This window comes from Chenopodium album, chromosome 11 (genome assembly GCF_948465745.1).
Source record: "Chenopodium album chromosome 11, dcCheAlbu1.1, whole genome shotgun sequence".
NCBI classification, from domain to species: Eukaryota; Viridiplantae; Streptophyta; class Magnoliopsida; order Caryophyllales; family Amaranthaceae; genus Chenopodium; species Chenopodium album.
Window position 1 is genome coordinate 56,639,305 of NC_137844.1, and position 71,232 is coordinate 56,710,536.

Below are 71,232 nucleotides of genomic sequence, written 5' to 3' on the forward strand. Positions count from 1 at the left end.
TAACATAATTATATAGGATCTTATTTTAAATCGATTCGATGTATACTTATTAATGCTTTGTCACAACACTCTCTATGCCAATAGATGGTTAATATTCTATTTTTAAGGTGCCTTAAGTATATGGACTCAAAGTGCCATTAGATATTTGTTAAAAAAAAAAAAAGTGCCATTAGATATTTAGGGAAACACTTCAAACAACAAAAAAAAAAGTGTAATAGAATGTCGGTTGGGAATATACTATTCCTTAACCTTGAATTTTGGTCTTCTTTTTTTGACGAATTTTGTGCAAATTTGTATCTTTATGAATTATGATTACCTGCTTGTAATTTCTTTTCTCAAAAGCAAAAAACAGAAATAGGAAAATATCACCCTTTTTTTTTTTTTTCCTTAAAGCATCTCCAATAGCATGCTTTATACCTTGCTTTTCCACATTAATTTTTAAAGTACAACACTTTTTAGCAATAAAGTATTCCAATGATAAGTTTAAATTGCAAAAAATGAAATTTAAAAAAATAAATAAATAATTGTACACATGTTACAATATAAGTGAAGTTTATTTGTCTTTTTCTTTTCAATCAATCATGTAGCTTGTTTGGCTAAAGTAGCTTGCATGTTGCTCAATTTTTTGTTCTCCAATGGTAAGTATGTAGCTAGATATTTTATTTTAATTGCAAGCAAGTCCTTACAATTAAATTATTGGAGATGCTCTTACTCTAGTCGATATATTATTTCAATCGCTAAGATTTTCAATTACTGATATGTAAAATTATAAACGTATGATTATACCACAAGAACAAATTCATCATTCAATTAGCATTTATGAAGTAGTCCGTAGTAATTCTTCACAATGATAATGATACTCCGGAATATATTCTTCAATTAGCAATTTAGTTGTCCCTTGCATAAATTGTGAAGAACTATATAAAGTGGTGCATCAAAGGCCAACTCATATTTTTAAGCATACTCTTTATGAGCTGATAAATTGAAGAGATCAAAGTCTTTGGGTTGCTTTTTGTAGAGCTGATAAGTAGTACCCTAATTAGTCGCAATAATTTAAAGACGAAAGGAGTAGCAAATAAGCAGAGGACAATATTTGATTTAATGTTGATTAATTTGAACTGTGATGCATGCTAAGGAAAATTCTAAATACAAATGAAAAAATGCACTCGAATAGCACAGTATAAGAGAAATAATTTACTTAGGGAGGCACATGCTTTCCTTCCTGTAAAACTGCTACCATCAATACTTTGTAGCAGAACAATGTTGTGTATCAAATAGGGATTTCAGAATACAAGGGAGTTTATATAATATAGCTTCTTTAGAACATTCAGAGTTTATGACTAAGAGCAGAGTTATACTCCTTGCTGATCAGGCCTCAGCGATAGGAAATGCAGAACCAATTTTGTTTCCTAGATGATAACACTTGATATTAACTGGGTATGGACCGACCTCTATGTGGTTGTCCTCTCCTCCTGCAAAGAAACATAGTGTGTAGAGGGCTAGTTCAAACTCAGGGCTTACTCCTATGAACATGCTTGAGAGAGACTTGAGGACTCCATTCCACTCAAATTGAACTGTAAGCAACTGTGTCTCGGCATCTGGCTGCAGAGAGACATAGATATAGGTCACTATTAAGTAAAGGAAACAAGAAAAAATGAAAAACTATTCTGTATGTATCCCATAGTGAAGTTTTTGACATGATTAGCTCATCGGATTTGAGTAAAATATCAGTCTAAGCACAATAAAACTTTATAAAAAATGAAATTGATTCCTTGAATCTTGAATATATTAGAGCTTTGGGCATTGTACTGTACTGAGAGTATCAGAGAATTATGAACACAGAAATAGGGAGCTGTTTTCTTATGTATGAAGTAAGCACTTTTCAAAGTTATCCAGTGTATAAAATTATAATAAACTGAATAAGACCTTACTGTTTGTTCTCCAATTAAGATTTAATAAGCTACAGATTATAGAAATGCACATAAATATAAACAGATGAGCTCCACTTCTTACATTCTTCTCTTGAGTGTTCTATACACACAATTTTACTAATGCACGTAAGCAGGCTCTGACCAATTACAAGAAATACTACCCTTTAGCACCTTTCTGGTACTGGGTGGAAGAAAGTCACATAGGAAAGAATGCCCATTCACACTTGAAAGATGGTCTTCTTGTAGGGGGATTTGTTTGACAGTTTGTCATTACAAAAATAGTGAATTACACTTCCCGAAAAGTGATCAACAGACAACATAGTGAGTGTATTAACTGAGATATCATTTCTAATATAAACCATAATTATTGCATCTTTACTCCAAATGAAAACAAAGGACACCAGAGTTAGTTACTTACAAACTGCCTATTTCTGCGAGGCAGGATATAACCTTGATAGTCTGCCTTCCCCTTCGCCTCCTCAAGGTAAAACTGCAGGAGGAAAAAATTAAGTTTAATGGTCAGTTAATACTGAAATGGAGACACCATTGGAAAAAGAAAAATTGATATTTATTTAATGGACCAAAACGAGTTAAGAAAGAAGGGGATACAGAAACGCAACAGAGGTTAGCATGTCAAATCACTATGCATATCATGAAAGAAAGTGCTTAACTAACATAAACACATAAATAATGGAAATACGACTTTATAAGAACATTTCTGAATTCCTCTGACTGTAGTGATTGCAGTACAGGCATATACCTGAAGCCAGTTGTGGAAGCCTGAGACTTGTTGTTCTCCACGTGACTTGATTTCTCCAACAAAGACATGTTCAAAAGAAGATGAGCATCCAGAAGTACCACCTCGACCATAAAGAGTAAACCAGAGATCTTTTAGCATACTCTTAAATTCCTGGTAATTATCAGTGAAGAGACCTGTTTTTGAAAGATACTTGTAAAGGTACTTGATAGGCGCAGTCCTACTAATCTCTTCAACAAATGCAGCTTGTTCCCGTCTTTCTTCTTCAGATACTTTTTCCTTACATCCTTCATATGGGTTGTAGTTGTCAAGCAGGGCACAGAACCGAGAAAAAGTAGGTTTTCTGAGAACATTTTCATCAACCCATGTAAAGAGACTGGCTTCTGCCACGTCTTCCCTCTCATGGACCCTCTTCCCCTCACCAACATCAAGTTCATAGTCCTTTCCAGGATTCAAGCGGTTATAATCGAGTTCCCAAAGCTTTGCGCAAGCACTTATGTAATCAGAAAGCTCATTTTCAGATGGCTCCATTTCAGCAGCATAGTTGACTTCCTCAGAATATTGCTGCTCACTTGGAGGACTTTTATATGAATTCCAATGATCCATATGAACCTGTTAATCGAGAAATAAAGTTAGACAAGAAGTGAAGTGATCTATGTATAAGCAGATTTTTGCTTCTCAATCATAATCGGTATATCAATCAAGGTAACAGCAAAATGAGACAAGTAACAGTCTAAGGTCATGAACCTCCATAACTGAAAGGAGGTAGTCTGGAGCCATCATCTTAAGTCTCTATCCACAGTATACGTGGGCACATTGCGATACACCAAGGTATAAGAGAGGAAAAAGGTCTCATCTTTGCTTCAAACTCCACCAATACTAAGCATACAGTGGAAAAATATCCATTTAAACTTGAAAGAACCCCTCTATTCAACTAACATTTTCCTTTCCCATTTCCCTACTGCTCTTCACATTTCATTCCTACAAAAATAATGACTTCAAAAAGTATACTATTTTGTCAACTATTTGCTTGATCAATGTACGACACAGATTCCTCTTGCATAAAGTACCACCAGAATAGACTGCAATCGGTAATCTAAACAAAGGCATTGCATCTATTCCCCTGAAAACTACTGTAGTAATGACCAAACTGATGAAAAGAGAATGCCTTTGCCACAAGCAAATCAAAATATGAAGTAGGGTAACATTAAGATGCATATTGGAGGTGCCATACCCTCTGAGGCCGTTTGTGGTGCTTCTTGTGAGCAGTTTGCCAACCATCAGAGTTTTCCTCTTGTTCATTCTACACAGATCAAAATGAAAAGTTTATAACCAAAAAATTGACTTCTTACAGTGAATGACACAATGAAGCAGCAGACAAAAGTACAAAACTAACCTCTTCATTTCGGTTATGACAAGGCCTCTCATAAGCTTCATTTTGTTGATAATTCTCATGCTTAGTCTAGATGCCAAAAAAAGTTCAAAGCATCACATAAGTACAAATGCATCCAAAGAAAGACAGATTTCCACGATTAAGAGTTCAGGATTACACTCCAAGCTGCAGACATCAATCAATCAATCAATCAATCAAAGCCTTAATCCCAAAAGTGGGGTCGGCTAACATGAACCAAATTTGATTATTCCGTGTAGTCATCAACATAAATCTTTCTCCTCCATCCCTTACGATCCAAAACTTCATCCTCACGTAAATCCATGCACTTCATATCCTTCCTCACTCCTTCCAACCAAGTCATCTTTGGTCTCCCTCTTCCTCGTTTAATCCCTCCATGGTCCCACTCTTCCACTCTTCGCACCGGTGCACCCTCGGGTCTCCGTCTTACATGTCCAAACCAACGCAGACGATTTTCCCTTAATTTATCTACAATGTCCGCCACACCTACTTTCTTGCGAATAACCTCATTTCTGATTCTATCTCTTAAAGTGTTTCCACACATCCACCTTAACATGCGCATTTCCGTAACCTCCATCTTTTTAATATGCTCTTTCTTAGAAGCCCAACATTCTGTACCATAGAGCAACACTGGTCTTATGGCAGTCCTGTAGAATTTTCCCTTCAACTTTAAGGGAATGCTGCGGTCGCATAGCACTCCCGTGGCCGCTCTCCATTTAAACCACCCTGACTTAATCCTGTGGGTCACGTCTTGATCAATGTCACCATTCTTCTGGATGATCGACCCTAGGTACTTAAAACATTCACTCATGGTCAAATCCTTTCCATCCAAACTCACCACTTCATTGCTTGTCCCCCTCTGAGTGCCAAAACGACATACCAAATATTCAGTCTTACTCCGACTTAGCTTAAACCCTCTAGATTCCAACCTTTGCCTCCATTGCTCCAACTTGACATTAACCCCATCCTTAGTCTCATCCACCAAAACGATATCATCTGCGAACAGCATACACCATGGAACCTCATCTTGAATTGGTCTAGTTAATTCGTCTAGAACCGTTGCAAAAAGAAAAGGGCTTAATGCAGACCCTTGATGCAATCCGATTGTAATAGGGAAATCTTTTGTCAACCCTCCGCATGTCCTCACATTTGTTGACACATCCCGATACATATCCTTAACTAGGTCTACATACCTTCGTGGGATACCTTTCTTCAACATTGCCCACCAAAGTATCTCTCTTGGCACCTTGTCATATGCCTTCTCTAAATCAATAAAGACCATATGAAGATCTTTCTTCTTTACCCTATAAAACTCCATCATTTGTCTTATCAAATGAATTGCCTCCATAGTAGATCTCCCAGGCATAAAACCAAATTGGTTATCTGAAATGCTTGTGCATGCCCTCAACCTTTGTTCAATCACCCTTTCCCACAACTTCATAGTATGGCTCATAAGCTTAATTCCTCGATAGTTAGAACAATCTTGAGCGTCTCCTTTGTTTTTATAAACCGGGACCAAGGTGCTCTTCCTCCAATCTTGTGGGATCCTTGTAGCCGTCCATATCTTGTTGAAAAGGTTTGTTAACCAATCAATACCAATCTTACCCAAACACCTCCACACCTCTATCGGTACCCCATCAGGGCCAACCGCCTTCTTAGGTTTCATCTTCCTCAGTGCAATCTCCACCTCTACTCTCCTAATCCTTCGCACATACTCCATGTTGATTTCTTCATCACTCATAGAGGTATCTCCTATCACAACTCCATTACTTCCATTAAATAATTCATCGAAGTACCCCTTCCACCTGTCCTTGATGCCCTCCTCTTGCACTAGGACCATTTGGTTCTTATCTTTGACACACTTCACCATGCCAATATCCTTCCTTGCCTCTTGTCTTCTCTTTGCCATCTTATAAATGATCCTTTCTCCCTCCTTGGAATCAAGCTTTTCATAAACCTCCTGATATGCCTTTTCTTTTGCTTGGCGAACAGCTGCCTTTGCCTTACTCTTAGCCTCCTTATACGCTGCAAAGGTTTCATCACTCCTACATTTTCCTAAGGCTTGATAGCATTCCCTTTTTTGCTTAATTACTGCTTTCACCTCTTCATTCCACCACGAAGTATCTCTCTGTACCGAAGTTCTTCCCCTTACTTCCCCTAAGACCTCTTTGGCCACTCTTAGGAAACAGTTCTTCATTCGTAACCAGGTCATGTCCGGATCCACCTCTCCATCCCAATCCGCTTCTTCAATTACCTTTTCTGTAAAAACCTTAGCTTTTGCATCCCTTAGGGTCCACCATCTTATCCTTGGTTCTTCTTGTCTAACTTTTTTCTTCGCCTTCTCTTTCAGACGAATAGTCATTACCAATAGCCGGTGTTGGGTGACCACACTCTCCCCTGGGATAACCTTACAGTTTATGCAACTTTGTCTATCTATGCTCCTTGTGAGCAGGAAGTCTATTTGAGTTGCATTTGCTCCATTCCGAAAAGTTATCAAGTGTGAATCCCTCTTCTTAAACCAAGTATTAGCCAAAATTAAATCATATGATTGGGCAAAATCCATAATAGCTTCACCACCGGCGTCCCTCTGCCCATACCCAAAGCCTCCATGGACACTCTCATAGCCATCTCGGCTCGCCCCAACGTGCCCATTTAGATCCCCTCCAATATATAACTTCTCTGAGTGGTGGACACCCTGCACCACCTCGTCTAGGTCCTCCCAAAATTGTCGTTTCTCTTCTGCATCTAAACCCACTTGGGGAGCATAAGCACTGATAACATTCACAATCTCCTTGCCACATAGCAACTTCAGCCTTATCAACCTATCGTTCTTCCGATAGACCTCGATCACCTCTTTTGCCAACCTCTCATCGAGAACCACACCAACTCCGTTCCTAGCTCCACCATTCCTTGTTCTGTGGCTCGTTTCTTGCCCAACATACCATACCTTATACCCCAAAACCAAGCCTCGAGCTCCTTCTCCTGTCCATCTTGTCTCTTGGAGGCACATGATGTTCACGCGTCGTCTTTTCATTACTTCTACCAATTCTGCTGATTTTCCCGTAAGAGACCCCACATTCCAAGAACCAATCCGCAAACTAAATTCTTTTCTCCCACGCTCCCTCCTGATCCCAACTCCAAGTCCTTGATTATTTGACACCACAATTGGGCAATATGGCGCGTCGCTTCTGGGCGACGACCTAGCAACCCTTACATACTTATCACTGCACCCGGGTCTGGGAAGTGCAGCGCGTCGCTCAGTAGGGAACGCCCCAATGGCACGCCCTTGCTCATTTGACACCACACTCGGGCAATGTGGCGCGTCGCTTCTGGGCGACGACCTAGCAACCCTTGCATACTTATCACTACACCCGGGTCTAGGAAGTGCAGCGCGTCGCTGAGTAGGGAACGCCCCCACGAAAATATCTGTTTGGCTCATGTCATGGGATGTGACGAAGTTTTATACTGGCTGTCACTGGCCTACCGTATTGAAGGCTGAACAATTGTACTTAGATTTTTGTTTCTTCTGGCAAACTCGCATTATTTAAGTAAGATTATGATTATTAGATCGACAACTTATATGTTGAATAAACATGCTGATATCTCATATCTTTAACCAATAGCTTGATCAAATCACTAGCATTCTCGGGTTAACAAACTTAAAAGTACCGCATGAACAAACAACACCAATAATAAGCATCACAGAAGCATGATAAAATGATCTCTAGGAGCGTACACAATGGCGTACATTTGGCAAAGTTTGATACAATTGATAGTTAGAAATCACTAATTTTAAAATTAATTCAACAATGGAGTATCAAAATTCCAAACAGCATTGATCATTCTGTTCAATTCCAAAAATTAATCACTACTTTCTTCATAGTGTACTTGCACACAAAAGCATTTATACACTTCAAATTAATTGTTCAATTTCGAATAGATCATTCTGTAATCTGTTAAATCCATAATTTCAAAATTTTGTACAGCATATACAATTTCATCCATACTTTTATCAATAATCGCATATAGCATGATCATTATTGTCTTCAATCCATAATTTCGAAATCTCACATAACAAAGATGATTATGTTAAATCCACATAATTTCAGATTATACTTTACTCCCTAAAATTAAAATTTCCCCCTTTTATTTCGTTAAAAACTTTATCAAATCAAAATCAAATAAATAAATAATACATACATGCGTAACGTATTGAGATTGAAAAGTATGATCAACAGTAGCAGCAGCAGCATAAGAAGTGTGTTGACCAGTTTGATCATTATCCTGCTCCCCTGACACCACCTGCGCATTTTAGCCAATTCCCATCATCAGATCATAATTCATACATAAGAAATTCCATTATAATGTTAAAAGTACTAAACAAGGAAAAGGGGAATTCTGCTAACCTGCGCCCAACTGGATCTAGAACGTTCTTCTATTTCTTCAGAGTTGTTGTTGTTATCGTCGTCGTCGTCATTGCGACGATGGTGGCCGATCGCGACGTCGACGAGACCCTTGATCAAACCGTCCATAATTGATTTTCTTTTTCTAAAAATTTAAGCTTTTTTTTTTTCTGAGAATTGTCTTTATTTTGATTGTACCACAAATAGAGAAAGTGACTAATAAAAAGGATGATCTATTTTTCTTTTATTTGAAGATATAGATTATAGAAAGAGAAAGAGAGGGAGTGACAGTTGAAAAGTAGGGATTTAAATAATGGATAAGAAGTAACGAAGAAGAACGGAAGGTAATGTTAGTTGTCCTAGTAAATAATTGATTGGAAAAATTGGCTGCAACAACACCAACTATGATAAAGGTGTGTGTAACAATACAATCTTTTAAGGGTGTGGTTTAGAGCACAATCTATGTAATTGGGTGTACATATTAACATAAATGACACTAATGAACTAAGGTTCTAGGTAAAAAAGTGGAATCTTTATTATTTTATATAATTGTTTAAACATTATTTAAATTAGTCTTACTTTCTATTTATTTTTTTCATTTAAGCATTTCTTAACCTCCACCATTAGATTAAGCGGATTCCTTCAAAAAAAAATTGTGCTATTATTTTCCTTTGTTTGCTTCTCCAATTATTTTTTCTAATATCGATCTCACATGATTGATTTAGTTTCCTTTCTCTTTCCACTTAGTTAAATACTAAATTGATAAATAAAATAAAAAAAAAAAAATCATTTGAATACCTTTATTCTACAAAATTTCAGCATACATAGGTAACTTTCTAATACCAAACCCCACAAAATGATTTTAAATACTTAATTCAAAAAATAATTTTAGAATTGAATTTTAGGATATGTCAAATTGATTTTCTTGTTTTGATGTACAACACTTAAATTGTGGAGGTTAAGAGAGAATAATTTAAAGGGAAAAAATTAATTAAAATGGAAGAGGAAACTAAGTCAATCATCACATGAGATGTAAAAAAAAAAGTAATTGAAGAAACAAACGATAGAAAATAATGGCGAATTTTTTTTGAAATAATTCAATTTAATGGTTATTTAATTACATGAGATGGAAAATGAAAAATTAAGTAGAATGAAACTAATCAAAAATATTTTTAAACAAAAAAGCATTAAAAATATTTAAGATTTCACTTTCAAAAGAAAGCTAAATTTTGCCAATGTTATTTATGTTGTTATGTGCACCCAAGTACATAGTTTGTGATGTTGAGTGGACCCTCGAAAGGTTTTGCTGCTACACGCACCTTTGTCATAGTTGATGTTGCTGCGGCCAATTTTTCCTAGTTGATTTATTGGTATATGCCGGAAATGGACTCATCCCTATGCTTTATGCCGATGCACCCGGATCCGAAGACTTCATATTAAGGTGTCCACTGTACAATCGGATTATCAAATTATTATTTGGACACATAATGTGTATCAAGTATAATATACTAATATCTACTTGTATTTTTCATGGTACACGTTAAATCGTTACCCATTTATGAAATAAAGTGTAATAAAAAAAATGCTAATTTTGATTGGATTTGGATAGTTTAAAGGGAAAGCGGACTATTCCAAGTCTTCCAACAATCCAATGGCCTCCTGAGCTGTCTTGGGGTCTATGGAAAATTTTTCGACTTATTTCCTTACGGGTCCAATAAAGTAAAAAATTATTCAAAACTAAAAGTTATATAATCCACATTATTGGCCTAATATTGGATTTTTTTTTCAAAATTGTGAATGTGTGGCCGCAGTGTGGTGTTCCCCATAATCTTATAAGTTGGTTTAGAATCATAAAAGACCTATACATAGATCTATAAAGTCCAAAGAATGTGTTTGATTCAATTACGTGTGATGCACTCCAAGGTTGGTCATATAATTTTTTTGAATTTCATATTATTATTCCCTCCATTTCGTAATAAATAATTATCGCAACACTTTTCATTTATGATAGTTTTATAATAATTGCAACACTTTCATTTTATATTCGTTTTATAACAATTGCAACATTTTATTATTATCTTAAAACTATGTGCAATGCTTAGCGTTGCAATTATTATGAAATAGAAGGAATAGTAGAGTTTAGTGGAAAAAATTAGAAACAATGGCTGGAGTATTGCCTATTTAACCGAATTTCGTGATTAACATGCTACTTTTAAAAGAAAATTTAATTCAACGTATTAGTTGGCAAAAAAAAAAAAAAGTACTAGTTCACAGATTGACATAAAATTAAGGGTCTGTTCACGTTTACTGAGCTGAAATTAATATTTTATGAGAAAAGGAAATTAAAAGCTGGACTGAATTGAACTAATTAGAGCTGAACTGTACTGAACAGAACTGAAATTAAGCTGATCTGGCCCCAAGTATTTTAGAACAAATTTGCCATAATTTGATAAAAATACATTACAATGTTAGTAAATCTGGTTCATGCATAAGTAGTGAAGGGTATTACATCACAATTACTACGAAATTTAGAAAGCTGAATTATTTAATTGTCACATGATATACAAACATGAAATATAGTGTATATGTAGCACTCTAGGATTGACCAAAGTGTGTTTCACACATGTATGGATGTATGTATGTATTGATTTATACTCTTAAATTGATTTACAAAAGCAACCCCTCACGTATTTATAAAATTTTATCACACATTTTTTTTCCAGCTTTAAACATTACTCCATAATTTCCACGCCGACAAAATTTGCTATGGGTAAAACTGAAAAAATTTGCTATGTCATATGTACAATAAAAGAATCAATAGAGATGGGTAAAACTGAAAAAATTATTTTCAGACCAATATTTCAAATAGAATATCGTCAACCCTTTATGTCTCAGATGACTGGGATGAAGAAGCTGCATCCTCACGCAACTTCTTTGGTATCCATCCAGACTCTTCCCTAGGCCGTCTTAAAGCTACAAACTGAAGAGCAGCACTCTGCACCTGATACAAGTGACATGCCCATGGATATGAATCCGGTGCAGACCAAATCTTTTCCCCTTCAAATTCTGCATCTTCAACTAATGATTCTGCCACACAATAAACTACATTGGTCTCAGGCTCATTAAACCCTGGCACAGCCACGCATCCTAGAGATACAAATCCTTCTGGAGCCCGTGGAAGCCATATAGATGCTGGAGTTACATAATCATCTGCACAATTCCTCCATACCTACACCAACCCCAAAACAGTATAGATAAATATCAAATTCTAACAGGTGCTAATTCTGTAAATGATGAAATTCTATTACTGCCAAAAGAAAATGCATAATAAGCCACAAATATGTGCCAATCTACTACTTTGGACCAAGAAGTTCAGTGATTTCACATTCTAAGGAACTAGATGTCAAATAGCGGTTGATAAAGTTGGTTCTGAGGTGTTGCTAAATACAAAGTATGAATGAATGAAAAAAGTAGCAACTGCATACAAGGCTACAGCCAAAGTGATATGCTGAAAAAAAGATGTCATATATACCCCTACACCCAAAACTTTGCTGCATAAGATATTTCTAAAAGTTACGGATGTTTTCTACAATATGAGTCATTTAAACAAGAAGAGATACTGCAGTGTGATATGTAAATCGTTCATACCAGGTCAAATCCCAGAGGAAGTGCGAACAATTGGTCATCATAAAGATAGACAGTGGCAACACTGGGTGGGTGACCACCAACATGTGCTATGTCACCAATGGACAAGTACCTGAAGAATAGAAAGAATTATGTTACCCCTTTAAAGATACATGAGAAATACATACAAAACATTGTAAAACTATAAGCAAGACGATTCAGATTGGCAGAAAATGAACTAGGCTTAAGAGCACAACTATGAATCCAACATACACTACCAAACAGAAATCCAGTCAGCATGAAATAAACTAGTACAATTTCTTTCATCACTTCTCCATTGAAAGGGGCTTTGAGCGGGATTAGATGGGTGGGTTGGGGAAGGTGTGTGCTAAGTTCTTATTTGTACATATTTCTAGAGAATTTAAGGGGGGTTTATTTCAGCTATTTTTGAGAGTCAGCTATGGCTTGGAGCCTATGAGATTGCAATCATTCAAGACTTCAAACGCACATGACTTTTGTTTTAATTCACCAAAAAATGGAATCTTGGAGAGTCATCCTTCAAACTCCCAAGGTATTGGGTTCCCAAACGCGGGGAGAAAAACCTCACTCTAGGAATCAGCGGAAATATAAAAGAGAGTACCATTTCAATTCATGCCTTTGCTTAACCATTGCCCAATCTCTATCACCCACCTTAACCAACACCAACCCCAACACCCTCCACCAACCCCATTAAAGCAATCATCTAGATCACCACCAAGCTGCCCAAATTGCCCCATTGCTGTCACCACCACCACCAACACAAGATTCAAAACCCATACTTTATGGCAGATGTGAGAAAGATCAATGTTTAAGAATACAAAAATTTACGTGATTCACTAGCACTGTTTTAGCTACATCCACAAGAAATCGAGAGGAAAAATACAGAGTTTATATACCAAATGAAAGAGGCCCAAATATTCTCTCTCTCTCTCTCTCTCTCTGTGTGTGTGTGTGTGTGTGTGCGTGTGTGTTTTGAGGGGGGGGGGGGGAGGGCATGTTCTAACACCTAAAGCCAAATTCCTTTTTTATTTTTCCGAACATCCGCATATCCTTAATCACCCAACCACCATCGTAGCAACACAAAAACAAATGAAAAAACAAACCCAAAAAAAGCTTCCATTCATGCATGATTTCCATCTTATTTCCATATCACTCCACTATTTTTGTTTTTTTTTTTTTTTTTTCTCCACATCTTTGTATTGAATTAGGGAAATTTTAGATATTCAAAAATTAGTTGATGCAAGCATGGAAAATCTGGGGTGGTAAAGATCAAAGAAGTATAGAGCTAGAACAAGAGAGCAGATGAAGCACTACTTGTCTATGTCCTAAAGCTTCAGTTTCTGCCCCAGCCCCCAGCAAGATCAGCTTGACACGTTCATGTCAGCGTATCACATCTAGAAATTTTCAGATATCAGCAAAATCAACTTGACACATCCACATCCAAGAAAGGTGACATGAAGTGGCAGTTGAGTCTTCTCAGTAATCTTAATCTTAGGATTTTTTTTTTTTTTTTTTTTTTTTTTTTTTTTTTTTTATTCCGGCAAAAAGGTCCGCTCTTGGCCATCCCACATGCTTCCTATGTCCATGGTGCTCTGAGGAGACATGGATGTGTTTGTGGGTCTTAAGGTGACTAGATTATATTTACTTAAATTTCCAATTGTAATAGTTTCACTAAAATCTTCAAGAAAGCTTAAAGTAAGAGAAAGAAAGTAAAGGAAATGCTAAAAAGTTGAAGACTATTAGGGGCCGTTTGTTTCAAAGAGGGTAAAGGGAATGTAACCAGGAAAGGGTTAGGGAGGGAAAGGAATTTGATTCTCTTTGATAATATATGTTGTTTGGTTTGAGTAGATACAATTCTACAAAAACAAAAGTTCAGTAAATATATTCTCTTTGCCTACCATTTATACACCAAGTACTGATACCCACCAATGCCACCAACCTCTCTCCTCTCCCATCATTTCTCAATTAGCTTCTTTATTCCTAGCACATCCACCATATACCCTCGCTAGTATTGTCGCAAAGACACTGTCGCTGCTGCCCCTGTGTGTTTCTCTCATCTTTTAAAGTTTTTGATGGTTAACATAGGTTTTAATAGTCAAATTCGCCCATCAAAACTCCAGAATTTTAGCAATTTTCTTAAAGCTTGTTGAGATTATAAATCGTGACGAATCTAATAAGATTCCACATGACTGATAAGCATCAAATATATCAATCGCCCATAAAAAAACTTTAGTAATACCGCAAAAATCACCCATTAAAGAAACGTGTTTTTATAATTTTGTTTTTTGAGTGGAAAAGACGAAATGGAAAATGATGGTAAAAGATGAAGGCCCTACTCTTTAAGAGCACCAACACCCGATTGGATAGTTGACAAATACAGAGTATTGCTAACAATCTAACTTTTCCTTGCAATTTTAGGTTTTTTGTTAGATATGAAATTTAACACAAGGTGAAGTAACAATAAGAATCTCAATGAATGGTTCAATTGTTTTCTTGAAATGATCATGTGTTAAGTCAAAATTTTCATGTAATTATTGAATTACTTAGTACTTGTAAAATAATTCAGAGCAAAAAGATGCATATAGGATATAGCTAATATTTGACACTTATTACATTGATTTTGAGTCTCACAGTTTTTTTGGTTGATTAAACTGCATTAGATTTTTGGGTATAGTTTTCTTCTTCTCCCTTTTTATTTTTTATTTATTATTTTTTTAATTTTTTAATTAACCAAAATCGTAATGGTGAATTAGGATACTTGCAGTATTATTAAAGATTTTAGCAATTTTCTTATAAAGCTTGTTGAGAATTTTACTTTCTCACTGTTCTCCTCATTGCTAGAGTAATTATGCTATGACTAACATATTTCTGAAATTGCTTTCTTAATCATGCATGCTATTAGAGTTTCTCTTGTTATTTTCAATGAGATATTTTCTTCCTAGGGCTTGTAAAAACCCTGAATAAAGCTATGGTCCTTATAAACTACTTAATCATGCATGCTATTAGAGTTTCTCTTGTTATTTTCAATGGGATATTTAGTGTGAAATTTTCTTTCTAGGGCTTGTAAAAACCCCGAATAAAGTTATGGTCCTTATAAATTACTCCCTCAGTCTCTTTTTGTTTGCACCATGGGCCCACTTTTTGTGAGAACTTTTTTGGGTCAAATGGTGCAAACAATAAGGAATGGAGGGAGTAGTAAATTAAATTGGGTTTTTCTTTTGAATAGTCATTGAATACTTTAGGAAAGAATGGGGCCGGGGCCAGAATAGGGAGTTCCTGATTTACCCAGAAGGACAAGCTGGTCTCCAGATGCTGCATATGCCATGATCCTCAATAGCCTGCATAAATAATAAATTACAAATAAATTCTAAATTAAGAAAAAAAAGGCACAGCACAAGTAGCCTATTATCCTGTTTTCACCTTCTTTCTACACAGTGTGCATCTGCTTTTAGATTCTTGTTCACTACTCCAAATCTTATCAAAGTTGACGCTGTGTTCCACAAACCTCCTTTCATGGGATACACAACTAGATGATGATGCTTCCCTAGACATAACAATAGCTTTAGTCTGGCTCTGCACGTCTCTCCGATCAGCTTCAGCCCAAGAGAAGTACACACGTTTCTGGCTTGAAGGTACCTGCTAATGTGCAAATTCATAAGGACAGATTGTAACCCAGAATGAAGGACCAGTGAAATAAAGTTCCTTTATAACCTTTAATGCTAAACTTTTCAAATCAGATTGATAGGCTTTCCACATCGTCCTCACTGTCGAGCAAATTTTAACTGCCAGAGGTTCTCCGCCTTCTGATTCTTCCTCGGGCTTGCATTTTATAACCCGAACAAATGGCTCAGATCTCTTGAAAGTTTTAAGATGAAAAATCAAATGAGAAGGTTGAAGTCTTCCAGGTTTGGCCAACTCAAGAGACAATAGCTCTTCCCATGGCACATCCCACATAATCTTGCTAGGTCTTTTGTCCATATTTTCTGTAGCTTTGAACTAGATCCAAAACACAAACACAGACACACACACACATCCATTAGTCCTTTATATTGATAAGATAGTGCTAGAAGCCTAGAAGGGCCACTTTTCTCTTATATACCTGAAGAAGCATAACCCTTCTGTTTGTAACCAATAAAATCCTTTGCGGAGGCAACATGAAATGAGCTTCATAATAATCAGACAAGGCGAATTTGGAGGGTTCTTTGAAGATTTTCGTGCATCCCAAATTATGACTTGCTTCCGCAAGCCATAGAATCATCTGAATCAAAAAAAGAAAAGAACTTCAATTTAATTTAATTCCTTTTAAACCTATGTTACTCGGACTCTTCATTTCACCTCATGTACCCGTGTCGGACCCTCGACACTTGGACATGGGTATGACACCCGTACACTTCACTTTTAGTTCAAAATCATGGAATTTTTTCACAAAATAGCCGAGTCGGACGCTCGGACATGGGTACTAGAGTCCAAGTAACATAGTTTTAAACTGAAACAGAAATCATCTAAATGATATCATATACTTTATAACTCCTTTGATTTTTTGCCAAATTAGAAAACTGTATGGAAGAGAAATAAACAATAACACATGATGAGGAAATTTAGTTTTTAAGGGGAGAGCTTGGGTGGTATTTCCTTTCGGAACCTGAGTTACAAAAGATTTCTGAGGGGTTTTCTTTAAATGATTTAGATCCCTCAATTAGTCTTATGATTAATGGCACAAAGATGTAAGATTCATTGTAACATTTTAACAAAATCAAAGTTGAAACATTTGCTTTTACAATAAAGCTATCAATAACCGAATAAACATAGATTTCTAATCCCCCTATCCCAGAATAAACGCCCCACTTCTCCAGAAATTCTAGCCCAAAAATAAAAGCCCCATTTCTGATTTGGGTAGTGTCCTTCGCCCATTAACTTCTTTAATTTATGCATAATAAATCTACAAAACCCCTTTAACCCCACAATAATGTCTTTCACTTTCCCTAAAACAATAAATAATTTCCACTATCTTCCCTATTCAACATTATCAAAGTACCCCACTAACTTCTCTCATAAAAACGTGTTCCCAGGAAAATTGGGGTTTTATGAAAAATGGAGCAGATTAAAGGTTTAGTGATAGCTTAAGGCCATAAATATATTTGTTTTAAGCCCTTTTTTTAAATAAGGGTGAAACCCCCTTGGTGTTTTTCGGATATAATTCTTGCACTAAACAAAATAATCAAATTACAAAACACTAAGGCTTGCTGATATCAGGTACAATATCAGATATATTTTTCTACCTGTCCAAGAGCTTCTCTTTCATTGTATTCTCGAAGAATACCATCTGCATGTATAGCTCGTGGATTACGGACCCTTTGGAGGGAGGTTCTATTGTTTAAAACTTCAAAGCATCTGGCACAACTTGCACCAATTCCATCAACAGTCAATGAAAGGAAATCTAATGCACCACTCATTGGTTGGACTATAAATCCCACGAAAGCTCGCCCGAGCCCATGAGCAAGTCCTAGAACGCCATTCTGTCTAGCACTCTCAACAGGTTTCCTGACTACTCCTGACACACCGAATGCAAAACCTTGCGCCAGAGCTTCAGTTCCTTGGATAATTCCATCACCTACACCTGTTATTTTTCTAGACCAAACCTGAAGAAGTTTTCAATTAAGTTCAAGATATCCATAATAAAACCATAACCTTCATATGGATTAAACAGAAATAAGGGAAGAACCTGCTTGGAACGTAACCGTAGGAACTGTCCATCTGTAGAAAGCTCAGCAAAACCTTTGCTTAGGGAGGCTAATGTAGATCTTGTCATGCCAAGTACATCAACTGAGAGGATCAGATGCAGGGGATTGTGTATTAAGTCCCTCCAGATCCGATTCGTAATGGCAGGAACCACAGCACTTTTTCGCATGAATCTGTCCCTGTGCATAACCTTCCGTAAGTGAATCTGCAAAAGATACATATTACAAAGTTATGGCCATGAAATCATGTTAGGATGATTTATATAGTGTAAAGATCCAATTTCCAAGAATCCAGTAGTATCATGTTGCTTAAGCCTCCAGATCCAATGTGTTAAAGATTGGAATGACACACAGATAAATTGTAGTATAATTTCAGAGTCCTCAAATTAAAGGGGGAAAATGCATGTCATGAGAAGCTTTCAAGTAGAATAAGAACCGCATGACTCTTGAATGAAGTAGAAATTTAACATCAACATGAATCTTATTATATGGTCTTGCTATAACATGCAAGACTTGGATGGTTAAGGGATGTTAGGAGTAAAAATCTAGATGGGACTCAGAAAGTATGCAAAGAACTGATTGGAGCGCAAGTAATTATGAGGTAGGCCTAAAAGGAAAGGTGAAAACTTATTTCTAAAACCTAATAATATGTATTATAAATAAATATATACATGTGTTCTTTGCTTTGGTCAGATGTGCAGTTTCGCCAATTGTGTTAGATGACATATAATCTCCCAAGTTGGGAGACATAAGCAATAGCGCTTATTGAAGAGCAAGAAATCACCTATCTAGGTCACGGGTTTCTTCATCCAAAATTAACGACGTCAAAGTAATTATTAAAGGCCTCAAACTATGAGATGCAACTACTCCACCATATATTTAATTGCCCATCTTATATTTAATCCATGGGCAAGACACTTAATAGCAAACCCTAGTCTTTCCCTTACCTGCACTAGGAAGTAGCCTTAACAGGATTTATGGGTAATGCTGTAATGATATGGTAAAGATGCTAGATGCAGAGCTCCTACCTCCTCCATTCTCACTGTCTCTCCATTAATAAAGTTACTCAGAATTATAAAAAATCTGATCAAGCACTTTGAATCAGCTTGATTTATAATGATGATAACTTTCACTAAGTGAAACAAATTTCAACTTACCAAGGCAATCTTACCAAAAAAAAAAAAAAAAAAAAAAAAAAAAATTAAGAATTGTAAATATTTTTCTTGGGAAGCTCTGAAGTGGTTGAAACCTGAAAGTAATAATTATACAAAAGATGCATTCACAACGAGAAAGCTTTTATCTGCAAGTTACTAATTCCAGTCAAGCAAGCTCACTTGAATTTTAAATGCACTGCCAATGGCTGACAGTAAGGGGCTCCATACTCCCAACACACCATGTGGTCGTTGAGCTGGTGCTGTTTCCAGTGCGACTTTCAATCTTACTTCTGAAACATCTATGAGGCTGCACCGATTTTATAAATGTCAGCATCTCTTAGTTGATAATATGTAACAAGTCCAAAACTATAACAAAGTGTGCTGGTAATGGAAGTAATTAATTAAATCATCATGCAACTAAATGAAGGCAAGAGAGTAGCTAAAAAGTCACCGTTGTAACGTCAGACACAAGTTCCAAAGTTGATCAGCTCAATATTTTAAGCGACCATAGATAGGGTTTAAACAAGGCAACCAGACACATAAGTGATGCCAAAAAATTGAATTCTTACTCAATACGTATCTCTGGATCAACTTGTGTAACATTTGGGTTTTCCGGAAGACGATCAAGCCGTAGCTTATTGTAGAAATCCATTGCAGCCCAAATAATTGGTTCATGAATATTTAGCCTCCACCAGTTCTCGGTTACCTGTCGAGTCATCAAATTCATCAGAAATGGATACAGACTTGTTATGAAAAGGGAGGGAATTTTATTTTTTTAATTTAAAATAAAATAAAAAAATTACCCTTATGTACACTTGTGGATATACTTGGATGCCATCAGTATTCTCATTTAAGACGGTCAGGGTTACTTTGAATACTGGTTGCTGACCAATATGCTCAGGTGCCAATAATACAGGCATCGCTGTCAAGGGAAGCTGATTGTCAAGCTGCAAATGACCCAAGCTAATCTTGAACCTGGATTACATGAAGGTTATCCAATCAGCTCATAAGATACACTAAACTAAGCTGTCAATACTAAAGAATATTGGAGATCGGAAATTAAAGGATCAATTTGTATCAACCCTGCAGTTACAATAAGTTTAATCATATACTGAATGTTACTTTTTCAAGCCTCTTTAAGTCTTAATTGAAATGTGAATGTAATATTATTGTTATTACCATTCCTGCACCCCCAACCTCTGGAAACCAAATATAGGAATGCAGTACATAATTTATAAAACTATCAGGACACTTTCTTCAAACAGTCCCATCAGAGATTGAATAATTTCTTTTGCATAATAGTTCAGTTTTAATTCCATCTATGAAGCACTGATTGTCCCAGAGTGGCTTCTTATAAGATAAAAGATCTCACTAATTTGAGCTAATTTAAGACCAAGTGATCATCTTAATTCTTAAGTCTTAATTGCATTATATATGACAAACATAAAGATACAGACAAATGTGATTGCAAAGCCTCACTTGTTTGTAGTCCCATCATCACAGCCAGTGGAATATGCTACATAGACCCTCTCCAAGAATAAATAGGAAAGTTCTTTAGGTCTGTGATCGATAACAGAAAGACCAAGGACCCCAAGCTCAACAGTGAGTTCAAATGGTGGAACACTATTTTGCATTTTTTTCTGCATCTGAACACTCTCCTCATCATCAAGCATTGCCTGGTCATCTCCTTGTGCATTCAACCTGGATGGCTGCTCCTCTGTGAATCGAGCGACTGTGATATTACCAGTTTCCATCAGTTGAAACTGCACCCCTGCTCCTTCTAGTGAGCACATGGAAGCACTTTCCAAGTTGAGTGTTGAGGTGCTCACACTATTGTCACTATAAATACTAGCATCAAAACATTTATGACCATATGGATCATCCCAAGCGAAATTTGTTGTAGACAGAGGTGTCAAATGGATCAAATGATCGTCACCAAATCCACTCTGGCAAATGCTAATTTTCTTCCTTGTTCTATTTTCAATCCTGTATAAAAAAATTAAAAAAAAAAAAAAAAAAAAAAAATTATTCTTGTCAAAGTTCAAGGGGAATACTCCTCAAAACTGAGAGTAAAGAAGTTGATATCACTAACAGGTTCAAAGCCACAAGCATTAATACACATGCTACCACAATAGTAAGCCAAGATTTACAGACACCTGTGCATAATTAATGTAATATGTACACACAGGCCCAAGTACAAGGTACAATTCCTAATGGTTATTTGACCTGCATTATAAAATAGGTTAAAGAATAATACCTGATGGGAGTTCTTGAGCATAGACGAAAAACAACAATGAACCGTGATCCTTCCTCATTGCCGCGAATTTCCATCCTTACAAATATCCGTTCACCACATTCTTTTCGTAAAACAAGGGAGAGGGTGTCTTCCTTAAGGATTTCAATAGGAAATGACCATTTGGTATTTCCTAGGCGTACCTACAATATTGACCATTTTACAAAAATTAACATGGTTCTCTTACCAAAGAGGCAAAGACCCAATCTTAAAACAAGGTCTATCATTAGAAGAGAAAGCTTAACATTCTTATTCAAAATACACTTATTAAAACATGTTAAGCTATGTTTACTGTACCCCTCATTGAGAAAATGTAAACAAAAATTTAAGTTACATGAAAAAAGCACTCCAAAACAACTTTTTTTAAAAAAATAATAAATCAAGCAATGCTATATCTTCACAATACACATCTAGAAAGCACGTCAACATCATTGAGGACATATCCAATAATATTTTGACTAGAAATTAGTAGGGCATAGTAAAATAATCCAAAAACCTGATCCACTATACATACTTGATCCGATGACCATAACCATAACCATAACGGTTCGGGTACCCAATTTGTAAAGTGATAGTTGTTAGGTACGTTTAAACCTTAAGAATATCAGATAATGATCCAATAAGCATTTTTTTTATCAACTAAATATATTTATTCCAAACCTAAACTCCGACATAGTTTCATAATCACTTAATAATTTGAATAAATAATAATATTATTAGTAATTTAGAGACCATGCGGTAACGTTGTTAATTAGTGTTAAATATTGAAATGTCAAACTTTTCATACATGGATATCATATCAAGTATCCAATATTCGATCCAAAAATACAGATCTCCGAAGTGATCTTATTGGTTCGGTTCATAGACATCGTTTTTAGTGTTATAGGTTATTAGATACCTGATCCAATAACGATAGTAGTTTGGGTACCCGATCCATGCTCACCCTTAGAAATTAGGTAGCTCAAAATAAGTTAAATTTTGGCACTTAAATGTGTACAGATAAAAAATACATTAATTTCTCCAACCCTTGAAACACTCATATTACCATGCTCTACCTTACAAAGAAGTTAAATAAGAGCACTAACAAAGCCCATACCAATTGATGCTAAAAAAAATAAGGGAAATACTCCTTGCCAACATTGATCATTGTATAAAGTTCAAATACCTGGAGTTTGTTACTATCACTTGTTTCTCGATAAAGGAAGCTCACTCTTGAATCTGATGCCCTTAAGATCTTTGCCTCATCATGGCTGCTCAATTTTATAAATACATCCTGACCTGTTCTGTTAGTGAATGTCATGTATGGTCTAATGGAGACTACCTGGGAAAAAAAAAAGGAATAAAAGAAAAGAACATCATCATTTATAGTGTCCCCACAAATATCAAAAAGTCTGGCTTTTTAAAATACCTTCGTGGGAATGGTTTGATAAGGGCACGGTTTAGTGGTAATGAACAATCGAATACAATTACCATCAGAATCAATAGCTGACAGATCCAGTGATCCATCCTACAAATTGAACAAAGGCATTTAGCAATATTTCACTCTTTCAGAGACTAACAGACCAAGCAATCGGTTACAAATGCAATTTACCATGTCACTGAGTGGAGAAAGATCTTTAACAGGTCCAAATGAATTTTCTCCAGTAGGGGCAGCAATAGATGCCTGTAATCCCACTGATTTGAAGTTCAGCGATGAAGCAATAGTGCAACCCTCCTGGAGTTCTTCTTCTGTTATCTGCCCACTTGTTTCTGGATTGTTATTTCTTGACTTCAATGATGAGGATGCTTTTTCTACCTTTCTGTCAACTAGCCTAAAAGTCAAAGGAGGACACCTGGAAACAGCAAACCAAAATGGGGCATATATTCGGACAGCCTTTGGCATTGCTGGCTGTTCCTTGTCATGAAATTGCTCCAGAACAACTTGGACCATCCTGCACCAATAATATTATATTTTTTTGAGGTTTGGACACTAGAGAAGAGGCATTAAAAAAATAATACAAGGTGTAAAGCAAGTAATAATCTGTATGAAGCGACCTTCCAGAAATTAGATTTTTTAAGTTCAATGTTGTAGATGACACTCCACTAGGCTGAGATATTGGAACAGCTTCCTACAGAAAACAGAAAAGGCTTAGAGCCTTAGAACTATGATTGAGATATAATACCAGAGTAAAACCTTTAAAGAGAAAAGGAACATTATATATTTTTGAAGCTCACATGCATTGGCAGCCACCCTTTTTGTGGAAACAGTGATAAGAATAAGCCTTTCGTAACATCAGCAGCATAAACATTTATAGCTTTTCCAGGAGAAAAAATGCCTCTAGAACGATTCAGAAAGTGACCACTCGATTGCATTTCAAAAACTGAATACTCCACCCTCAAGGGAAGATAATTAGCAATTTTTAAAGGGGATTTAACCACAAGAGTCCAATCCTGGATGGGATCAGAACAGATATCTTTTGCAATCTCAGTAGCCAGCACACTCAAGCAAAACCAAATTCCACTGGAGCCAATGGTGCTACTGGAGGAGGTTGGAGAATTATGTTCACAGTGCAACAATTTTTCAGATTCCTCTAGGTCAGATACACAAATCTCAGGTTCTTCTTGAGATTTGCTAGAACCTTGTAATTGAGCAGGGTATTCAACGACTTTACTCCAAGCATATCTATCTGGAATACCAAAATTTAAAGGTCGTAGAAGCAAAGAAAAAGATCCAGCATGCGTTAAACATGCAAGTGGAAGGGGCATAGAGTCACCAGGCTTAAGTAGCCCAATGGATACATGTTGTTGTGCATCACTTACGATCAGTTTCCTATTTCGTATCCATTTTCGTTGCCGAGCATGATTCACGTAACTTCCAGCATCATAAGACTCAGGCCACTTAAGACTTTCTTCATCTGGAGCATAAACCCATCCACCAGCAATGCACACTGACGCTTCATCAAGATGCCAATCATCAGCCCATACCCAGTCAAATGACGGCTCAACCCCAGAAACTATCTGCATGTTAAAGGTCTTAGTAGCATTAAGGTTAGGAAGAAAGTACAGATTAAATATGTATTATAATATAAAAGCAAACATCCCTTAGAAAACTCAGTCCAAAATCCAGCAAAATTCTAAAGTTCTGCAAACAGAATCAACCCCCAGCCTCTCGCTTTCAGTGTTAAAGAATACTTATATACAACTAACATCCACAACAATTATCGACTTAAAAATAACTAGAATGTTATAATTGATACCATAAATATATAAAAAATAAATAAATAAATAATAGATCTAAAAATGAAAGATAAGAAAATAACTGCAGCAGGTAGCTAATTAATACTCCGCAGAAGATAGAGGGAGTATGATATCCTAACAGCTACACCCAAGGGGTGCTATATGTTTTACCTATTTCATTTTTCCTAACAACTTCACCCTTTGAGCTTAAGGACACCTGTAATTCTTTCTAGGATATTGTACTAACTTAACAAATACTGTGATGTTAGAAGTGGAATTTTCTAAGTATTAGTTCATCTTTAGCTTGCACAGTTATTATTGCAAAAGAAATAACAATAAAATAAGTATGACAATGATACGCATACTATGAAAGCCAACAAATCAAATTTCTTTTAAAGGTTGCATATACAAGACAGCTGATGATTCCAATCAAATCAGAACAAGCTGCTCCTGATGACATCAGGACAAGCTACTTATAGTGTTGATTTATCATCTGTATGACAGTATTCGCATATCATGAATGGTGCTTAATATATAAAAAAAAAAACATCACCGTCAAAAGAAGTGACTTAAGAAGAGAATTAAAACACTTGACCAAATTTTCCATTCAAGCAAAAAACACAATTTTAGGGTAACTCACCTTGTCAGGCCCTCCACTAGCTGATAGACTATTATCAGGTTTTCCAGAGCAACAAACCCAACCAACATCAGGTATGTATCTTTCTATTTCAAAAAATTCCACTGTTTCAATCTTTTCATCATTCAATTTTGACTTGTTAGCTGTCCATGGATTATTCAATGGTCTCTTGGACTCAAATGGGGCCTTGGCTTTCAGGCACAAATCAAGTGTGAAATCAGTATCATTACGTACTGACGCTAGGGATCTAATATTTACATATCTATTGCCATTCCGAACACTAACTTCACTTGCAACAACATCATTGCCTAATCTCCAACAAGCAGCAGGAGCTGCATAATTCAACCTCACAGTAGTCCATGGTCCTTCCCTGGTAGGACTAATCTGGATTAACCCAGGCTTCCTGCCATCAGCAAATGACTGCTTGTTTTCAACTTCCAATTTTGATGCAAAATGAACAGAAACTCTTAATCTTCCTTGTGTTCCCTTTGAAGTATCTCCCTTAGACAGCATCTGCCAAAAATAATCATGGTTCAGGTTTACACACTAGTACCACCAACTTCAGGATCAGAAAACTTAGGCTAAGAGAAAAATGACAAATATAACGAAAGGAACCTTTGATTCTGGAGGAAATAGATCAATCCATTTCCATTCATTGCCATCATCATGAGAATCTGCAGTTTTCATTGTTGCTATCTGCTTCAGTGGAGCTGAGTAAAATCCAACCAAATCACCTGCCGGAACAAAGATGGTAAATTCATAGAGCACGGAATATTACATAAAATATTAGCAATGAACATTTACATAGAAGGAATTATAAGATTAATAAATTCTCTCGTGTAAAATTTGATATAGTGTCCACTTCACAAATTTTTTATGTTCATGTACGGAATTGGTGCTAGAAAAGTAGAATGGCAGGGCACACAACTACTGACTTCAAAAGTAGATTACCAGAGTGTATAGAACATGTTAAATATCATAAATATTATTTGCTCAATCGCAAGGTGACATCAAGAGATGATACAACTGCCTGATTCCGAATCATAAATTGTAATAACTGAGTATTATATAATTTCATAATATATTTATAGATAAAAGAAGGTATTGTAAATTATTAAGTAACTTAGCTAATCTAATTAGATTTTTTTTATAGTTTGAAATGTTTTGAAACCTATTTTAATTTAACTTTGGTCTCTACGTTTTTAGATCCTATATACTATATAGATTGTTTTAAACCCTAGAAGTACTATATATAAATTACAAAGTACTAAATAGTGCAGTGCAGCCTTGGTTTATCTTGAAACTATGGGCTTTGCAATTTGCAATTTCAAATCAATTAAAAATAATAAAATATATACCTTTTCCAATGTCAGTCATAATAAGCTCCAACTGGTAGTTTTCCTGCTCAAAAAAAAATGTGTAAAATTTCAGAAAGATAAAAAAAATAGACACAAACCACGAGTAGTATTGTTGTAGCATATGGTTTGGCCAATGAGACAACTCTTTAGGTTTCCCCGTTCAAAACATAGGCGCATGCACTTGTAACATTTCAATAATAGATAGAAGTCAAAGAACCAAGAATAATCAACAGTCCATACTCATGAGGCTATCCATAAGTGCAATATTTTATAATAATGCAGATCTTTAAGCAATAAAAATACTCCAAGATTGTTTCACCTGAGTAATCAGGCTGGGCTTATAACCCTTCCAAAATCTTCTCTTGGGGTGGGGAAGGGGAGGGTTGAGGATTTGCAGCTTGTTTTAAAATCATCGACCCCACCAACATTCATGGAAAGATTCACATAAGCTATACTATTATTAAACTTAAAATGTTTCTTTTCCTGAACTTAAATAGATATGTAGTCTGAGACAGAAAAAGTTAATAAGACAGAGAGTGCCACCCGGGGGGGGGGGGGGGTGGGGGGGAGGAGGTAGGGGAACAGTGAAAGAGGGAAGGAAAACATACAAACATAGTAGTGAAACTCAGATAAAGTGAAACACTTCTGACATACCGGAGAATCAACTTTAAAGAAGAAAACTTCTCTCCATTTGACACATTCGAGCTTCATAGAACTGATAGACTCAGAGTGACGCCCACATGTGCGAACACTTTGCAGCTGATTCAATGCTGTAGCATCTGACAGAATAGGTTCTGGACTAAGGCGTATTGATACAGCATACTGACGAGAAGATAGACCATCCAACTTTTTAAACTGTAATTGAAAACATGAATCAAATAAATGAGAAGACATACTACCAACAAACAAAGATTAAATTCTAGAAAAAAAAATTCCATCGTTGCAATAGACAGGAAACTTTCATCTAATGTAATTGCAATTTCCAATTTCCAGATCACATAATCACTTGGATGCATGAAAAGAATAAGATTTCCAATTTCCAGATCACATAATCACTTGGTCCAGTGAGATATTTAGAAAAAAAGAGAATTGCAAAGGAGCAATATCACTTCTTTCACCTGATATGATGCAAATAACCATCAGGATTATTAATTGCTTTGCCATTGGTAATAATAGGGAGAAATTTTCCAGATGTTTACCAAGAGAACAAAAGTCTTCAAAAATGAAGATTATCAAGTCCAACTCCTATATATGCTTCTTATAGCAAATCACTATTCCATATACAATCAGATAAATTGATATTGCTCGTGATTAGGCAGCAAAAAAATTAAAAAATAAAAAATAAAAAAAAGAGAGAGAGAGAGAGGATACAATGATACATGATAAACAAATCCACCTCCTTTTGCGCTAGGGGCACTATTACTGCTTGACAAACGAAATTTGTTACACTTTCTTGTCTATAACAACACTAGTAATCCTATAATCAAGTGAAAATATGTCAAGATCAAAGTCCCACAAAAAAGAGGAAACATGATGGCTGTTAAATTATGTCCATTTAGTGTCCAGCCTAGCTACTAAAACATGATGGCTGTAAAACGTTCACAGCATCAACCCTTCAACTATGGAATGACAAAAAACAATTAAACACATCATATTTTAACAGCCTGCTTGCATAAGGATCCAAGTGAGGCTGCAGCAATCACGAACCAATAATACAAAGAGTAAGATGTAAATTTATACAAACTATACACTTGTACAGAGCTATGCTACATATCAAGTAGAACTTTGAAATTGATTCAGGACAATTTTCTTTTCTTAATTAAACTTTTTCTGATCATTTTCTAACGAAGAATGAATGATCATACCTGTGCTTCTGCAATCATCAACGTCACCATTGTACGGATATTCTGGCCAATATTCCCTCGGAAGTGAGAATCCAGCATATTTTTCAGCACGGGAACTTTAAGAGGCTTCAGATCCACTGACGGCATCATGAATACACTTGAAAGCTCATTAATGTCAGTAACTCGGATGAAAATGTCCTGGCCGAGCTTGTTTTGTGGAATGATGAAATAATTTCTTTTATGATGCACACTGTCAATTGATGTATCCTTATGAGTTGGAGAAACAATTTCCTGAAGAATAGGGTATCACCGAATAAAGTTACAACACAACAAAATATAATCAAGAAATGGTCCATAATGTTGAAAATAGGTGGCAAATATCATAATGTTGAAAATAGGTGGCAAATACAACATATATGCATGAAGTAGCTTACAATAATTATCATACACTAATAACTAGAGAAGTAAAGAGCATACTCTAGTAACGCAGGACTCTTGGATTTCACTGAGGCTATTCCAGCTAGCATAAGCTTGGAGAATCATATTTATGTTAGAACTAGAAACATTCACATTAAGATCTTTGGTCGAACTGAGTCGTAACTGTGAAGCAGCAACAGGGGAAGACACATCATACTGGTACCTGCATATTTTAACCACGAGACAGCAACTCATGACAAAATCATGCAACAAAAATAAGAACAACCATTTTTATTAGAGAAGCCTTCTAACGAGGTAAGAAATTACATCTGACAGTCTAACAACTGTCAACCACTGGGTGAAATTAGTTCAGAGTGTACTTTTGACAAAGGATAAGAGCTAGCCAGTAGCCACCACATACAATGATACAATTCAATCACACAACAAAAAAAGAACTAAAGACACTCAAACACCAATTAGCACAAAAGAGCTAAAATATCCACTCTTAGACATGTTAATCACGAATTGAGAAAACTTAACACATTATGTAGCATGTAAAAGAGCAAAGGTGGGGAAAGTGAAGCTCAACAAAAGTAAGGAAGGCTAATTAAGGGCGAGTTCCATGGGTCTTTTGGAAAACTGATGAGAGAAATCTAAGGTGAGTTTAGATTAGCTTACATGCAATAAGAGTGGATTTTGGCCAATATTTTCTGCAATGATAAGATTGCCATTTAAATTTTTAGCCTTTGCTCTCGTTGCAAAACTAATATTCTGTAGAAGGAGTTAGTGTGATGTAATATTTTGGTGAGATAAGTGTGTGAAACATTTAATTCCACTGCAAGATGTCAATCCTCACGTGTGCAATACCTTTTTTTCATTAGCAGTTTCTTCAAATATGGCAACCATGCCAAAATTGAGATCAAGGCTAAACATTCGTTAATCACAAAGAACAACTGTAACATATAGTCTGCGACATTAAAATCAATACTTACCTCAAAAACCCATCAGCTGCCTCAACCACAGGCTCCCAAGACTCGTATTTGTCATTGTATGACCTCACCGAAAGAGAGAAATTTACATTGGAGATTTGGTAGTCAGGCCTTCCTTGTAATTTGAACCCAATACCACTCAAGGACACATTAAACAACGGAACCATCTGCAAATATAAAATAAAAAAGCAAGAACAACATAAAATGATTATGCAAGGGAAAGGACGTTGCATATTTCAACAACAAAGTGACATCAAGAAGTTACCAAGATAAGAAAAACAACAGAAACCTTCAACATCATATTTCTCACTCTTGTGCAGATAATTGTCCCAACCAATAGCATTAGGCATGTATCTCTAACAGGCGTATGTATAAGTGTCCCAAGATATATCAACCATATAACCAAAAAGTAATCCTTTAGTCTTAATTATCAGTACACGTTTAGACAGATGTTAGAGATTACAACTTGGAAGATTAGAGGTCAATCATAAAAAAAATGTTATATCATGAAAATCAGCAAAAACACCTCAGGTAGCCCATTGGCTGCAAGACACATTTCAGATAAAATATAAATTGTTTACCTCCCCCATTTATAAATAAATGCTCCATCTGGAGTTTTGTGATTCCCTACTACATACAACTATGACCATTAATATCTTTAATTCCCTTTAAGTAAACGCTATAAAAGGTTGATACTTTGAAAGTATATACATAGAAACAAATCCAACAAACGTGACTATATATTTACTTACATATAAATCACAAAAGATAGTTAGAAGAATGTAAAATGAGAAATGGAGCAATAATTCAGAACTGAGGAAGAATTGGATACTTAATGATCTCAAATAAGGCATCACTTACCAAGCCACCATAGTCATCAAAGCATGCAACAGAAAACGTTCTAATTTCTGCATCGATGACTGTATCTTCCTTGCCATCTGTTACATATTTATGAGCAAGCTTCACCGCATATCTTTTGGAAGGCCTCTTGTTTCCACTCCGCACCTGAAAAGTTCCAAAGTCTCCACCAACTGCCCATATGCTAAATGATTCTGCTCTAAGACCAGCATCATATGTATCCCACAAGCTTTCTTCCGAATATTGATCCCCAACAACCATGTCACTCCGTATGCATCGCAATGAGCCACTAAAATCATAATCCTTGGGCGAGCCTTTACAGGAAATACATCCCAAAGGAACATAACCAGGCGGAGCTTGAGGCAACCAAAATATCATAGGATCTACTCCCCGCTGCTTCTTAATTCTACCAACCATTTGGTATCCTATAGGTAATTTGAAAATTTCATCACCAATGTCTTCAGCAACAACACAAGCATTTGGACGTTCAAACCTATGGCCAATACATTCTCTCAGTCAATAATGATAAAAGCAACAAACATAAAGATTAAAGTCTATTACAAATCTGAAATACCCTTTAACAGCAATATCGCCAAAGAATACCATCCCTTGTGGGACCACTGGACGCCATATTGAGAGTTTTTTCTTTGAACTGGAACCTTGATTGCTCCACACCATATCAAAGAGCGACACAGTCTCAAAACGCCGACCAGAATTTCCAATAGACGATTCCACAGGGAGGGGTCCATCACGCGGTGAGGCATGATGAGGCTTACTCTTAGGAACATCTTGTGAGAACTCTGATATCCCAAAGAAAATATGTCGCAAGTCATATGCTCCACCAACCAGCTTCAATGAATTAGGATCTGTTGGTAAGAACGTGCCAACAGAATTATCCACACGCCAGAAGGGCAAAGCCATTGAGAACCTGCTTTACTCCAAAGATTACATAAACCAGATTAGTTTCAACAAAATAAAGTTACAGCATTACTCCAAATTTCTAATTAATTGATAATTGATCACAAAAACTGAGAGTGAAAACAAATTGCAGAATTTCCAAGATCCCAGACCCATCTTAGTAACATACAAAAACATAAAATGCCAAAAATAAATGCTCGATACTGCTAGACAAAACTGATTTAATTCATTCCCCGCAATTCTTAAGTAAAATAGTGCCAGAAAGGGTTCTTATAGTCACGTACTCATTGCTTTCTCCAATCACAAGACAATCCCTTAATGGACAAGAAGAAACCAAAGAAGCCAAGATACAATACGAAGACGACAACGGAGGAGGTGCTGTTCCAGAAGAAACCACACAGCCCAGAGCAATATAACCTTCTGGGGCCACAGGATACCAAATTGAACAGCTTACGTTGCCCTCCTGAAGAATAGATGGCAGTCTGTTGATGCCTTCGGCGTCAGAGACATCACCAGATGCAGTTTGTGGCCATATCAACTTGAACGACTCAGGTCTCTTGAGTCTTACAAGGTTCTTATTTACTGCAAGAACCGCTTTGGTAGGTGGCTTGTCTCTGGCACAAAATTTTGAGTTACAACAGTCAAAAGCAATATAAAATAACACTGGCAGAAAAATAGATGAGACAGCACTAACAGTGGAGTCATATAGTCACCGAGGACAACAAAGCCAGGGGGTGCACGAGGTCTCCAAAAGGCAAAAATGAGGTCATTCTTCGGGTCTGAGGAATCAAAGGAATTATTAAGATGATAGAGCAGATAACAATACCATGCAACAACAAATGTTCAAAAGTAAGAAACTCACATTCCACAACTGCTACTTTGTCAAACTCAGAACAACTGACAGTCATCTTTCTTGACGTCATTCTTAAGAAGGACAAAATATCTTCTTCAACAGCCAAAAAAAGATGCAAGATGCTGAAGGAAAAATTCATGAATATATCAGAAGATGAGAGATGTATGTTTGTCTCTCCAGCAACTTTTGAAAACTTGACAGATGTATCAAATGGCTCCAAAATTCTGACTCCATTGCTTTCCATTGTCAATCCAAGTGCATTTGCAGTCATTTCCATGGTTTCACCCTTTAACACAATCCTAAAACCAAATATTTACTGCATTACATAACATCGAAGCATTAAAGCTTCCCTTCCTCAAAATAGGAGGGAAATATTACAACAAAATCCACAACAATTCTGAATTTTAAAAATAGACAGACAGTAGAGACTAGTAGATTTTAATAATAGCATAAAATTTAAAACCAAAGGTTAATTTTCCAGTGCATATACCTTGATCATACAGAAGGGTGAAATCATCTCTTTGTTCTTAGTAAGATAACTACTCCCTGGAAATAAATTGTTTTCTAACATTGGGTTAGCGACTATACGGAATGATCACTTTTGGTTCATGTAGCCGACCCCACTTATGGGATTAAGGCTTTGATTGATTGATTGGATTAGAAGGTGTTCAAAGGTTTACTTGCTTTCTGCCCACCATTGACTAATAATTCATATGAGATTGGGGAGATATAATAGGAAGGCTCTAAGAAGATGGACTCATTTAATTATTCTTTGGTTTCAGAATGAGAAAGAAATGATGCAACAACTGCAGGAAATTATCAGGTGTTCTAAGGTTTAATTGACTTCTGCCCATGAGGTTCTCGTGAAAGCAATACATTTCACAAGTTTTCTTTTTACTTCAAAAGCAAGGACTTGACCTATAGTGGCTTATTTACTATGAGAAATCTAACCTGGAGAATGCATCCAGCTCCGCATACAACAATTTGTTGGATAAACTTGCCGAATTTCCCACATCTTTTGATGAGCTATAAAAAGTGAGCTCTGGACTAATTGCCTGAAAGTACACACATATCAGAATAATATTTAAAAGCATATAATACCTCTTTTTCTTACCTAAAACTGATATTGGAAGATAAAAACTCAGTGCAATTTTAGGAAAGAAATTTGAACAGCCCTACCCCACCCCCCAAAATAAATTAGACAAAAATAAATAAAAAAAAATCCAAGTATAAATTATTCAGATTTTCATTAAATCTACAACTTGCAAATATATCAGCTTGTAAATAGGAGAGATTCATCCTGGAAAATACCCTGGTAATAATTGATCGGTTCTTCCCCTCTTTACTAACTTTAAAAAGATTGCAACAACAACAACAAAGCCTTAGTCCCAAAATGATTTGGGGTCGCCTAACATGAATCGTCATAAGGAACCATACGATAGAAAGAAAGGGACATAACAAGATAGTCATTTTATATATATATATATATATATATATATATATATATATATATATATAGGGTCAAATGAGAAGGATGCTATAATGAGAAGGATGAGAAGGAATCTTGACCTTACATTTTTAATCTAATATTTGTGGTTGAAATACATATATTTTAATTGTATGTGCATATTTTTGTAAGTAAACGTGCATATTTTTGTATTTATATGTGCATATTTTCTATAAATCAATGTGCATGAATTTCAAAATGAATATGCATAAATTTTTAAGTGAATGTGCATAATTATTAAGCTGATAACGAATATTTTTAAACTAATTAATCTATACATTAGTATTATTTTTTGGCAGTACGTAGCATTACTAGCATATACATTTGATATTTCACTTCTAAAGTTCTAATTTCACCTAGATTTTCAACTCCTTTGTTGCAGAATGTCATTGTTGTTTAGAGAGAGAAAACTTGAGGAAACCCCATTGTTATTATAGAGAAAGATCAAGTATTGGTGAGCAATGCCATTATGAAATCAAAAATGAGAAAATTTTGTTGCTGATGATGATTGTAGTAGTATTACTGTGAGAATGTTGATGGTGGTATAATGATTCGTGAAGTAAAGGTAGATCGATGACGATGATGACATCACCATTTCAGAGTTTATATTTTTAAGGAAGTCCCTCGATTGAATTGAAGGCTTGCAAGGAATTAAAGATGAAACTCATAAATAGAACAGAGCGAGGAAGAAGCAGAGTAGCGTGAAAAAGATAGAAATTTAATCTTAGCCGTTGGATTGTTTTAAACCAATGGTCTAGATTGCTTCCTATTCTTCCTATTTTAAGGTTGTTCTCATTGGATCCTAACCCTGTATATATTAAGGAAGTTTTAAAAGAGAACCAAGAATGAAATTAAATCTCCATGTAGAAAATAAGGGAAAATTGAACAGAGCATAACCTGCAACTCAATTATGTATTCTGGAGGTTCGCCATTATCAGTATTTTGGTTCTCTGTAACTTGAAAAGTCCCAGAAGAATCCTTTGAAGGTTCATCATCATACCCCAAAGCAACGTGATCATCCTCAGACACCGAATAACTACTATTATCTCCTAATACAATGCAAGAGTCCAAATAACGTCCATCCTGCAACAGTAGACACTAATTAGATTAGTGTTTCTTCTTTACCTTACACAAGCTAATATATAGTAAACAAATATTGAAAGAAATTAATTTAATAAGGCTGGCCACCTTAATGACAACATTTCTGAATTGCAGTCTTTTCCCATTTCCCACGTATATTATTGCTTCTGTGCTGGAAGATGAAATAACAGAACCTTGCCTATCTTTCAGCAATAGTGTCCCACCATTGCCATCATAGATAAAATGATCAAATCTTTCATTATCAATAATAAGGGGTGTCTTTGGAGAGATAGAAGATTCAGATGAAGGCTGTGTGTAGGTAGAATCATTTAAAATGATCGCATCAACTAAACTCATGGGCATGTCATCCTCTTCATTTGACAATATGCCGCGAACTGTTGGGACAAAAAACTCAATAACGGCCAACAGGAAATCAAGTGCAACGAGCAATTGAGGCCTTTGCAAACACAAACAGATAGATGATGATTTCTCACTCAGTGTCGCATCAACAACAAGCATTGTAGCATCTATCTGCCTGATTTCATTCTCTAAAGAACTATACTCAATGCTTTTTGGCTGCCCAATTGCTAGTCTAAACTGTTCCTGAGTACTCTCACGATCATCCAGTACATTAAAACTTTGGAGCGTGACAGATAGAAAATCTTCCCCGCCTGTGGTAGACTTGTAAAGAAGCCATGCAGTGTTGATCTGTTATAGCAAAGAATATTAATGATCCCATATTATAAATGAAGCAAATACAAATAAAACTATTCAAAAATAAATAAATAACAAGTGATGAGAAATTAAAAGGGATTGTACACAAAAAGACACACTATAAACATATGATGTGTATAACTAATAAACAATAATGGCCAGATTAGCTTAAGAGTAGTGACATATAACCTTTATTTAAAGGGGAGCAACAGTTTTATCCACAATAACTATCCCATCCTAGTATGATGGGAAACAACCACCGAACATGAAAATTTGAATTCTGAATTCTGAATCATGTAGATGAGACTATTTATCATAATCATGTTCAGCAATTACTAATTGCACATATATCATACATAATGTTTTGGAAAAGAAAATTTTACATTTCAGAATCATTTCCATTTGGTTCAATTAGGCATTGCCATAAACTACATCTAAGTTCTATCATCTGCCACTAAATCACTCATCATCTTTAAATATCAAATTATTCAATACAACAACAACAACAAAACCTTGGGGTGGAAAGGAGACAATGTATTCATTGAAAGTAAATGCAATAATAGATACCTGAACGGTTCCCAATGGTGCATCACTTGCAACACCTGAATGTAAGCTTAATTCCACTTTATTAATAGCAACAATGACTTTCAAGCTGATCCAGACCTCCCTAGTATGAGAATCAACTTCAGTAGATCCTAATTCGAAAGTTGCAGCAGACTCAATCATGTCAATAGAGGGGGTCTTTTTATTCCACTGCAAGGGAGGCACAATATTTGGAGACTCGGATAAATTAGACTGTGCACATTCTGTAATGATCTGGTATTCTTTGTTAGATAAAGAAGCTTTCAGTACATCCATCTACAAACACAAATTAAGAAAAAAAGTTAATAAGAAAAGCACAATGAACTTGTAACCAATGAAATACGATAGGGACTGCAATGATATGACTTTGTTGTAGAGCAAAGTGTGTATGAATGTAGATGAAATGACCTCTAGTGTTACTTCGGTGCTTGGAATTTGATGTAACAAATCTCGAAGTGATCGCCGAAGAACAATGGACAACCCGTTGACATCCTGAATAATGCTATCACCCACTTCTTTTCCAGTTCCAACATTCAAATTGATGTCTTCAACCTACACAGACAAAATGGACTTGAAAGCATGGCTAACGACAACCCACACTGACTATTCAAAAAAAAAAAACAACCCATACTGGTGCCCCAATTCCTCTAGGCTCCTGTCTTAAGATGTTATAGGAGATAGGCTCTAAGAGGATGTAATAGGACAGCTGGTTTACAAATTAAAAGTAAAAAAAAAAAAAAATCAAGCGAGACAGATTTAGTCCGCTGAATTAGGTCGAACAGCAGATTCATCAGAGAGGTTCAGCTTTAATGCTTGCATAGTTACATGATTAATTTCTGAAAATTGGCATGGGAACTGCCTCAAATGGTTTCATATTGTTCTTTGAGCAGTTCTCTTTGTGTCCTTTCATAAAATCTTAATCTTATAATTTTAGAAGGATAAAAGTTATTTCAAAGTGTTGTTCCAAAGTAAATCAGCAGGGGCTCAAAATATAACTTGGTTCGTCAAACTATGGTAATCTGCTATTTTGTCATTGGAGGACACCTTGTCCTATATTTTTCTGTACACACTTCTCAGCTGAGAACACAGTCTATTTTTCTTACCAAAAAAACCTGGCAACCCCAAAAACCTTCAGCTAATCAATTCAGTCGTATTCATAGGGAAGAAAAGACATAGCAAAAACATTATAAAAAGGAAACTAGAGGACCAAACGACAATGGATCCAGTTCCAACAGTTGAAATTTTGATTAAAATCAAACACTGAAAAAGGAGAGCGAAAGAGAGAGATATCAAATGTTTGATATGGACATAACTTACCATCACAGTCAATATTTCCATATGAACAGCATTCATCTCATGTTTACTGCCATTGAACCACTGGAAGGTGTTCTGGACAGTTATATGTACAACATCAAGCTTCAGGAAACTACAGAATAAAACCCATTACATCCAATATTAACAGGGTCCTCAACATCAAGGACGGGATAAATAATAATAATAATAATAATAATAATAATAATAATAATAATAATAATAATAATAACAATAACAATAACAATAATAATAATATATAAATAAATAAACCGAACTACTCTATCTTGATATGAGAATAAATAGATAAATAAATAAATAAGATAAAAATATACTCAGGACTGTCCGTTCTCCGAGGCATTATTATAATTGGCTTTGTAAGTGATAAATTGAGCTTCATAGCAGGTGAGCCCTCAATTTCACTGGTAGTAAACCATTTCTCAGAATCAGTAACCTGATCCCTCAATTTGACAACCCCAGCAGAAGTGTTGGGAGCAAGACCCACAAAGTAACTAACAACCTACATACAATTTCCAACCGTTAGAGCAAAATACAAAAGAAAGCTAAGCAAACGAGATAAACATAAAATTGATTACCTCTTGGATAAAGCGATTCAAGAACACAATCCTCACTTCAGAAAGTTGACCAGAGAGACTATAATCATACCCCTCATAATCATCATCATCAAAATCATACGAAGAGAAATCTATCTGCACGCACAGAGTCAAACTGTAAAACAATGATAAAAATAAAAAATAATATATATATATATATATATATATATATATAAAACAAAAAAAGAGGGTAAATGGGCAGAAAAATTTGAGTGACCACATAAAATTGTGCTAAATGTATCTAAGTTCATGTAGTAACCTATGACTATGAGTGAGACAAGATTAGACAACCCATTAGATTAAAACAAAATATTAGCGTTTCATTGATTTAAAGGGGGGAAAAACATTACAGAACATCATTTACACTAGTATCTACCAAAAAATTGGTAGTAGATAGCTAAATACAGCAAATCTATGCATGTAATGGAGATAAACTTCAGTTTCCAAGAGAAATGAAAAAAAAAAGGGGGGGGGGGGGGTTTACAAGTATGATAACCGTTGTTCCTTCTGTTTCATTCTTTTCCACGTCTAATTAAGAATATGAGAAGGTATTGCGTCAGTCCGGACTTACGAAATGCAGATTTTTGATATCCTGAATTGGCGGGATGATATCCTCTATTGACCGGATGATATCCTCTACTAAGTGGATGATATCCTTTATTAGCTATATGATATCCTTTATTGGTTGGATGATATCCTCTATTGGCTTGATGATATCCTCTATTAGAGGGATGATATCCTCTATGGCTAGAGGATATCATCCCTCTAATAGAGGATATCATCAAGCCAATAAAGAATATCATAGACACAATCATAAATGATATCATATAGGCAATAGAGGATATCATCCAACAAAGAGGATATGTATAAATTATTGGAGGATATAAATTATTTGATGGAGGATATGTATAAGTTGCTGAGGATATGTATAATTTGTTTGATGATATGTATAACAATGGCGGAACCTCCATTGAAAATCTCATACTAAAAGTCATGAGTATAACATAACTTGCTCATTTCTCAACCAAAATACATGCATATGTTATCAAAATGCTCACAATTCAACATACAATCATATAGGACAATCAATGTCAACAATTATACATCACATAAGAAAGCCCCAATTCGATTTTTTAAGCAATTTTCGAAAATTCCGAGAATCTCAATCAATTAAACTTTCTCTCTCTTCCGCGATGGATGACCTTGCTCCTCCCCTTCGTCATAACCACCACCAACTTGTCATCGGGTGGAAACTTGTTCTTTATCGCAAGAAGATGACGATGATACCTTCTCGACTGACAAAACATTGGTTGCTGCTTGCCGCACCCAATACTTTGTGTTAAGAATAATTACTTCTCAAAAAGAACACACGGACGCACACCAACACGCGCGAGCGTGCACAAACAAACGAACAAAAGATATTGACATAAAACCAATATGACAAGTAATGACCCCCAACCAACAAAAGAATCATGCTAGCACAAAAATTCAAAATTGTGTAATACCTCCACAAATGAACTTCCCCCTGGGTTCCTCATGTCACAAGCCCAAAAATAAAAGTGCTCCATGGAAAGACTGTCATCACTTATTCTCAGATTACCTATGGAAGCTTTGATACTGAATGATGATGGAAATACCTAACCCAAAGGAAGTCAAATTAGTTAAAATCAATTTCACAAGAATAAAAGTATGTCAAATAGCATAATGCAAGGATAAGATAAGACTCGTAAGAGGGGGGCAAGCTAAAGTAAACCTTAATATAAGTAAGCAAATTATCCTGAGACAAAGTAGCGAGCTTAGTTTCATCCTCCTTCAAAAGAACTATCTGGGCACGAGCCATATTCAAGACTAAATAAAAAATAATTCTGGATTTTCCCTTTCCTAAGAGACCTACAGCAACAGACTGCGCAGCTAAAGTTGTATTTTGTGGATCACCATCTTCAACTGGAATTTCATGCTGTTGAGTGGCAGCTGGTGAACTGTCACTGAGAGATACAGAGCTTGCATCTTCAAAATTAATACCACTCACAAAATCCATAACAGCAGCAAGTGTAGGCCTACGGCAGAAAAACGATAAGGTGGCAAGGGTCACCACAACCTGTAGTCACCACAGAAAAAATCATTTTGACATCAACAAACCAATCAAGCTTCACAGCCCAGAATAGAGACAGCAACTCACCATATTATCGGTTTTACTATAGAAAGGAGAGTTCTGATCATATATAACTATTTGAGCTTTAACAAAACTTCCCAACTCATCATTTTGCCCAGTTTTCTCTGCTATAGATTGAAAGGAGCTATCAGGTAGAAGACCAGGCACCCTGCTAAAGCTGGGAGGTTTAAATGCTGATACTTCAGGGATGGTGAAGTCATTATCCGGCAGATTCTCTGGAGCCTCGTAGAATTTATCATCACCTTCAGCAGACAAATCACCATTACTGCTCTGCCTAGATTCTTCAGAAATCATACTAACTTCAGGTCCCTGTATGAATGATCTGGCTAAATATTGACGTTGAGAAGTTCCTCCACATACTAAATCTTCTATCTCCAAGGATTGCAAGAGAGTTCCTATGAACATATCATTATCCTTAATCGCAATTTCCACCTGTTCAAACCAATATATAAAACTATGGTGATAAAGTAGTATTTAGAGCGCAAAAGTACAAGGATAACAAACATACCTGACCACCAACAGCTCGAAATTCAAACAAATGCTTCTCTTCGGATAGTAACATCTTCATAAAACTCTCGTCATACTAAGTTTCAAGGCAGCACAAAGACAAGTAAGACATCTGGCAGCAAAAGATCTAGATTACAACATAATGAAATGTAGTTTTACCTCCTGGTTATAGTTGAAGCAGATTTTTAATTCATCTAACACACCAGTAACAAATATTTTCTCCATGTTTATAACATTATCAACACCATTGTGTTCAACAGCCTCAGATTCCAAGCTTTCAGCATCCGATGAAGATTCAGAAAATGTACTGATTTGAGCTGAATTCTAGATTTAAAAACCAGAAAAATATGCAGCATTAAACAGATATTGAAAAGCAAATAGCGACAAGGGGGAAATGGAGTGGATATAGGACTCAACCTTCAACAGTAATACACTTATACTGTTTTGAAAATAGAATCAAATTGGATAATCACATTTACTGGCCATCAACCACATATTAAGAGGGAAATCTTACAGCCAAAGGATGATTTTTAAAATAAAAAAAATTAAAATTTGAATCTGCAAAGCGAAGATAGCTTAGCCAAACAACAGAGGCCAAGGAATAATAAAATTGACAAGAAAAGTGTGCTAAAAAAAGCACAAATTGATATTTAACAAAAAATAGAAAGTTCCTACTCCCCTCGGCACTTTTAATCATAATAAATAGCCGGTGAACCAAAATAAAAGATACAAAGAGACAATTTCTACATACTGATGCACGATATATAGCATTCCGTAGTTGGGTATACCAAATGCTTTCAGATTCATCAGACTCGGATCGCAAGATCAATGCATTTGCTTGCTCAACAACCTGCAAATGCAAAAATGGGGATAGAATGAACTGCAACAGGCCAACAGCAGTGGAATCATTGAATATAAATGACAATCACATAAACCCAACACTTCAAATAATTAACTTTGAAAAAAAAAATTGCTATTTTGCAATTAATATATAAACAAAAAGAGAGTATAAGGACCTTGCCAGGAGCATGGACACGTGTAGCATCAAGGATAGCAAGTATATGTTCCTCATTACCAACATTCTCTGCAGGCACCTTATACAGATGTTTCCCTCTCAAACTGCAAACGGCCAGTGAGTTGACCAAATCACCATTACAAATTAATCTAAGTTGCCCAAAAAGTACAATGCATTACTATTCAAAGCTGATTAGTAATACTTTATAGGTAAATCAAAATGGTAAATGATATTGTATTAGGTTTTATAAGTGATAAATAATACAAAAATAGAAATATAAATTTAGCTAAGCAGCCGAATACTTAAAAGAAGAGTGAATATGATTTCACAATTAGTAGCAGAACGATTGATATATTTATTTAGAAAATTTGGTTTAATTAATCCCAACTTTGGCCGATTCACTCTTATTATCCGAACTTTGGGAGATTAGCTTTATTTGGTCACCGAGTTACCGGTTTTCTTGCCACGTGTCAACACATAATTGGTTAAATAAATAATTTTATTTTTTTTTCAAAAGCCTAACTCCTCTCCTACCCTACCAATGTCCCCTGCAAAACCACCCCTTTTCCCTCCACCGCCGTCCAGCCCCCCACCATCAAAAACCACCCCTCTCTTCCTCCAGAATATAACCAACTCCATTCCCCACTACAAAGCCATCTCTTTTCCCTCCCCCACCATAAAAAATCACCTCCTTTCCACCACTAAAACCCGCCTATTTTCCTTCCCCCACCATCGAAAATCACCCCCTCCCATCTCCACCATACAAAAAAGTACCTCCTTCCTCCCCCACAATCAAAAACAACCCTTTATGGTGGTCTCAATGGTTTTGGCTGTCAAAGGTTAGTACTAGTTTGATGGTCACAAGGGGGGAAAAAAAAGTAAATAAATAAAAAAAAGAAAAAAAAATAGTCATTCATCAAATCACTAGTCATTGAAGACCAAAAAAAAATGAAACCACCCAACCCCAAATCTATATTATTAAAAACTAATTGTTAGCTGGAATTAATAAAGACGAACCGCCAAAGCTAGGATTCATAAAAAAACCAAGTGTCTCACACATACTTTATAAAAAGACATTTACCAACTATATATACACGAACCCCCATTTTCTTGACACTAGTCAAAATTATATTTGTTTTAAGTTTATTAATGTCTACATTCAATGTTACTATTTAAACTCGGCGTTTCTTGTCCTGGATGGGTATTGGAGCGGTATCAACTAAAAATAGACCTTCATTTTCGGTAAGGATCTTCCGCTTTCTCAGTCAGATTATTCAGTATGATATGCTTTGACCATTTTGCATTTTTTAGTCTTGAATTTCAGGTTTTAAACGTAGCTGGGTAGTGTTTTTTTCCCAAAGCTAGTTCATCACCAATTCTAGCGTACAACAGGCATAGAATTGAGTGGGTCATAGTCAAACGATTTGTTCAAACTAGGTGGATTGCTCCCATGGATTTTTCCCTTTGTCCCTCTTTTATGGGCACTGAAAACACAACTGACCTTTCTTCTTGCAAGATCAACACTCTTTTCAGGTCCTTCTGCACTCACTTTGTGCTAATTCTTCTTTAGAAACATTCTTTGGCGCAACATTAGTCTTTTCATTGTAATGCACTAGTTATTCCCAAATCTCGCTAAATTAGAATGTGGAGAAGAATACGGAGATTGGAGAAGCAAAACAGAATGATGGTTCATACATGCATCTGTTGCTAGGGGTAACAAAATCGGATGGTTCTTTTATTACATTGATAGAAGTCACTAGAAAAATATATCTCTAGTACTCTGACAATAAAATGATTGACCCACGAACTACGTGGGAAAAATGGTTCAAATAATCTCGATAGTGGTTCGCCGTCATCTCAGCCATTTTCCGTTCCACTTGACCTTTACTAAGAGGTAGGATTCTTACCTAGTATTGAACCAAATAGCAGTGTCCTAAATCATAAGAGTACGTACATTGGTGTGAGCTCTTACCTTCTCTCTCTACCTTCTTCTCAATAAGATACACCAGAAATAAAGTAAAAATCTATATTCAAAAAGCCCCGACAATGATGAACTCTTTCAATGAGCTCTCTAGTGGTCCCAAAAAAACATACAAGATTTAGTACACTTTTCAAGCATATAGCTTCACCATAAGTATTTAAGTGGCTCTTGGGAAAGAGCCATTCTCATGTGGCTCTCCATGGAGCTCCATCCAAGAGCTAATTAGAAACCCCATAGTTCGGGGAAGATTAAAATTTTTAATTTCTCTCTCCTCCAAGAGCACATTAGAGAATTAGTTCAAGAACCCTAATGTACATGCTCTAAGTGTTTCAACCAGGTCCATTACACTAGCCTATCATTAAATTCCATTGCATCCACTAATCCAACAAAACCCAACTATCCAAGATGTCACTCTTAGACAACCACTAAAAGAAAATAGTCCCAAAGGGAGAGGACAAAACTAGAAGTTACAGACATATAAACTCACAATTCAACATAAAGCAAATATTGAAAGAAGAATCACAAAACAGAACAAAGTGGTAAGAGCCCCAACCTCAGATATTGTTTGTAGGTCTTGGAGTCTGGATTTTCAAGTATGTAAAGGAATGGACCAACTAAACAAAAGTATCTTCGGTGCCAAACAGCCTCCCTGTTTGCTACTCCCTATAGGTTAAAAGCAAAAACCAGGTGCAGTAAAAGGTTAGCTCTGGAATCAAAGAGATGCCCAGTAAAGATTAGTTTCCGTTATTAATTATTTTTAACAAAATAATCAAAGAACCAAATTTCAAAGCGATTAATATTCAAGAAGTAGAAACCTTCCAAGTCAAAAGATACAGCCAACCGGAATAATCAGCTTGTGTCCACGGAAGCAAACGGTTAGCATTATCGTCATCCTCCACAAAAATTTTCACTACTTTCATCAAACGATGGTAGCGAGCTGGGGAAAAATAAAATCCCAATGACGGCACCCGAACGGCCAACCTCATTGATGGATATGATGGGTTTTCCACCCTTATCTGTATGCATCAAGGCATCAGCAAGATGCAGGAAAGCGTGAATATTCCACAGAATGAAGATTGCTGACCCTGAATACTACAATAAAGAAGATATGCAATCTGCCAAAGCACAATGGAAAAGATCTTCCACAAGGTCTAACTACATATGGCAGGTGAGCTTAAATCATATTTGGATCTTCTGTATTGAAGATCTATTAGCCAAAAAACAAACTTTACCTGTTGAAGCCTAAGAACCACACCACATTTGTCCAAAACAGGCAATAAAACAGCACCGGGTAACTTGGAAGTGCCAAGATGCCCACCCAATGAGGTTTCACCCCAGCAGTAATCACCATCTACTAGGAAAGCAGATACGTCACTCAGCACCATATCAAATTGCAGGTACAAATTCATGATCTCAGCTGACTCTGATCCATGGTCATTCTACATTTGCAGTAGGCATATTAGAAAACTACCTAACATGCATATCCTGCACTATTAAAAGTTAAAGTGAAACTACCTTCGTTCGTATTATCAGATTCCCCAAATCAAGCATGAGTTTTGTTGAATGATCACCATCTGGACAAAACTCAGTAGGAAGAGTAATCTTGGGAGCAGCAATATCCAGGTCGAGCAGAAACCTAAAAGCACATATTAAAGCCAACACTTCACAGTTTCAGAAAAAATTGAACAACAATAATCTAGGGCTGATGTGGAAGAAAGGAATCATTTACATAGATTTAGTTAGTCCATGGGTTTTGGTGTCTATCAATAACTAACTTTCTATAGCTAAGGATCATCAAGAGTAAGTTCAGTCTTAACACAAATTGCTGCAATGCGCTGGCTTGTTCAGGCTTTTTAATCTAAGCAAATGCACTTCGTTTGAAGACATCTATCCTTTCTCCCTTGGTGATATTCCAATTGGTTAACGGGCAAATGTGGGGATCTCAGAAAATTCTTGAGCAGGATAATTTGGGACTCTTCAAAGGGTATCTACACTTTATTATGTTCACTATCACAAAATAATAACAAATGCTAAAAAGATGATGAATCTCTTCAAACGGTTTCTTCAGTTCACTTTCATAGAAATGATAGTAGTACAAACTGTAATAACCTGAATATTAAACAGGGCTTATTAGATGTTAGTGATATTTTATAAGCTAAACAACATCTCAAATAATTTGATACTGTTTTGAGAAACATTTGTTTCTTACTAAAACTACATTAATGATTACTGATTATATAATAGAACGATTAAAATAGGTTCGACATATTATTTATGTCATTGTGCCAAAATAATAATTTTCTACTAAACATTTTAATTTTAATTATTGTCCATCATATTTTACAGCACAGAAGACCATATCTGAATTTGATCACAATTTCTGAAATGACGATATTAACCTTATCACTCCAAAAAGAGAACAACCAATTTCTTCCATGTTCCATGTGTACAGTGTGTAGAACCTCCAGCCATTATTGGCATACTATCTCCTCAGAAATGAACTCCTGATATGCTACCCTACTGAATTTTTAAGATCTAATACAACTATCCCATTTGCCTAAAAATTTTCAGAAATTATCTCATCATTCTTCATCTATCTTACCTAAGCCGTGGCTGCCATTGCCAAGCTTTCAACACCACTCTAACATAAACCCAAAACCACCAATTTAAACCTTGAATTTACAAGCCCAAATTCTCCCTCTTCTTCTCACTCTTTCTCTCTCCTCTGTTGGGATTCTGAGCAGCCACCATACTCGCTATCTCACCTCTACGGCTCTACCTTAGCTCAGCCACAAGAAGTGCAGTGTGGTGCCTGCTACCTCACCGTAACTGCAGGCTACCACTGTGAAGCCGTGGTCCCATAGGCTGCTGCTCGCTGTTCTGTTTCTAATCTTCTCAAGTTCTCTCTCCCTATTGTGTTTCAATCAAAGAACCAAGTCCAAGCAGAATTAGAAGACAACTGATATTTACAGCAGGCCCAAATTTTAGGAGTTCATTTAATGTAGATTTTCTAAAAAAGAAATTACATAATAAAGGCTTAAAAGTAGTATTTAAATTAGTTTAATTTTCTTACTAGTGGGTTTGCAAATATCAAACTACCAACAATGCCAAAATTTGAGCAATTAAAAGTGAAGTTAATTTTAAAAATAGCAAAATAATTCACCCTAATTAAACATCAGGGCACAATAATGCTCCTTCCATCCTAATTTGACCGTCACACTTTCATTTTACTTCCATCCCAGTTTAATATGTACTCAATAACATTCTATTACCAAAAGTTAAGGTCTCACACAGTCACACCCTCTCTCATTCAATTATATATTCCTCCACCATTTCCCATCATATCTACTTTTCAATTAATATATGCACCCAATGTCATAGATGACACACTTTTCTAATTAACTCATCCCAAATTACTTCAAACAGTTACATAAATGGTAATGATACACCATTTTTAAAAAAAATTCCATTACTTCACTATGAACCCATTACCTATAATAAAAAAAGTAAAAAAAAATGCCCTGCTACCTAATAAATATAGTAAAATAACCCTACTGCCCACTTAGTTTAAAAAAAAAAAAAAAAAACCTCTATTCCCACAAATTACAATTAAAAAAAATATCCCATTATCAACTACCCCCAGTAATGTACGAAGTATTAACTTAATTCAATCAAAGCCTTAATCCCATAAATTTGATTATTAAGTGGGGTCGATGAAATATTAATTTAATTGATTTACCTAAATATTGTTCCGGTTAAAGAGGTGCGACTAATCCAGAACATAGGAAGTAATAGATAAACCAACCACTAATAGCATAAAACTACTTGAAAAAGTTGGCATGACAATTAAATTGGGACAGTAAGGTCAAGTCAGGTTTCACCAACTTGGTGCGACTAATCCGGCACATAGGAAGTAATAGATAAACCAACCACTTATCGCATAAAACTACTTGAAAAGGTTGGCATGACAATTAAATTGGGACAGTAAGGTCAAGTCAGGTTTCACCAACTTATATTTAGTTTTTTAGGTTCAGTCTTTTTTGAGTTTAGGATTCTATTGTCATCTCAAGACCCAATGTTATCAAGTTGGGTCAAATTTTGCCAAGTCTAATCTAAAGCTAGATATAAAAGCAACCCAGCAATGTGATATTAAGTTTACAGTCAAAGCGTACCTGCTTTGATTTCTCAAAGCCCTGGACATTTGCTCTTGTGCAGTCTTTTTCATTTCATCAATAGTCATCTGAGATTAACAGAAATAGATTCAGCAATCAGTAACATATAGAAGAAAATAATAGGAGATCACAAAAACAATAATAATAACATGCATTGGAATTTATACATAAAATCACACAGACCAAAAATATGACCTAGCCAGATTTAAAAGCCACTTCTGATATAGTGAACAAAATTAACATGAAAAATTCAAACTTTTAACCATCTACTTAAATAAATCCCACCTACAAAAAAACTTAGATCACACTCTGTAATTGATCCTCAAATTATATCAATAAATCTAATACTTAAATTTTAGGACATTATCTAACACTATCTGAAAAATAATATAGCAATTGGCTTACTAAGAGAATACAACCCCAAAAGTTGGGATTATTTAGAGTTAATTATAATTTTAGATCATCCATGTCACTCAATTCATTAATTTAAAACGTTGTGTAGTTTTACCCTGTACAACATGCACATCTAAATAAGAAAAGAGGAATAACATTAGAACAAAAATATCTATTTCTAACCCCGACTTCCCACTGAGTTGTGCAAAGAACTACAGGAATACCTGTACAGCGACTGCGGTCTCTACAGCTAGTGTCTGACTGACAGTGGTGCTCTCAAAAAACTTCACAATCTGATCAACGGGGTCTTTAAGATACTGTAATGACAATTTGATATTACTGAACGCTGCACAACATTTATAGTAAAAAAACATTTTACTTGGGAAAGCATTCTCACAGTCACATAACAGGGAGAAGCTTTAGCGATGAAACTCCAATCAACCTCCACATCAAAAGGCTTGTAAACAAATGTGCCGGCTAGAGAATCATGAGCTGTAGCACTCTGGTAACAAAATAATGCATCCAGTCATCAGCATAAAAATAAAAAATAAATAAATAATGATACATGTCACATGAACCAGAGTCAGGATCAGACCTCAGCAAGAATTCCTTGTGGTGATGTCAGACGATATGAGCCTAACTTCAGATCAAAATTTTTTGCTTCTGCATACAGACTACCGGAGCACTTTAGGCTCTCACACGACAATTCAGCGACACATCCATCGGCATCAATCAACTTTGATGCATTACGTCTCATGTAGAGTTCAAATGCAGTATGTATAACATCCTTTTTCACATCAATAACTTGTCCAACATCGCTTTCCTTGTATCTTATGATTTTATTCAAGCGTTCCCAATCCTCATCAGTGAACTGTAAGGTTTCAGTCTCAGCTTGAGATGACTCACCACCACCCCTAAAAGAAAAGAGTTAACTGCTACTTCAACCACTCTGAGGTTCATTCGACACAGTAAAAGAGCTTAGCTTCGACAAAAATAAGAAAAAGAAAGCAAGATTTTACCACCCAAATGACCACCATGACTTCTTTTCTCGTTGTTTCCTCAGGTCTGACTCTATTGACTGCTCCACAAACCTGTGAGCAACCATCCTGGACAACAGAAAGATCAAGTTGATCACAATATTAGACATCAATAGAACAAACCAGATATATACTTTCAAAAGCATAAGTAGGTCCTGCTTTCAGACAAAATATAGGGTGTGTTATGCAACACCCTTCTAACTAATACAATCGTAATAATTTACAATGATGTAGTGAATTAATTAGTGATTAGAGGTTAATTGATAGGTTGAAGAAACATTTCATAAAAAATCTGGTTGTAGACCACTAGAAATCACGAAAAGATAGTTTTGCATAAAACACTTATTCGCTGTGATTGCTATTTGCTACAAAAACACTAACCACTATCACAATCGCTACTCTACTGGCAACAAATAGAAAATCATTTCATATTCAGAAGCTTTAGAAGGCAAATGTTCATTAACCAGTATACCCAATTGTGGATATACATGCAAGTCACAAGCCATAACGCAGCTAGGAGTCCAGGAAAAAAAAAAAAGAACGAAAGAAAAGGAAAAATAGATAGACAACTACCACAGCTACTAAAAGTTGTTTAGATGTTGCATGAAAGCATGAGCGCATGAGAATTTTTTTACATCAGCCCAACTTTCCCTTATGAGTAAGTGGATAAAGCCCCCCTTGGTGCCTTTTAAAGTTTTAACATGTGTCATAAATGCATAATAACTTATCCACAGACAGAAACTATCATGAAAAAAATACAAGTTATACTTTAGCTTAAATAATCACTAGACAAGTTATATAAAAAAAAAATAGACTTTAACCTTCAAATCTCACCTCCACTGCACAATGAGATCAATATCAAGTTCAAGATCTAATTTTTCAATTTCTTTACTGTCATCAATCACCGCCTGACTTGGATTTGATTTCAGTAAAGAAGCATACAAAGATATATACTTCTTCCTTAACCTCGCAAACCTCAGCACTCGATCCCAAGATAGTTTCCCACTGCAATAAAAAATCAAAGGATGCAAAGCACATCACATACATATCCAAAAAGCATGCATATATATGCATTAACTCACCTGCCTCTCCAAGGATTCAAAAATAGTAGTAAAAAGTTCAAACAGCAAACAAACACAAAAATAGCAATATAGTTGGAGAGAAACCCACTATAGATCACTGCAGTAGCAACTCACATGACTGTTCAACTCTACATCATAATACAGTAGTGAATCTTGCACGGCATTATTCGGCACGTTAAAGATTGACGGATAGTAATAATGTCAGGTAATTGAAACAGATCTAATAAAAACACTATCGAGAAGGGACAAGCTGTCACTAAAAAAAGAAAAAGGTGGGGAGAAAGGCAACAATTCCTGGCTAGAAAATTTTAAAAATGGTTTAAAATAAATAAGTTAGATACAGCATAAGAATATAAAGTTTTTAGAAGTAGACAAATCCAACCATGTCATTTCCCTTTCAATAATTAACATATTGTGTATGTTGTTGTTATAAACATATTAAGCACTTAAAGGACCGGGGAAGGGAGAGGGGGCAATCTAATCCGCCATTTTGAGGATAAATTAAATTAAATAATAAAAAATCAATGCTTATTATTAGGCTACGATATAGCAAGCTGCAATACCTCAAAAACTATGAAAAAATCCACAATCCACTTAAGGAAAACAAATAACCACCTAAAGGGACAATTAGACTTCTGGAAAGTAAAATTTTAAAACTTACCACAATAGTCTTCAAAATCTATGAAGAAAATCCTTACATCGATTTTCGTGCACGCACACGCGCGAGCGTGCGCGCGCGCACACACACACACACAAGACAGATAAAAGATACAAGACAGGAAAGAGAAGCATGGTTAGAACGTGCCCAAAGAGAAATTGCTTCTGCAATTAAGAGCAAGAAGCCCAAAAGAAGAAAAAAATATGTAAGAAGATTTTCCAAACCTAGCCATCTTCAGTTGATCTGATACAACATTGTATGCATAGTTCCACCAGGACCTGGGATCAGATTTCACTGGGACAACTGGGCGATAGTGCGCATACTTCAGACGCTGATTAAAAGCAGCAAAATTGTCGGCTAACTTCAGCATATCTCTGTAACCATCCTGTAGTATGGCATCATAAGGTCCTTGGCACCATTCACATCAACCCACAACAAAATTATTTGTTAATCAAAAATACCTACCTTCGATAAACAGATTGTCACATCATCCAAATTTACTGCTGCCTTCTGCAAAGGTTGACCGGTAACAGGAGAATCATATGACCGCAGTTTTAAGTACTTGGCGTTTCCAGATATTGGTTCCAAAATGTAACTATGCTTATTTACAAGAGCAGCAGCCACTTTTCCATCCTTTGTTCCAAACTTAAAAACCTGATAATCATCATTGTGTTAGTAAATAACAATTCCTAGCAATAAGAGTAAATAACACATACGGGACAAGTACTGAAGTACACACCTGAGACCACTCAGAAGGAAGCAAATCCTCCCATGGTTTGTCAAGACGCCATGGAGTAATATCAGAATTGAAATAGAACGCTAAACGCTCCAGTTCCACAGACTAACAATATTCAAAAAGAAAAGCAATAATGGAATTAGAAACATGAGTAATAATTTAAGGACAAAAACAAGTGCACAATCATCTTAACATATCATGAGGCTAAAAGTGACTAGCTCATCCAATCAGCTTTACATTCTGCTACTGAAAATATACAAACCTTCTGGATATTGTCCAATGCACCCCCAGTGACAAAAGTTTCATTCCCGTTGTTATCAACTGTGAAAGCTGAAAGTTTGTCCAAGGTAACACCAGCTGCAAACGGGTGGCCAGCATTGCTGAAGAAAAACAACATATTAAAAATGTATAGTTGACAAGAAATTTCAGGTATTTTAAGTTGTTGCAGATACCTTTCACCATCTTCATATCTAACGTGGATATTTGAAATTGAAAGCTTCAGGTTTCCAATTATAGTGCTAATTAGAGACCCCAACCAAGATTTATTCTGATACAAGGAATGGAGTCATTGAATGTCATCAGCACTAAGCTGACCAAAAATTACATCACAAAAACCGGAAAACCAAGAACTAGACATCAGAACAGAGCTTCACTAATATATATATATATATATATATATATATATATATATATATATATATACCTCATCCCCTGTGTCTATTTATGAAAGAGACTGAAGCAGGGAGGATAGAGACTAGAGAGTAGGGGGATCCCAAGTCCCAACCCCTAATTGACCGAGCTTTCATGTGGTCATCAATGTATTTACATGCTCAAAAAAAACAATTAAAAGATCATGACATACCACTTCATCAGTTTTTAAGCGTTGTGCTCTTTCCAACAACTTCATTTCCATCTCCTATTGCAACAATTACCAAAAACAATATTAAAATTCCTAATTCAACATTCAAAAACATGAGTTCAAAAGGAAGATCAATGAAGTCGTACACGTATTCGATTTCTTTTGGCCTCCTGTAAAGCATCTTCACTGTCTCCGTCAACATGTGTGGCAGGTTCAGCTAACAAAAAAATTTCATCTAATTCAACTATAACTGGATCTTGGCCAAGCTTACTCCAAGGAACCTGAAATTAAGATCCATCATAAGAAAATTTAAAATAACAAAAAACTAAACCAGCATCCTTACTCAACCATTCTATCTACTACTTCCGTTTCACATTATTTGCAACTTTTGCCAAAGACGTCTGCTACACATTATTTGCAACTTTCCAAAATTTTCCATTTTTAGTAAGTTTTTTAAATGGAATTACTAAAATACCCTTACTAAAATTTTCATAAACTCAATTAATCTAATTATTTTCACCAAATCTAATGAAGTCCCCCAGCTAACCAATTCATTTCATTGAACAACACTCAACTATCATCAAGTCTTTCCATAATTCAAACCCATTTCTTGAAGTTCTTTTTTAATTCCCCAATTTCTTTCTCTATCCTTCAATCTAACCTCTCTCTCTCTCTCTTCCCACAAAGACAAACCATCGTGGCGGAGTTCTATGCGTGGACAACAATGACGGAAAGTTTGCGGTTTATGGTCGTGGTTGAACCACCATTATTGAACGAATTTAGGGCGATGTGGGTATTTCGATGAGGTTGGTGGTGCTAGAAGTGGTCGGTGGATGGGTGATTTTAGAGGGTGTGGGATAATTTTTTGGTTGGCTAGGGTAAGTGGTTTGTGTTAGTGTGGGCCGTGGGGGCATTACATCTTACATGGTGGTTGTGGGTTAGGTTTTAGATTTTGGGTGGCATGGTTGGGGGGGGGGGTTTCACGAGGTGGGTAGATGGTTTCGGGTTTGTGTGGATGTGTGGTGGCTACAGCCTACGAGATAGGTTTTAGGTTTTGGGTGTGGTGGCTAGTGGACGTGTAGTGGTTAGGCAGTGTCCGAGAGGTTGGTGTTGGGCGGTGTCCGTGAGGGTGGTAATGCGAAGTGGTGGTGCGTCAAGGTGGTGGCCTGTGTGGCTGGTGTTATGTTGGGTGGTTAATTATTAAACTATCCCCAATTTCTCCCTCCTTCCTTAATCACATGCCCCTTCCTTTTGTTAATCTCCAATTCTCATTGTTTGCCTAGGAGTCCGCAACTCCAAAGTTGCAAAAAATGTGAAACGGAGGTAGTATATAAAATCTATCACACTAGACTGTGTAAACAACAACTCTTGCATAAAAATAAATGAAGCACCAGATAATATCAGAAGAAATGTATATCACAGCGAAAATGTAAGGATGGCAAATTAAAGGACAGGGAATCCTCAAAATCAAAAGAGGTTAAGAAAAATTAGTGTACTTCCAGAAACATGCCATGGATCATGAAGATGCCAACATTAACACCCAGAAACCCAATTTCCATCTTATGCTCTTTCTTAATTCTCTTCTTATCTCCATATTGATCATGACTCCCTGTCATCCCCCTATCTATACGTGAAAAGACCCTGCTCCCCAGTTAGTCTGATATGGGAGTGAATAATCAATTCAAAAAGATTACCTTTTAATAAATATGTTAGCTTGGATTATGACGCAAATTAGAGTAGCATTTGCAGACATAAGCATATTATTATACAATTAAATGGGCCTCAATCCATGGATGTCGAAACACACAATTGAGGAATTAAGACCTTGTGAGCATCAATTAGGAGTTGTGCATACAAGAAAACAATTGTAATTTGGTGTCATGCTTAGCATTGTTACAAAAAATCAGTTACGACATTATAGTCATTATGCGGTGTTTTATTTTACACAAAGCAACTAATGAGGCAGTGTTTATTTTGCTTCATTATGTTATTCACATAAATTAAATATTCACTTTAATTACTACCTCCAATCTATTTCAATTAGTTAATGTAGATAGTTAGATACATAGTTTAAGAATGCATTAAAAAAGAAAATTTGATTTTAACTGTCCCAGCTTACTTTAACCTGTACGCTATAAATAGTCCATCTATTAAATAATCCTACAATGGGCCAACCTTGAGGGGTTCTTCCCAACATGATCCCTAACCTGTTGTAACCAGTTTAAATGGTTACAATGTCGCGTTTTAATTTAGCTTATTTCTCCAGCCATCTCTTCCTTTTTCACCACCCTCATTTCACCTGCCCAAACCACCCCTCCCAACCACCCCCTAACCACCGACCCCTCTAGCCACCATCCCTGGTCACCCTAGCCTCACCAAACCACCACCCTATGTTACTCCGACACCCTATTGTACGCCGAGTGTCCGGTGTCAAATCCTCCGACACTTCGACACGATACAACACTCAAATATATAGTGGCCTTATATGAAATTTTATAAAATCTGGAGTGTCAGACACGACACCCAAATTCAAGTCTATGCAACAAAGTCACCTTCTCTCTTTGTCTCTCTCCACCACAAGAACCACCTTCTCTCTTACATATACACTTGTCAAAAAAAAAAAAAAAAAAAAAAAACATTTTCAACAAGAGCAATATTATTAAAATGTATTCCATTAAACCTTCCCATCTAAAATTTATTATAATTTTCATTTTTCCCGGTCCTAGACTTCTAGCATACTGCTTTAAAGGCCAGTTTCAAATTTACATGGATAAAGTGAAGAGCGTTTCCCTCTAAATTATGGCATAGAAATATAACCAACCTTGAGTGTGACAGATCCAAGGAATCCTGCTTTAACTTTGATGGGCAGTTTTAATGCATTTAATGCCTCTGGCTTTAGTTGCATGTTAGTTAGCACCACATTACCTGTTCAAAAGTACCAAATTACTATCAGAAACTGACATAAATTCATGTAGCACAACTAAATAAAATCCGTGCAAATAAACAGTTTATATCTAAGCATTCGCCAAAGAAAACAAATACTGAGCTTATGATACCTAGCACAAACCAATCACAAAATAAAAAGCAACCTCAATAACATAGGATAAGAAAGAGCCTAAAGTAGGGGTCATCAGTGATTAACACCAAGTGAATCAGATAGTCTGAAACAAACCCACTAGGCAAGAAGAGAGCAAGAAAAGGATATAGTGATCTTGAGAGTCAAACTCACAAGTTTCAAGGCTTGATGTATCATATAAGACAGTTATCTCTATTCTGAATACACATGCATAGAGCGGCAGCCTATTGCCCTATAGGCTAAAAAATCCTAATTATACGAATTATATCAGATCTAAAACCTTGAAAAGGAAAGGGAAAAAAAAAAAGGACACGTATAAGTTCATGGATGTGTAGCAGAGCATGCTGCTGGAAGAATGAGATAAAGAGAGAGTAAAATTAAGTTAAATCATTAGCCAATGTAGTGAAATTGATGGAGAATTTTCTAAAAGAGAAATGAAAATTAATTTCAAAAGGCTAAGAATTCATAGAGATATAATTAACAAATACTTTTGGCTCTTTGAATAACATTAGAAACAAAGAAATAGTTCTATTGAGGTGTAATTTCAATTAAGAGTAGTTATTCGTGATCTCTTACAGCTAAATAGTTATCATTTTGCATAATAAGATCAATTATGAATAATTTCTTTTAGAATAAACTAATAAGAATCATAAATAATAATTATTTGGGTGAAAAACATGATGTTCAAACTTTTTCAATGAAAGAGTACCAAATACTGTTTCAAAGTATAAAAAGAAAGTTATTTGGAGATCTATTTGCAAGTACCTATTCCAATCCTGACTAAGCAAAACATTATAAGTTCCCTTCCAAAAAAAATTACTTTGTACTAGTTTTAATAAGATATTTCCTTAAGTTATGTAGCAGAAAGAAAATTTTAATATGATGCGGAAGCCCTAATATGCTGCAGCACAACCCAACTTCAAATGACCATAGTTCATTAGCTCCATCACTAAAATTGAGCATAAGGCCCCTTGCTAACTTTCTAAGACTTCTAATTTCAAACATAAATACGTAGTAATTTCTACGTACAATGCAAAGATAGTGTGTTATTATTGTTCAAGGTTAACCTTGATGAATCAGCCAATTCCAATACAATGTATCCATTCGACCATCCATTTCCAGTTTTGCCTTAGAACACTGACCGAAAATTCTTAAAATACCATAATCTCATGCTAGTGCCCGATTGATTTCTACCCTTAAGTCATTCAAAATCCAGTAATGTCCCCCCAGCAGAAGGAGCAAAGACTTATTCATGTTAACATGATACTAAGCATAACATAAATTTTGTAAAATGGCTGACTTCAGTATATATACTTAAAAGTTCAAATATATGGTTCATACATTTGCTTAGTCTCACAATCATAGTTTCTATGGGTATTGTCGTAGGTAAGCCATACACCCCATATAAGTATGGCTAAGGTTTATTTAACCGCACTTCAGACACTGCATTGAAGATACTAAATCCGTCACTGGTCTAAAATCTTAACAGACAGACTGGCTATACCACTACCTCCACACTGAAAGCCTGGAGATAATCCGTACTACTATTATCCGTGTAATAACAGCTTTAACTTAAGAATGATTTAAGGTTTATCTATCCACATTTCAGACACGATGTTTTAAAATTCTTGAAACGGAAATTCCAGCCGAATATGCGACTAGTCGACTACCACCACTAAACAGTCCTCCACACTATAATCTAATTATAAATTTATAATCCTCGTTACACTAATAGCTGTCTTATACAATCTCCGGCATCAGATAAACTAATAAGTTCAATTTAACAGTCAAAACACAAATATATTTATTCTATACCATAAAATTCAATGAACGTTCATAGTATATACTAAAATTAAGCAACAAGTAACGCAAATTTGATCAAAAAATTCACAAAAATAGGAATAAATTGATGATTACCTTGCCAGACGCTGATTTTGAGAGCGTCTTTATTAAGACCTCTAACATAATTGCCTAAATACCTCTGCAGCAAATACGCTACTTGATCCTCTAACATCTTCTTCTTCGATCAAACTGCAATCAAAATCTCATCCAAAAAACAAACAAACGAACAAAAATCAGAGAAATAAAAATTGGATTAGTCTCATTGAAGCAATTCGTCGAACACCTAGAGTGCAGAAATGATGAAACCGCCAAAAATCTAGGAGGAGGAGAGAGAAAATGGAGAGAGATTCGAGGATTAGAGGACAAGTCTGACAGTTTCTAGAGATAGAGAGAGAGAGAAAAATAAAGATAATTTGCTTTTTTCCTATTTAAAGAAAGATATTTCAGAGAGAAGAAGAGGAATATAGTAAGAGTTTTCACTGCAAGGCAGTTGACACGTGGCGCATTTTTTGGAGGTAAAGACGGGGAAAATCTGCTAAGTGTACTTTGCATTTAAGAATGGCACGTGCCCATCATAAAAATTTATGAATGGCACGTGCTTCTGGTTTGTGAAGTTGTAGGGTGAAAATTTTTACCTACAACCCCCTTTAGGGAAAGTTCCCTACTCCCCCCTCCCAAACTACCTGGTTTCTTCTTCTACTACATTTCTTCTTTTATTTATTTTTTATTTTTTTATTTTTTTTGTTATTACATTCCTTTCTTATTTTTCAAGCTATATATATATAACCTTAATTTTCTCTCTCTTCTCAGTTCTTTGAGAACATTTTCTCTCTTATCATAATTGTTTTTCAATCTAATATCTTCGCTCGATTGAAAAACCTTACTCTTCGTTGTTTTCATGGAGGTTTCTTCGATCGGAGATTCGAAGGTTTTGCTGCTGAATGTGCAGTTGTGTATTCTTCGATTTCAGATTTTGATCGTGATTTTGAGATTGTGTTTCCATCTGATGTTGGATCGAATTGCTTAATTCGTTTGTTGATCAATGTAAGCTTTCATTCAATTTTTCATTAATTTTGTTGTTAGTGTTTTATTTTTCTCGTTCTTTTAATTGAATTTGTAATACTTTGATTTTAATTAATATTGCTTTTGTTTATCAATGTGAGTAAAATTTGTTGATTTATTTTGTTGTCATGAATCATTCATCAATATTGTTGTTGTCGATTTTAATTTCAATTCTAATACTATGATTTTTATAATTATAGTTTTAGTTCAATTTGTTGATCAATTTGAGTGATAATACATAGCTATTGTGTTTCATTGTTTTGCAATAGTTTTGATTTCTTAATTGCAATTTGTTTACTGTTTTATTTAATCTATAATATTATTTTAATTTATAATCCTAAATAATCAACTATTTTAACAGTTGTGTTGTGATCAATCTTATAATGCTAAATGATCATTCATAAAGCTTATATATCAATTTTATTACTGTTAAATGAAAGTTCATAGTCGATAAATGTTCAATTTTATTAATGCTAAATGAATATTTATAATGCAAAATGATAATGATAAATGAACACTTTAATAATGCTAAATGTTCATTCAAAATGTCAACAAATTAATTTTAATAATTATGATCAAATAGGTAATGATAAATGATCATTTATAATGATTATGTTTAAATATTGAACATGTATGCCAATGTTTGTGTTCATTTGTTTTTAAAATGCAGTGGGAAAAAGGATGAAATTGTTGTTGAAGAAGCAAGTAAATTTGAGTTACTTAATTGGTAAAGAAGTAGAAGCTTATGAAAGGTACAATGAATATGCTTTTAAGAAAGAGTATAGTATTGTCCAAGTGCGTGCTCCAAGAAAAAGCCAAGTTCCTTCAAGTGCTCCAAGTAATGTCCAAGTTTCTTTAAGTGTGCCAAGAAAAAAGGTTCAATTTCGTCCAAGTGTTCCAAGAAATTTTCAAGTTCCTCCAAGTGTTCCAAGAGATGTTCAAAGTGTTCAACGTGGTAGCTAGTCAACATATTTCTTCTAAGTATGATAGGTTGTTAGTTTTTTTTGACACTAATATAGCGAATAGGTTGGCAAATAATAATAAGTAAGAATTTGGATTGAAACAATATATATTTGTTCGAGCTTTTTTTTTTCTGATAAATGGTATGTAACTTAACATAATTTGTTTTGACACTGAACATTTGCCTTTTTGGTTATGAACATTTTATTGTATTTCGTTATAACTGTTACGTGATTGAACATATTTTATTCTGATAATGAACATATGACTTCTTGATAATGAACATTTTCATTCCAGTAAAAAAAAAATATGTATGTATATGTATATAACAAGCACTAGTGAATTAAAAAAAATATGAATATTAATGTACTTGATCAATTAGAATTCTATAAATGATCAAATATCCGAAAGAATAATATTTTTAGTAATCAAAATCAGCAATCAATAAACAAAACACAGCTAACTAACTCACATAGATCGAAATCAGAGATAAAATTCATCAAAATCGAACTTAAATTAACTTAAATTATAACAGCAAACACAAATCGAACCAAAATAGAGACAAAATTGATCATAACAACTCACATTGATCGACAAACGAATCAAGCAATCAAATAACATTAAGGAAAAATAACTTCACTATATATCACGTTCAAAGTAATGAATGTGAGAGGAAATAAATATTAAAAAGTAATATTTCTATATTTATTCGATTTCTTATATTGATTGTTATTATACTAATCTATAATTATTTTGTAGTTTTTATTTCTTAATTGTTAATAAGTAGGTGTTTTATGTGGTTGATTATATATTATTGCTATGAACAATAATTATGCTGTCAAAATGTTCTATAAATTTTGTAGATACGTTTTTGTGTTTTTATAGAGTTTTTATCATTTTGATCAATTTGATAATGCTAAACATGTTCATTTATACTAATGTACATGTTGTGGTATTATTATTTACATGAAATATTTTGATAATCAGTAATTTATATTTATTGTAATTATTATAATCTGCTGTTTTTTATTTTGATAAATTTGACAAATGATAATATAAATGATCATTAAGATTTTTATTGTTTATTGTTTTGTATTTGTACATATATTTTACTAATTATGTTCATTTTTGTTCGTAGGTAATAATGATGAAATTCTTTGTAAAGAATTGAAGTAACTAAATCTGTTTTACTTGGTAAGGAAAAAGAAGTTTATGAAAGGTACAATGATAATTTTGAATTAGATTAATCAACATCCTCCAACAGCTCCAAAAAAGGCCAAGTTTTTTCAAGTGATTCAAGAAATGTTTGTGCCAAGTTCTTTCAAGTGATTCAAGAAATAATCAAGTTCCTTTAAGTGTGCTTTCAAGTTCTGGCCTCCAAGTGTTCCAAGAGATGTTCAATTCAAGTGTTTAATTAATGTGGTAGTTAACATATTTCTTTTAAGTATGATAGGTTGTTAGCTTTTTTTGATACTAAGGTAGCGAATAGGTTGCCAAACAATAATAATTAAGAATTTGGATTGTAATAATATACTACGTATATTGTTGGAGCTTAAACTTTTTCTAGTAATTTATTTTATTTTATTATTTTGATCAAATTGATAATGCTAAATGATCATTTATACATGTACAGTTTTGTATTTGTACATATCTGTTATTGATCGTGTTCATTTTTAAAAATTTATGTAGTGGGTGCTAGTGATGAAATTTTGTATGAAGAAGCAACTAAAAGAGTTACTTTTTAAAGATTTTAATTCTGAACAAGAAGCTTATGGAAGGTACAATGAATATGCTTTTAAGAAAGAATTTAGTATTGTCCAAGTGTGTGCTCCAAGAAAAGGCCAAGTTCCTTCAAGTGCTCCAATTGATGTCCAAGTTTCTTTAAGTGTGCCAAGAAAAAAGATTCAATTTCGTCCAAGTGTTCCAAGAAATTATCAAGTTCCTCCAAGTGTTCCAAGAGATGTTCAAAGTGTTCAACGTGGTAGCTAATCAACATGTTTCTTCTAAGTGTGATAGGTTGTTAGCTTTTTTTTACACTAATGTAGCGAATAGGTTGGCAAATAATAATAATAAGTAAGAATTTGGATTGAAACATCATATATTTGTTCCAACTTAATTTTTTTCTAATAAGTGATATGTAACTGAACATGTTTTGTTTTGACACTGAACATTTGCCTTTTTTGGTTATGAACATTTTATTGTATTTCGTTATAGCTGTTATGTAATTGAACATATGACTTCTTGATACTGAACATTTTATTGTATTTCGTTGTAACTGTTATGTATATGTATATAACAAGCACTAATGAATTAAAAAAAAAATATGAATATTAATGTACTTGATCATTTAGAGATCCATAAATGATCAAATAACCGAAAGAATAATATTTGTAGTAATATAAGCTTCAATAAATCTTCTTGCTCCTTTTCTATTGCCTCTAGCTTCTGTTTAATCCAAATAGCATCAATTGAGCAATGTATTGTATTCTCAGCTTCTTGATTTGGTTTATCTATAATTCAAACAAATTACAATGTCAATGTGTGTATTCATTGTTATGAAAATGAACATTATGCTATATGTCAAATTAACTTACTTGTGGTTCAACATGTTTCTATCAAAATATGATTCCCACCAATTACTATGTTATTCATTTTTATCTTTTAATATGATTGATGGCATTATCTGCTTTTAAATATAGGCTTAGAGTTTCCATCTGTAAATTATTACAATGCGTGTTTCACTTTATATAGAACATCACTACAATATATATTGTGTTTGTAAATCAATATATATGCATAAACATTATATATATTGATATTACAAATTTAATAAATGTTCAATTGGCAAAACAAAATGTACATTCTGTTTTATATAAATGAACAAATTATCACAAATAACATGAGCATATATATATCACAGATAATGTAAGTGACAATATGTGATTTATTTTTGAACATTTTTAAAAATAGAATCATATTTTAAAATAGAATCATCAAAGGTTTATGATGAATGAGCAATATGTGATTTATTTTTGAACATTTTTAGACATGTGAATGAACATACATTAACATATGTGTGAATAATATACACAGAACCAAATGAACATCTATGTATAAAATTCGAATAAGCATCTATCAATATTAGAGCGAAAATGTATGTAGTATAATATTCAAATGACGCTCATGAGCATATAATTTAATATGAAGTTAAACATGTATTAGTATAATCTATGTGGATATTTTCAATATGAGAATAAACATGTACGTATTTACATTCAAATAGACATATGTTTAAATACCAGTAAACATTCATTAATATGTAAAGATTATAAACAAAATTAGGGTAATCTTCTCTCAAGAATAAACCCTGGCTAGTAGATGTAAGGTAAGAATGTAAATGATCATATACTAGTATCATAATGAACATTTATCAAATTGAAAATGAACATTTGCTGAAAATGGACATTTGTTCAGCATCGTCTTCTCCGACGAAACCTTCGAAGTGTTCTTCTCTGTTTCATTTCTACTAATTAAAAATACCACCAAATATAGTAGATTTTAGTCTATTTTGCACAAAAATAAGTGTAATTAACTGTAGTAGAGTTTGTTTTAGAATATCAAAACGCAAAAAATATAAAATCTAGGGTTTACATTCAAAATTCTACTTAAATGAACAAATTCTTACTCTTCTTTTTCGGAATTTAGTTGCGATTGACGAACTTCATCTCGAATGTTAGACATTTTTACATGTTTTGATGCAATTTGCAGTAATTTTGAAGAATTTTTTTCTTGAATTGTAGCGATTTTGAGTATTTGAAGAGAGAGAATATGGTGTTGAAGAGAAATGGAGAATAAACTGCAAATTCTAACTAGTGTGATGCGGGTGGGGTTTACCATGGTTAGTGGGTGGTAACTGCAAGTGGTTAGTGGGGTGTGGTTAGTGTGGGTAAGGGTTTTATTGTAATTTCTGGGGGAGAGTAGGTAATAATGGCTAAAGGGGGGTGTAGTGATTAGGAATTAGTTGTAGGGGTGGTGGGTTGATTTTCATGGGCTGGGCCGACTTGCCCTTTTAGTTGTTTAAATGGATTAATCCACAAGCCCACGTATGAGTAAAATTGAACGATCCATAATATTAGAGAAATTGGTTGAGACATGAGAAAAAAAATATATATATTTGTCACAATCTATATGGCAGATGACATGTACGGAAATGGATGATGAGATGGCAAGTTGTGTGCAACTACAATAAATGCAAATAAATCTGCCTTAGCGCATTTCCAATGATGAGCTAATTAACATACTCCGTAATAGTTTGTCATGCTATATAGGATTTCAAGTTATCCTTCATTGTAGCTAGTTTGTATCTCAATTGATAGCCAGCTACTAGCGTGCTTTTTTAAATGAGTTTAGCTTTCTTTGTTAGTTTTTAAATTTCATTTAATTAATATATCAATCTCTCATATTTATAAGAACCTTTTCTCAAGCAAATTAGCTTAGTCAAACTCGTGGCAAAAGCCTTCCATGGGTCATGTATTAGACACTCGCTTTGTCAATGAGGCAATTGGGCTAGCTTGGAGCCTTCCCAAGGTGTGCTTGTGAATAACTTTAATCCAAAAACTTAATTCTTCCAGCAAGTTATTCACACATGTAAAGATATTGAAAGAAACGTATTAGACTTGTATGAATAACATATAATTCCTTACATAAAGAGTAAAGTAACAACATACTCGGTATATAGTTTGGATTAAATGCTAGTTAGAAATTTAGAATGACTTGTGAATAGTCATATTCTGATATACTCTCTTTTTAAAGAGAATAAGGACATAGGAAGTATGTCAAGACTCTAGAGCAAATGCCAAGGACCACTAAAATCAAATTTCAGTAATATGGCTAAATAATGAACTAACAGTAACAGTCCATCTAATTTTCAAAATAGTCCCAACATTATTTCTTAAAATGGGGCCCGTCAATTATTTAGATGGCTTCAGCCTCAAACCCCCGTAAGGGCCATAGTCCATTGTACAATGTACACAGTTTTACGGTCTCTTCAAAATTAATACGGAGTAATTAAATATGTACACAGTTTTTCGATTTATACGATATGACCCAAGATTGTGTTCAAACTCATCAAAGTAACATAATTCAAAATTATGTTTTCGCTTTTCGCTATTTGAGTATGACTTTGACGATCAATTACTATATGTAGTACCGATGAAAAATAGAAAAAAAAAAAGAAAAAAAAAAAGTACTCCTCGTTAGCATAGTTAGTTTTCATCAACTTTGTTCTATTACAATTGCACCATACGTTTGAAGTTTGAACAGATATATTTTTTGTCCTAAAATAAAAGTGGTTTAATATTTGTAAAACTTCCTTAAAAGACAAGTGCTGCAATATTAAAAGAACAGAGGAAGTACAAAGTAAGTAACTATAGATAGACAAATGTATTTTCAAGTGAACCAACTCTTTAAAAATTATTCAAAATAATAGTAGACAATTTTAGTGGGACAAAGGAAGTACAACTCCTTTTGCATGCCCCCGGTTTACAGTAATTTTATTGTACATCGAACATTTTTACGAAAAAGTGACCCTTTTTCTTTATAAAAGTGACCCTTTTTCTTTACAAAAGTGACCCTTTTTATTATAAAAGTGATTCATATTTTCACAAAAGTTACCCCTTTTTTACAAAAATGACCCTTTTTTTCCACAAAAGTGACCCTTTTTCTTCACAAAAGTGACCCTTTTTTTCACAAAAACAGAGTATTAAAATAAAAAAAATAAACACAAAATACAAAGGTTACCCCAATGGCTCTACTTTCATCCCGTATCTTTATCTCTCCTCAAAACTAAACATTTCCACCATTAACAAACCTTCAAATTCTCTCTCCTCCATCAAAACCTCAACCCCCTTCTCCCTCTCCGTTACCAACTGCAAGCCCTCATATTTTTCCCTTCATAGTTGTCGTCATCGTCACCTCTGCCGCCATAGTCATCACCACCTCCGCCGCTGCCATGTTTGCCACCATCAAAGTAGATGAGGCGAAATGATAAAAACCCACAATAAGGTATATATGCAATTGGGGTCGAGGTATTCGGAGTTGTTGTAATTCCGGACTTCAAACTCGACAAATCGGGGGATGGGGGGAGGTCAGAAGCGCAGGAATCAGGGGATTGGGATGGTTAGCAAGGTCGAAATCGGAGGGGGACGCCGGATTCTTAGGAGAAGCTAAGGGAGTGGCGACAGGAGTGGTGGTTTGGCAGTTGTTGGTTGTCCCAACTTCCGCCATTCACTAATTTACTGAACACCGGCTTTTTTTAAAAATTTGTGAAGGAAGTATGTTACAAAAATAACATGTGATAAATCCGTAAATTAGTTGATTTTTTCCAATCCTATCCTCCTAAACAAACACCCATAAAATTTAAGTGCTATTGTAATCCTCCTTAAAATTAAAAGAAAAATAAAAAGGACTTTGGCAATACTATAATTCAAATGCGTTACAGTAGACAAACCTAATACGTTCACCATTAGAAGCATGTAAAAAGTTATTTTGAGTATGGGGGAACTTGTTCGAGATTTTTTCTCTTTCTTGAAGAATGCCGAGTAAAATTCTTAGGGTCTATGATAATGTTTAGAAAATATAGAAGAATTAGAATTGTATTTCTTGATCATAATATTCCACCCAACATCCATATTTATACAAGATATCTCCTTGAGCAACAAGGAAACCAAAACTTATCTAACTTAGAAAACTAATTATCTTTTCCTAAGATAAACTATAAGAAAATATATCTTGTAATCAAATAATATATCATATCTTTCCTAATACCCCCCCTCAAGTTGGAGCACTTGAATCAAAGATGCCCAACTTGCTAAAGAGATACTCAAATTGTGATCTACCCAAGGCCTTAGTAAATATGTCGGCCAATTGCTCATTTGTACGCACATGAGTAGTAGTAATGAGGCCCTCTTGAATAGCATCTCTAACAAAATGGCAATCCACTTCAATATGTTTTGTGCGTTCGTGAAACACGGGATTTTGAGCAATATGAATAGCCGCTTGACTATCACAATAAATTGGTATAGCACGGGGATGTTGAATGCCCAAGCTAAGAAAAAAGCCCTTCAACCACTTCATTTCACACGTAATAGCATGCATAGACCGATATTCAGCCTCGGCGGAGGACGTTGCAACCGTGTCTTGCTTCTTTGTTTTCCAAGCAATTGGAGAGTGGCCTAAGAAGACAAGCCACCCCGACAGGGACCTCCGAGTGAGGGGGCATGCTGCCCAATCGGAGTCACACCACCCTTGCAAAGCAAGTTCACTATCCGACCTTAGTAAAATGCCTTGATTCGGGGTACATTTGAGGTAACGAACAACTCTAAGGGCAGCCTCCCAGTGTTCTTGCTTCGGTGCTTTCATGAATTGTGACAAAACGTGCACCGAGTATGTGAGGTCTGGGCGTGTAACACCCAAATAAACCAAGCGTCCAACTAGCCTCCTATATGCTGCTGGGTCCGTGAGCAGTGGCCCGGTGGCACGTGCCAAACGATGGTTTTGTTCCATTGGGGTGTTAGCAGGTTTCGACCCCAAGAGTCCCGTCTCCGAAATAATGTCAAGAGCGTACTTACGTTGACACAAAAATAGCCCCTTAGAACTCCTAGCCACTTCAATGCCGAGAAAATACTTGAGCACACCCAAGTCTTTCATGTGAAAACAAGAGCCCAAATAATTTTTGAATAATTGTATAGCATTCGAATTATTTCCGGCCACAATTAAATCATCAACATAAACAAGTACGTTTAGTTGAATGGACCCATTAGTGTAAGTAAAAAGAGAGTAGTCCGGGTATGATTGTACAAAACCATATTTCTTCAAAGCAGTTGTGAGCTTGGCAAACCAACACCTAGGCGCCTGTTTAAGACCATATAAGGATTTTCGAAGACGACAAACAAGATCAGGGTCATCCGCAGTAAAACCCGGAGGGAGTTTCATATAAACTTCCTCATGTAAATCACCATGAAGGAACGCATTGTGAACATCCATTTGATGTAGTTCCCAATTTTTCGAGGCGGCTATAGCAAGAAAAGCACGAACAGTTGTCATCTTGACTACCGGGGCAAAAGTTTCATCATAATCAATGCCTTCGGTTTGATGATTACCATACACAACCAAGCGAGCTTTGAGTCGCTCAATGCTTCCATCAGATTTGTACTTAATTTTGTACAACCATTGGCTACCAAGGGCTTTCTTCCCGGGGGGCAATTTCTCCAAGGTCCAAGTACCATTATTTTCAAGAGCACGCATTTCTTCACTCATTGCTAATTTCCAATCTTCATCCTGCATTGCCTCTTTGAAGGAACGAGGCTCTCTACCTGCTGTTATTGCTGCAACAAAATTTCGATGTTTTGCAGAAAACTTATCACAACTAACATAATGTGCTATAGGATATGGCATACTTGAGGGAGGTGGGATGCTTGGAGTAGGTGAAGAAGATGGACTATTTCGAGAAATCCGAGTATGAGTGATAAAATCCTTGTATTTGCTATTTGCAAATTTCTGACGATGCCCACGATCCATAGCATCGGGGTCCGTGGCTGCCATATGCGGCTGCTCTTGTGCAAGAGCCTCGGCCGACTGTGGTGATGGCGCACTGACCACAACCGGCTGCTGCTGAGTGGGAGCCTCGAGAGTGGTGCAACTCTCCTCGGGGTTATATGGGAAAACCAAGTCACCTCCCATATCAATACTTGACTCAAAATTTGGTGTCCAAATATCAATGTTCGTACTCTCAACATCCCAGTAGGGATACACATCCTCAAAAAATCGAACATCCCGTGAGGTAAAAAAAACCTTTTTATCTAAGTCATATAAATACCATCCTTTCTTCCCAAAAGGATAACCAACAAAGACACATTTACGACTACGACTTGCAAATTTATCACCTTTTGCCTTTTGATTATGAGCAAAACACAAGGACCCAAACACACGTAACTCACTAAACGAAGGTGGGGTGCCAAATAATAACTCATAAGGGGTTTTATTATTAAGAAGTATTGAAGGTGTCCTATTTATCAGATGAGCCGCAGCAAGAGCACACTCTCCCCAAAAATAAATTGGTAACCCCCCCTGAAATCGAAGGGCACGAGCAACATTAAGGATATGTTGATGTTTTCTCTCAACCCTCCCGTTTTGTTGAGGATTACCCACACAAGAGGTCTGAAAAATAATGCCTTGAGCCAAAAAATAATTTTTCAAAGAAAAAAATTCGGTACCATTATCACTTCGTACTATTTTTATTTTCTGAGAAAATTGTCTATCAATCATGGCTATAAAAGACATAAACATCTTAAACACCTCAGTTTTATCAATCAATAAATATATCCAAACGGCACGAGAATAATCATCCACCAAAGTCAAAAAATAGTGAGCACCACAAGAAGAGGGTTCGTCGTATGGCCCCCATAAATCACAATGAACTATTTCAAAAATACGAGAAGCTTTATTATCACTTAAAGGAAATTTGTCTCTAGTGTGTTTAGAACGATGACACACTTCACAATCTTTATTTAAATGACCTCTAGAATTACTGAGAAAAGGTAGGAGTTTTACAACTTTCTCGGAAGGGTGCCCCAATCTTTTATGCCAAAGCTTCAAGTTGGATGAGTCTTCAATAGAAACGGCCGCTATGGATGCCTCCTCTCGAAAATAGTATAGTCCATCCCTTAGATCACCCGTGCCAATCACCTCCCTCGTGCGTTGGTCCTGTATAGTACAAGTGATAGAGTTAGTTATGACTTCACAATTGTTTGTAGAGCATAATTGTGAAACCGAAATCAAGTTACAATTTAATTTTGGGACAAAAAGAACATTATAAAGAGTGATTTTGTCCGTCAATTTTACAACTCCTTCTTTCATGGCCACAACACTTTGGCCATCCGGAAGACCAACATTGCAAGACGGGACATCATGAACGTCAACCAAGCAAGAAAGATCGCCGGTTACATGATGGGAGCAACCGGTATCCACGATCCACTTTCCATTCACACGGTTGGTTGGTGGGGATGAATTACCCATGGTGAATTAAAAAAAAAAATTTCAAGATTTGTTTATTGAAGCAACCTTAGCTCCGATACCATGATAATGTTTAGAAAATATAGAAGAATTAGAATTGTATTTCTTGATCATAATATTCCACCCAACATCCATATTTATACAAGATCTCTCCTTGAGCAACAAGGAAACCAAAACTTATCTAACTTAGGAAACTAATTATCTTTTCCTAAGATAAACTATAAGAAAATATATCTTGTAATCAAATAATATATCATATCTTTCCTAATAGTCTATTCAGTTCAGCTTAATTTCAGTTCAGTTCAGTTCCTAATTTTCTTCTCTCATCAACAATTCAGTTTAATTCAGTTTAGCTCTAATCAGTGTTTCAATGAAAAATACCATCCATTAACCTTTCAATGAAAACTTTTAAATCCAAGTATAATTTTTTCATGGTTCGTTAATTAGTGTTTCATCCAATAATTAGTATTTTGTACTTTGTTTATGTTTTAACTCAATCGATCTCACATAAAGTGGTTGTAAGCTTTCTAACCAGTGTGCTCATCTCAACCTTTTTTTTTTCCAACATATTTATGAAATATACTTCTACAATTTACAACCACAATCTAAAATACTAGTTATCTTATTAAATGTAGCCTATTAGTTTTAAACTCCATTCAATAATTTAATCTTACCACTAAATGAATGACTTCTATATAGGGCTGCAAACGATCCAAGCCGAGCCGAGTTTTAGTCTGTTCGAGCTAAGCTTGATAAGAATTATATGTGTTCGAACTATCTTGAGCTTGAACGAGCTTTTAAAAATCTTGTTCGAGCTAGGATTGTTAAAAATTTGCCTTGTTCGAACTTTGTTCACGAACATACTCGTTTGCATTTCATGTTTAAATTCAAGCTTGAACGGGTCTAAATCGGGCTTGATTAAATAAACGAGCCGAAATTTTTCATTAAAAGTATGATTTCTTTCAAATTTTAACACATCCATTTAATTTTATATAAGATATTTATATTTTTTCTATAGAAAAAGGTAATGGCGGAGTTTTTATGCCTTTACATGATGAAATAATTAGTACATTTTACAAAAATGTATGAATAAAAGATTTATAAATTTTTCAAGTTTTAATTGGCCATGAAAAAACTTATAAATGGACTTAAACGAGTTGTACATGAACGCTACCGAGTCGAACATGATGTTGTTCGAGCTGTGTTCATTTATGTGACGAGCTTAAAATTTTTGTTCAAGCTTGTTTGTTAGCTTAACAAACGAGTTTTTACCAAGCTTTGACCGAGCTTGTTCGCGAGTAGTTCACGAACATATCGACTCATTTACACCCCTACTTCTATACTCTATTAGTTGCACACT

General features: G+C 35.2%; 2 protein-coding genes across 3 annotated transcripts; both read right to left on the minus strand.

Annotated features, from left to right (window-relative positions):
• Positions 1–1,171: 1,171 nt before the first annotated feature.
• On the minus strand, positions 1,172–8,729 carry LOC145567865 (uncharacterized). Of its 2 annotated transcripts, XM_081627275.1 has the most exons (7): positions 8,506–8,726; positions 8,300–8,401; positions 4,085–4,150; positions 3,923–3,991; positions 2,692–3,300; positions 2,350–2,421; positions 1,172–1,602 (listed from the first exon to the last, which is right to left on the minus strand). In XM_081627275.1, the coding sequence occupies exons 1-7, from the start codon at positions 8,629–8,631 to the stop codon at positions 1,369–1,371; spliced, it is 1,278 nt and encodes a 425-aa protein (XP_081483401.1). In that variant the 5' UTR covers positions 8,632–8,726; the 3' UTR covers positions 1,172–1,368. The 2 variants fall into 2 exon arrangements, with proteins under 2 accessions (XP_081483401.1, XP_081483402.1); XM_081627276.1 differs by lacking the exons at positions 3,923–3,991; positions 4,085–4,150 and having other exon boundaries at positions 8,506–8,729.
• Positions 8,730–10,927: 2,198 nt separating this feature from the next.
• Positions 10,928–58,196, minus strand: LOC145567866 (uncharacterized). The gene is made up of 64 exons (XM_081627278.1): positions 57,855–58,196; positions 55,683–55,786; positions 53,008–53,142; positions 52,865–52,918; positions 52,455–52,549; positions 52,265–52,382; positions 52,006–52,107; positions 51,732–51,920; positions 51,491–51,651; positions 50,361–50,531; positions 49,509–49,595; positions 49,085–49,403; positions 48,887–48,991; positions 48,714–48,806; positions 48,097–48,164; positions 45,440–45,560; positions 45,157–45,363; positions 44,740–44,940; positions 44,478–44,587; positions 41,945–42,047; positions 41,680–41,778; positions 41,088–41,252; positions 40,930–41,004; positions 40,428–40,853; positions 40,002–40,346; positions 39,754–39,885; positions 38,231–38,344; positions 37,970–38,154; positions 37,641–37,749; positions 36,732–36,875; positions 36,309–36,599; positions 35,136–35,735; positions 34,845–35,030; positions 33,392–33,495; positions 32,450–32,739; positions 32,282–32,366; positions 31,872–32,201; positions 31,244–31,597; positions 30,673–31,162; positions 29,815–29,978; positions 28,883–29,045; positions 28,427–28,696; positions 27,216–27,416; positions 26,562–26,604; positions 25,819–25,937; positions 25,207–25,716; positions 23,565–24,347; positions 23,385–23,458; positions 22,942–23,281; positions 22,759–22,857; positions 22,516–22,671; positions 21,315–21,493; positions 20,537–21,043; positions 19,861–20,032; positions 19,627–19,763; positions 19,238–19,364; positions 17,888–18,109; positions 17,445–17,804; positions 16,265–16,423; positions 15,877–16,161; positions 15,586–15,801; positions 15,451–15,503; positions 12,151–12,259; positions 10,928–11,731 (listed from the first exon to the last, which is right to left on the minus strand). Exons 1-64 carry the CDS (start codon positions 57,949–57,951, stop codon positions 11,387–11,389), a joined length of 12,957 nt encoding a protein of 4,318 aa, XP_081483404.1. The 5' UTR covers positions 57,952–58,196; the 3' UTR covers positions 10,928–11,386.
• Between the last annotated feature and the right edge of the window lie 13,036 nt (positions 58,197–71,232).

Coding starts and splice junctions, on each gene's coding strand:
- LOC145567865 (XM_081627275.1), bottom strand. CDS start 8,631: ATGGACGGTTTGATCAAGGGTCTCGTCGACGTCGCGATCGGCCACCAT. Junction 3,301..3,922: donor ACCACAAACGGCCTCAGAGG/GTATGGCACCTC, acceptor CTCGATTAACAG/GTTCATATGGATCATTGGAA. Junction 1,603..2,349: donor CTCGCAGAAATAGGCAGTTT/GTAAGTAACTAA, acceptor GTCTCTCTGCAG/CCAGATGCCGAGACACAGTT.
- LOC145567866 (XM_081627278.1), bottom strand. CDS start 57,951: ATGTTAGAGGATCAAGTAGCGTATTTGCTGCAGAGGTATTTAGGCAAT. Junction 42,048..44,477: donor ACCTACAAACAATATCTGAG/GTTGGGGCTCTT, acceptor GGCCGTTTGCAG/TTTGAGAGGGAAACATCTGT. Junction 21,044..21,314: donor TGCTCAAGAACTCCCATCAG/GTATTATTCTTT, acceptor TTTTTTATACAG/GATTGAAAATAGAACAAGGA.